General features: G+C 50.8%; 1 protein-coding gene across 1 annotated transcript; it reads left to right on the top strand.

The window, feature by feature from the left end:
* Positions 1–25,663: 25,663 nt before the first annotated feature.
* On the top strand, positions 25,664–60,603 carry LOC142910655 (ephrin type-A receptor 5-like). Its single transcript, XM_076060014.1, has 17 exons — positions 25,664–26,420; positions 31,014–31,346; positions 35,029–35,093; positions 38,246–38,918; positions 39,532–39,687; positions 40,786–41,151; positions 42,900–43,024; positions 46,399–46,564; positions 47,473–47,575; positions 47,857–47,945; positions 51,518–51,643; positions 52,686–52,886; positions 54,208–54,269; positions 54,746–54,961; positions 55,624–55,773; positions 57,692–57,855; positions 59,711–60,603. The coding sequence occupies exons 2-17, from the start codon at positions 31,238–31,240 to the stop codon at positions 59,808–59,810; spliced, it is 2,871 nt and encodes a 956-aa protein (XP_075916129.1). The 5' UTR covers positions 25,664–26,420; positions 31,014–31,237; the 3' UTR covers positions 59,811–60,603.
* Positions 60,604–72,089: the final 11,486 nt, after the last annotated feature.

Genomic DNA, 72,089 nt, shown 5'->3' with positions numbered 1-72,089 from the left:
ACGCTCATCACAGCTCCCAGATCAACGCGATCTACGCTACAGTCGGCGCTCCAGGTCCTCACCATAGTCTACGGGCCATCGTCGGACTGCCGCAAACTCTTCCACGAGCGGTGCAGGGGCCAGAAGGAGCCACCGCTGGCGTATCGCACGGCTCTCCTGGCCCTCGCAAAAGCGGCTTTCCCGCGGATGGACGGCGAAGGGGTGGACGCGATGGTGACGGAGAAGCTCCTGGCGTTGGCCCAGGAGCTACAGATCGTCATCGTCGCAGAGGACGACGCGGACATGTGCTCCTTGCGGGCAGCAAGACACATCCACGCGCACCTGATAGCGCAGCGTCGATCACCTCTCGTCCCCAAGGGCGCAGCTGCGGTGTGCGCTGGGACGCCGACCATCCCCCCCTCCGAGGAGGTCTTCGCGGCGGGTCGCCCGGTGGAGTGGAGATCCGGAGGGAGGCCGGCTCGGACCACACCGGATCGCCAGGAGCACCCCAAGGCGCTCATCACGTGCTACAACTGTGGCCGCAAGGGCCACGTGGCTGCGGAATGCCGGGCGCCTCGTCAACGACAGCCGGGACAGTCGGACGGCGCTCCAGCCTACAGGCCTCCGCATCGCAACCCGGCAAGTCGCGGCACCCCACATGCTCGGCCTGTGCACACACCTGTCCCCACCTCGCGCGTTTCGGTGTACGGGCCTCGGGGTACGCCCATTGGTTTGTTGGGTGGCGGCGGGGTCGAGAGGGTGCTCGGGCCGGGGCAGTGGACGGAATTGGCCCACCGCATTGTTGCTGCGTCGGCAGGCTCGTCCGTGGTCGCGGGTCACATTGACGGGGTCGAGGTGCGTATCCTCGTCGATACGGGAGCTTCGGCGACCATTGTGTCAGACTTGATTTATAATATTCTTCCCGTTCAAAGCCGCCCCTTGCTCCCAGTCACCGTTCCGTGTTACGCAGCGAACGGGGGTTCGCTGGGTATCATAGGCCAAATTCGAGCACAAATTTGCATTGGCGATATCAAACTCTCCGGGCCGATATTAGTCTCGTCCTCGCTGGCGGTTCCGTGCTTGTTGGGGACGGACTTTTTGGGCAAAATGCCGATTAAAATTCTAATTGATCAGGGTTGCATCGAGCTTCCCTCGGGCCGACGGGTAACATTCCTGCCTTCCCCTGTCACCTCAAGGGCAGCGTGCGCGTCGATACAAGCGTTCGTCACTCGGACGGTGCGTGTACCTCCCGGGGCGCAAATGCTCGTGCCCCTTCGCTTGCGTCGGCCTTTCGTGCCCGGTGTTCTGGACCAGGGAATTCTGTTAGGGCCCTCGAGGGCTGGGGAAAACGGGCTGGATCTGGTGGCCGCTCAAACGCTCGTTAAGGGGAGCGATGACCCGTTTATCCTCGTCCTTAACGTTGGCGTACAGACGGCCGTCGTTCCTCAGGGAACTGTGCTCGCGCACGCGACACCGGTCCCCGTGGTAGACACGGTTATGGGTAATGTGGGGACCGATCCTCTGGCTCAACCGCATTCTGAGGGGGACGATAGTTGGATGGACACACTATGTTCGGGCACGAGTGATCTGTCCGACTCCCAGCGTGCCGGCCTACGCACCCTTCTGACGGAATTTTCCGATGTTTTTAGTAAACACAAATATGACATTGGGTGCACGAAATTGTTGCGTCACCACATTGACACGGGTGACAATGCCCCGGTACGCCAGAATCCTTTTCGGTTAAGTCCGGCCGAAAAAGATCATGTCAAATTGGCAGTGGATGACATGCTGGCTGCAGACATTATAGCCCCTTCCACCAGTCCATGGGGAGCACCCATAGTGCTTGTCAAAAAGCACGATGGGTCCTTGCGATTCTGTGTGGATTTTCGCCGCCTTAATAAGATCTCCGTGGCCGACGCGTATCCACTTCCCCGGATGGACGAATCTCTGGATGCTCTGGCTGGCGCACGTTTTTTTTCTACGTTGGACTTGTTATCCGGATTTTGGCAACTCCCATTGGATGATGAGTCCAAGCCAAAGACTGCGTTTCGCACACCACACGGCCTATTCCAATTTAACCGGTTACCTATGGGATTACACTCCGCTCCGGCGACATTTCAGCGCCTTATGGAACTGGTTTTGGCTGGCTTACAGTGGAACGTCTGTTTGATCTATCTGGATGACGTCATCGTGTTCAGCAAGACATTTGACGAACACCTTTTGCGCTTGCGCGCCGTGTTCCTCAAAATGCGTGCTGCGAATTTGAAATTTAAGCCGCAAAAGTGCCACCTGCTACGGGAATCCGTACGCTATTTGGGGCACATCGTCAGCCGCTCGGGCATATCCACCGATCCCGCAAAGACGCAGTGTGTCAACTCCTGGCCAACCCCCACCTCGGTGGCTGAGGTCAGGAGTTTCATTGGATTTGCGTCTTATTACCGGCGGTTCGTCGCGGATTTCGCGACCATTGCTAAGCCCTTACACGCTCTGACGGCGAAGGGAGTGAAATTTCACTGGGGCCAGGAGGAGGAGGTCGCTTTTTGTTCCCTTCGCGACGCTCTCGTGCGGGCCCCTCCATTGAGCTACCCCGATTTTTCGGAACCCTTCCTGCTCGATACAGACGCCAGCAATACGGGCATTGGGGGTGTGCTCTCACAGGTGATCTGTGGTGTGGAACGCGTCGTGGCTTATGGCAGTAGGGTTTTGTCTCCGGCGGAACAGAGATACTGCGTCACGCGTCGGGAACTCTTGGCTATTGTATTTTTTATGCAACAGTATCGCCCATACCTGTACGGTCGGCATTTCACTGTCCGTACGGACCATGCGGCATTACAATATGCCTTGCGGGTGACACAGCCTTCGGGGCAATTGTCCCGATGGCTCGAAATCCTTCAGGATTATGATTTCACGACCACATATCGGAAGGGTGCTCGGCACACTAATGCGGATGCGCTGTCTCGCCTGCCGCCCGCCTCAGATTGCGCTTGTCTCAGGGGATCGGGGCGTTGTAAGCCGCCAGAGGATAGCCCCCCCTTAGATATCCCGGTTCTCGCTGCTGCCACTGAGGACCCCTTGCCTGAGGGTCCTGTCGGGGAGGGAGGTGCGGACTCCTTGCTGGGGTTGTCCGTTGCTGAATGGGGGCGCCTCCAGATGGAGGACGCATCCCTCCTCGCGTTGCGTCGTCGCGCAGGGGGTTCCGTGCGGGGGGTCGCGGGGATTGATTCATACGGGCTGCTCCAGGGGCTCCTAATGCATTGGGATGGGAGGGCCTGCCGTCACAGGCTTGTGGTGCCATCCGCTTTGCGGGGTAAGGCCGTTTGGGCCGCACACGAGCGACTTTTGCACCTGGGGACCCACAAGACCCTTGCCGTGCTCCAGCTGGATTTCTTCTGGCCGGGTATGGCAAGGGATGTGGATGACCTCCTGGGTGCATGCACTCAGTGCGCCCAACGAAAACCACCAGCGAAAGGCGCCTGCCCACCGCTACAATCTATCACGGTCTCTCGGGTTAACGAACTCGTCGCACTCGATATATTGGGGCCCTTCCCTGCGACCCCTAGGGGTAACAAGTACCTGCTGGTTGGCGTGGAATATTTCACCCGATGGCCTATGGCATGGCCTCTTGCTAACCAGTCAGCAGCAGCCGTTGCCGAGGCCTTTGTCCAGGGCTATGTCCTCGACAAGGGTGCTCCCGAACGGCTGCTGACTGACCAAGGGAAGAACTTCTCTGGCGTCCTTCTGCACGAGGTGTGTGCGCTTCTTGGTACGAAAAAGATTCGCACTTCCCCCTATCACCCACAAACCGATGGCATGGTGGAGCGGCTGCATAGGACGCTCACATCTATGTTGTGTCACCAGGTGTGTGACTCCCAGACCGATTGGGACCTTCACATTCCGGGGGTTTTGGCCGCCTATAGAATGGCTCCTCACGCGGCAACCGGCTTCTCGCCGTTCTTTTTGATGTACGGTCGCGACGTTGACCCACCAATTGCGAATCAGCTCCGCGTCTCGGAAACCAGCAGAAAATCGAAATTGGCCGACCACGTTAAATTTAATATCCTGAGGTTGACCGAGGCGCGGGAGGCAGCGGCCCAAAACTCTTCCTCTCGGCAGAAGGCCAACGAGAGGTTGCGATCGCGCCAATCACGCACACATGCGTGGAAGCCAGGCGATCAAGCCTGGCTGCACTGCCCTCAGGTGCCGTTGGCGACCTCGGCGAAATTGTTGCGGCCTTGGAGGGGCCCTGTGGTTATTGTGAAGGTTATGCGGCCGCAGTGCGTTCGCATCCAGTGGGGGAAACGCCGCTGGTACGTACACCCCTCGCGTCTGAAGCCGTTTGTGGCGCCGCGCGTCCCTCCACCACATTACACAGGCCGAGCATGTGATGTCTCCGCTGACTCCCGGACGGCGTCTTCGTCACCTGCCCTTGATGCTTCACTAACTGTTCCACCTTCAGGCGCCTCAAGAATGACGGCTTCCAGCGCGCCTGCGCCACCCGGTGGGGACGGAGTTTGCCCTTCCGGGGTGACGGAAGACGGTGCACCTGCACAGCCGGTGCCCACTGCCGGGCCGACCGGACCCTCCCCCTACGATGGACCCGCAAATCGGACTCGCGCCAAAATGCGCCGCTTGTTGTAAAAATGGTTCTTGTTACTCTTGTTGTTCACTGTTAAGTTTTCTTGCTGCGTTGATGGGGGGGGCGGGTACAATGTATATGTGTATATAGTGTAATTTTGTATAGGTGGGTTGGGTTATTTATTGGGGTGTTCGTTCTTATGAGGCACGCACGGGTGAGGGTTTGTTGTGTTTATTGTTCGAGTATTGTTGCAGCCGGGACGGCTGCGGGTTACACGGGAGGGGGTGATGTAGGGGTGCTATGGGGAATAAACACATGACACGGGAAGGTGTGGTTCACCCACACCTTGGTGGCTACAACAACGTCCGCTAAGGCTCCAGTGGGTATAAAGTGCGGGGAGCCAGGGAGCTGGGGGCAGAGTGTGGGGCCCGAGGCTGAAGCAACCAGTGAAGAAAGAAGGCCAGCTAGGTGAGACCCTGGAACTCCTGTGACCGCTGCCCTTTTCAGGGCCGGCACAGCAAGCCAGTGGTGCGGCCCCAGAGCCCCAGAGTCAGAGTCCTTCTAAGGGCCGGTCTGGTCGGCGGGGTGCCGAGATCTGTGCCTAACCAGGGCCGGATCTGATAGCCTCCCTTAGAGCCCTACCAGGAGGAACTGGGAGCCTAGAGCTTAGGCTAGAGAGCCTGGGGTGTGTTCCTGAGTTATACGGGTGGAGGGGCCGCTACCCCTTCTAGTGTAACCCTTGTTAAGGTTTAAATAAATAGTGCTGCTTCTATTCTGCCGTCTCCGTGTCCTGGAACCCACTACACAAGCACAGAGACAATTTCAACCGAGAAGATGGATTCTATCTTAGCAATCATTGGAAAGATTTGATAAATCATTTCAGTTCTTGATTGATTGTTCACGCTTACAGTGGCTTTCAGACAGCATACATAAAAACAAATTTCGTCTCCCCCCTCCTCTTTTCAAAAAATAGATGGACTAGTCCTGGGCAAACTGCCAATCGTTGCGCGTGACGCAAACGTTATTTTTTTTTATATATAAATAAATAAATATGCCGTTTTCAAAATAAATTTATGCAAACCGACACACCTGATGATGACCGTTTGAGTTATGGTCGAAACGTCGTGAGAATTTTTTTATTGTTTTATATATATTTTGTTATTTTGTTGTTTCTCTTCAGCGTGACTTTACCGAAAATAACTAAGAATATGAATTACTGCAGTCACGAAAGCTTTAAATCAAAATTTAATCGCCTCTACGGGGAGGGTTTTCACATAACTTTAAGATCCTTCAACAAACTCCGGGATAAGAAAGCTCAGCTGATCGAGTCTCTCACCTTCCTGAAGAGATGCCGCGACTCTGGGGTAATACCAATCGCATTTACACTCACCTCTGCTACTGTAACTTCTTCTAATGCGAAACGAATTCTTTTCAAAACTAGCTTAGCTCTTATCTCAGAAAAAATCAGACTTATACGCACAGAACTAGATCAGTTAGACAAGACACTCTACAAATCACACTTATCATTGACGGCAATAATGTCCACATCGGATTGGGAACATGTAGACAATATGACTGCCTCTTCAGCTGCTACTATGTCGACCAAATGTAAGGAAAACCTGATTTCCAAATTTAACCTCCTCTTCAACAAAAGACCGGACCCACACACCAAAAAGTTAGACGTTAATAAAGTCGTAATTAATCGCAGTAACAGTTCTATTTCCGATGGTCTGAAATCCGTTTTAGCTAAAGGTCTAAACTTTGCAGTCACACCTAAACACATACCAGTTAATGATATAATTGCCCAAGTAGACGTTGCTCTCAGGGGCCTGGGTCACATCGCTGCAGACGTAGCAAGATCTGAAATCGCTGCAACCCTCAAAAACGCTAAGATGCCAGCTAGCAACCTCAGCAAAGATGAGCGTTTTGAATTATATAAATTAAAAAAGAGGAATGATATTGTAGTTCTCTCAGCTGACAAAGGCAATGCTACTGTCATCATGGATAAAATAGAATACAACAACAAAATTAAAGAATTACTCGACGATGGTAGTTATACAAAAATAAAAAGAGATCCCACCAACAGCCTCGTCACACAAACCAACAAAATAATTTCTGATTCAACCGCATTAATTGATCAATCTAAACAGTTTTCGTTGAAACCTTCTGCTGCCAGGCCACCAAGATTATACGGCTTACCAAAAATACATAAAGTTGATACACCTCTTCGTCCCATAGTCTCTACTATCAGCTCCCCCACCTACAAACTAGCTCGTTTTTTGTCTGAAATCCTGCGTCCTTTCACTGGAAAGACCACCTCTGCGGTACAAAATTCTACTCACCTGGTATCAACAATCAAGGGTATTTCCCTGTCCCCAGACGACCTGCTTGTCAGTTTTGATGTAGTTTCCTTATTCACCAAGGTTCCTGTACCTGACACCATTGCAATCATTGAAGACTTGGTTCATCAAGGACTAAACACTGAGGTACCCCCCCTGGTGAGACACTGTTTAACCAATACATACTTCACTTGGAATGGAACTTTCTACAAACAAACTGAGGGCACCCCAATGGGCTCCCCCCTTTCTCCAGTTATAGCTAACATTTTCATGGAGAAATTTGAGACTGACGCCATCCAGACTGCCACTCTGCGCCCAACCTTATGGAAGAGGTACGTGGATGACACTTTTGTCATCTGGCCACATGGCCGGCCTGCTCTAGACCAATTCTTCGACCACATCAATTCCATACACCCAGCCATCAGATTTACCATGGAAGTCGAAATAGATGGCAAGATACCTTTTTTGGATGTCCTAATTAAAAAGAGACCTGATGGTTCAATGAGCCACTCTGTCTACAGGAAAGCTACCCATACGGATGCTTATCTGAAACCGGATTCCCACCACCATCCATCACAGAAGAATTCTCTCATCAAGACTCTGTATCATAGAGCCCAATGCATATCCGACCAGGAACACATAAGCAGTGAACTCAAGCACGTACACCAAGCTCTTAGGGCTAATGGTTACTCCGACTATACAATCCGCAAAGCTATCACTCAAACCATGAAGAAGAACCCTCTTGAGGAGCCTTTCAAAACCATCACTTTACCCTACATTGCTGGGATCACAAAAAAGATCTCCAAAATCTTGAATAAACACAAGATCCAGGTCCGTTTCAACACATTACATAAAATCCGTGATCTGGTTCCGTCTGTAAAAGATGTGATTCCGGACATACAATACCCTGGTGTCTACAAACTAAGTTGCCTCTGTGGTAGTAGTTACATTGGAGAAACCAAACGCCATATCTCGGACCGCATTCGTGAACATAAAGCAGACCTTAAACACGGTAGGACCAACACCTCGGCCGTAGCAGATCATTGTTCCAATTCAGTAGGCTCACATGCCATTGACTTTTCCAAGACGGAGGTTCTTTGTAAGCCATCTGGCTTCCATGAGAGATTCGTTCATGAGGCTATCCACATATACAAGCACAGACAATTTCAACCGAGAAGATGGATTCTATCTTAGCAATCATTGGAAAGATTTGATAAATCATTTCAGTTCTTGATTGATTGTTCACGCTTACAGTGGCTTTCAGACAGCATACATAAAACAAATTTCGTCTCCCCCCTCCTCTTTTCAAAAAATAGATGGACTAGTCCTGGGCAAACTGCCAATCGTTGCGCGTGACGCAAACGTTATATATTTTTTATAAATAAATAAATAAATATGCCGTTTTCGAAATAAATTTATGCAAACCGACACACCGGATGATGACCGTTTGAGTTATGGTCGAAACGTCGTGAGAATTTTTTATTGTTTTATATATATTTTGTTATTTTGTTGTTTCTCTTCAGCGTGACTTTACCGAAAATAACTAAGAATATGAATTACTGCAGTCACGAAAGCTTTAAATCAAAATTTAATCGCCTCTACGGGGAGGGTTTTCACATAACTTTAAGATCCTTCAACAAACTCCGGGATAAGAAAGCTCAGCTGATCGAGTCTCTCACCTTCCTGAAGAGATGCCGCGACTCTGGGGTAATACCAATCGCATTTACACTCACCTCTGCTACTGTAACTTCTTCTAATGCGAAACGAATTCTTTTCAAAACTAGCTTAGCTCTTATCTCAGAAAAAATCAGACTTATACGCACAGAACTAGATCAGTTAGACAAGACACTCTACAAATCACACTTATCATTGACGGCAATAATGTCCACATCGGATTGGGAACATGTAGACAATATGACTGCCTCTTCAGCTGCTACTATGTCGACCAAATGTAAGGAAAACCTGATTTCCAAATTTAACCTCCTCTTCAACAAAAGACCGGACCCACACACCAAAAAGTTAGACGTTAATAAAGTCGTAATTAATCGCAGTAACAGTTCTATTTCTGATGGTCTGAAATCCGTTTTAGCTAAAGGTCTAAACTTTGCAGTCACACCTAAACACATACCAGTTAATGATATAATTGCCCAAGTAGACGTTGCTCTCAGGGGCCTGGGTCACATCGCTGCAGACGTAGCAAGATCTGAAATCGCTGCAACCCTCAAAAACGCTAAGATGCCAGCTAGCAACCTCAGCAAAGATGAGCGTTTTGAATTATATAAATTAAAAAAGAGGAATGATATTGTAGTTCTCTCAGCTGACAAAGGCAATGCTACTGTCATCATGGATAAAATAGAATACAACAACAAAATTAAAGAATTACTCGACGATGGTAGTTATACAAAAATAAAAAGAGATCCCACCAACAGCCTCGTCACACAAACCAACAAAATAATTTCTGATTCAACCGCATTAATTGATCAATCTAAACAGTTTTCGTTGAAACCTTCTGCTGCCAGGCCACCAAGATTATACGGCTTACCAAAAATACATAAAGTTGATACACCTCTTCGTCCCATAGTCTCTACTATCAGCTCCCCCACCTACAAACTAGCTCGTTTTTTGTCTGAAATCCTGCGTCCTTTCACTGGAAAGACCACCTCTGCGGTACAAAATTCTACTCACCTGGTATCAACAATCAAGGGTATTTCCCTGTCCCCAGACGACCTGCTTGTCAGTTTTGATGTAGTTTCCTTATTCACCAAGGTTCCTGTACCTGACACCATTGCAATCATTGAAGACTTGGTTCATCAAGGACTAAACACTGAGGTACCCCCCCTGGTGAGACACTGTTTAACCAATACATACTTCACTTGGAATGGAACTTTCTACAAACAAACTGAGGGCACCCCAATGGGCTCCCCCCTTTCTCCAGTTATAGCTAACATTTTCATGGAGAAATTTGAGACTGACGCCATCCAGACTGCCACTCTGCGCCCAACCTTATGGAAGAGGTACGTGGATGACACTTTTGTCATCTGGCCACATGGCCGGCCTGCTCTAGACCAATTCTTCGACCACATCAATTCCATACACCCAGCCATCAGATTTACCATGGAAGTCGAAATAGATGGCAAGATACCTTTTTTGGATGTCCTAATTAAAAAGAGACCTGATGGTTCAATGAGCCACTCTGTCTACAGGAAAGCTACCCATACGGATGCTTATCTGAAACCGGATTCCCACCACCATCCATCACAGAAGAATTCTCTCATCAAGACTCTGTATCATAGAGCCCAATGCATATCCGACCAGGAACACATAAGCAGTGAACTCAAGCACGTACACCAAGCTCTTAGGGCTAATGGTTACTCCGACTATACAATCCGCAAAGCTATCACTCAAACCATGAAGAAGAACCCTCTTGAGGAGCCTTTCAAAACCATCACTTTACCCTACATTGCTGGGATCACAAAAAAGATCTCCAAAATCTTGAATAAACACAAGATCCAGGTCCGTTTCAACACATTACATAAAATCCGTGATCTGGTTCCGTCTGTAAAAGATGTGATTCCGGACATACAATACCCTGGTGTCTACAAACTAAGTTGCCTCTGTGGTAGTAGTTACATTGGAGAAACCAAACGCCATATCTCGGACCGCATTCGTGAACATAAAGCAGACCTTAAACACGGTAGGACCAACACCTCGGCCGTAGCAGATCATTGTTCTAATTCAGTAGGCTCACATGCCATTGACTTTTCCAAGACGGAGGTTCTTTGTAAGCCATCTGGCTTCCATGAGAGATTCGTTCATGAGGCTATCCACATATACAAGCACAGAGACAATTTCAACCGAGAAGATGGATTCTATCTTAGCAATCATTGGAAAGATTTGATAAATCATTTCAGTTCTTGATTGATTGTTCACGCTTACAGTGGCTTTCAGACAGCATACATAATAAACAAATTTCGTCTCCCCCCATCTCTTTTCAAAAAATAGATGGACTAGTCCTGGGCAAACTGCCAATCGTTGCGCGTGACGCAAACGTTATTTTTTTATATATATAAATAAATATGCCGTTTTCAAAATAAATTTATGCAAACCGACACACCTGATGATGACCATTTGAGTTATGGTCGAAACGTCGTGAGAATTTTTTATTGTTTTATATATATTTTGTTATTTTGTTGTTTCTCTTCAGCGTGACTTTACCGAAAATAACTAAGAATAAGTAAGGACTTGTCCTATGCTTTTTATTAGACGCGTGTGAAAGGCATCGCGCTCGCTGAAGGCGTTTGCCATCAGGGAAGTCGTGTGCTGTATACGCAACTGCGCACAATTCTGTGAGTTGTTTGTAACTGCTTTGCCGTTACTTATTGCCAATTATGGACTCGGACTGTTGTCCAATCATAGAGTCCCTGGCACGTAATAATATGCCACACGGTGGCAGCGGGAATCGCAAAATGCTGATTTATCTATATATATAAAAGAGAAATGTGTGGATACGTGTGTCTGTTCGAAATTGTATAGCATACTTCCCAACATGCTACACACTTGAGATTTGGCATGTGGGTAGGTTCCATAGGGTACACAATGAAAAAAGAATAAAAATAGACTTTTGTATTTTGGTGGGGGGGTGAGGGATATAATCATAGAGTGTGTGATGTCAACCCGCAACACACCTGAGTTAAGCGCTCCGTAATGCTTACCCCTTCCATATGGCTCTTCGCGCGCCGTACTTCTAGAGCTGTTAACAGCATGCCGGGAGATTTTAGGTGGCGCTTCGCTCCTGGCCGATGAAGCCATTAGCTTCTCGGAGTTTCAATACATATCCATGCGAAGAACGGGTACAACGGCTATCTTAAATATGAAGCAGAAATTACATCAGTTTTTTTGTGTGAAGCAGCAAAAACCGCTCCAACGCTGAGGTCTGGCGTCATGAAATTTTCACAGCTTATGCTGTCTGGAATTTCTAAGTGAACGCCACTATTTTCAGCTCGCCACGTCATTCCCCTCCCGAGTGGCCAAAATCGACCTTGCGTAGAAGTGGATTAAGGTTAAATTTCCTTGAGTGAAAACATCCGATTTAGGTAACTTAATTTGTTTCGGATTTTTTCCTTCGTGCGAGCATCAACATTTACGGGTTTTTCAGTGAAATATAAGGGAATATGAAATGTTTCCAAGACAAGAATCCAAGTCCCGGGTGAAGCCGGGTAGTGAAGCTAGTTACTAATAAACCCCAAGGATCCGATCGAAATTAGAGATTTCGATCGGATCGTTGGGGAGGAACGTGCCACCCCACCCCCAATGGCTCCACCACTGTCACGCACTGGCATGGTTCACAGGTGGTGGTGTGTCCAGACCCACGCCTGGCCACCTTCACCTGCTCAGTATTAATGCTTCCTCACTCCACCAAGTAATTCATTGAGGATAAATCAACACAGCCGAGGCTGCGTGTCTCTCTCACTCTCCCCGTGGTCGCATGGATTTCCTTCCTGATCCCCGGGTTTCCCCTCCACATGTAGAGAGTGAACACCGCCACGCATCTAGAGTGAACACCGCCACGCGTCTAGAGTGAACACCGCCACACGTCTAGAGTGAACACCGCCACACGTCTAGAGTGAACACCGCCACGCGTCTAGATTGAACACCGCCACGCTGTTGACAAGCCCCACCTTGTTGTTGTGGGCAGGTCGCTTCTGAAAACAAGAGCGGTTTGAGCAGCTCAACGTGGGCGTGGCCTGGTAAAAAAATAAAAAAAATACAACTGTGAATATTTAAAACAAAACAAAGTTACAGAGTAGCGAGCCAGGTGAAGAGAAATTTAAACTAAAGCAAGATACTCTTCGGTTATTTCGGTAAAGTCACGTAGAAAAAATAAATAAATTAAATAATAGTTTCAGTTTAACTTTATTTGGTATAGCCCTGTGAGCCATTCGGCTCTTGAATCAGGTGCAATCACAACAAACAAAAAAATAAAACGTGAACAAGAAAACATCTTGAAGTGACTATGTGACTGTGCAAACAGAATTCCAGGGAAAAACAGCAAAATATTCCACAATAAGCACCGTACACCATCGCTGTGTGCAAATAGCATACGACGTTTCGATTGCAACACAAGCAATCATCATCAGGTACAAGTGAAAAAGAGAGAACAAACCTAGAAAACTTAGAAACGTAATGCAATACAACACAGAGAGTCGGCTAACGTAACAGTCAACAACACCCCAGCTATATTCTTAGTTTTTTCGGTAAAGTCACGTTGAAGAGAAACAACAAAATAACAAAACATATATAAAACAATAAAAAATTATCACGACGTTTCGACCATAACTCAAACGGTCATCATCAGGTGTGTCGGTTTGATGACCGTTTGAGTTATGGTCGAAACGTCGTGAGAATTTTTTTATTGTTTTATATATGTTTTGTTATTTTGTTGTTTCTCTTCAACGTGACTTTACCGAAAAAACTAAGAATATGAATTACTGCAGTCACGAAAGCTTTAAATCAAAAACACCCCAGCTGGTTGATAACGTTCTTCCAAAGATTGCTCAATTTGAGAGAGAGACAAAACACAGACACGGAGACACACAGACAGAGAGAGATAACACAGAGACACAGAGAGAGATACACGCATAGGCACACAGAGATACAACGCCTCTGTGTCGAGGCCTTAAATAGAGAGAGAGGGGGGGTAGAGAAATGAGCAAGTCAATGCAAGGCCGTAGTCATGGAGTCAACATTGGGGGGAACCAAATCTTCCAGGGGGTCTGGGAACCCCCCCCAGAAAAAAATTTAAATTTGAAAACTAATTTCCTGCCATTTCCTGCGTAAAATATTAACAAATTTCACTAACACATGGGATGGATTGTGTTTATTTGATACAATCATTTCTAATATTGTATTGTATTACATTGCTCAGTTTTTTTACTTTTCTTGTTTCATAGTATGTAATGGCAGAGATTAGGGATTCATAAAGTACAGCGCAATCATATAAACAGAAATCTATGCATTGTTATATGAAGACAAGTCCAGATTTTGTGGCCAAGGTTTAGAAAATTGTTTTTTTTATTAACATAGCATAGCAATTATTATTTAGAAAACATTTTTATAGCAATATTATATAGCAATATATAGCAATATTATATAGCAATATATTGGGGGGGGACATTTTGAGCATATTTGATAATTGGGAGGGTTGTGTCCCCCAATGTATATAATAATTATTATAATATATTATAATTACGGCCTTGTGTCAATGAGAGATTTGGAGCTTTGGTAACTGCAGTAAATAATAATAACACGAGGACACACAGAGAGAGAGAGAAAGCACACTTAATCAAACAAACTGAGTACAATTACGAAATCTAATGCAATGTGTGGGGGCTACCGTCCCCCGCCATCACTGAATTGTCGGGGCCGCTGCCCACCGACTCCCCCGTTCCACTCACACCGCTACCCCCCAGCGGCTCCTTCAGGTCCAGACTAACGACCCCTAACGTCTCGCCCCCCTGTACCTCTGCCTGGGATGTAGACCGCGTTTGCATAGTTTAATTAGCGGCTCGTACGCTCCGCGCTTGCGATGCGTTACACTGTGCAAAGGCGGGGTGGGGCTGTAAGCGCGCTCGCCAGTAAATCTCCGTCCCGCCCGTAAACAAACAGGCGCGTGTTTCCCTCCCACCCGCGCTCCACGTGTGCCAACAATAACAAACACGCCCCTACCCTCTGCCCGTAAACAGACCAATCGCACACGAAGGGGTTGGAGCCGGGGGACGGGCGGGCGGGGTTTCTGCCGTGCGCGCGCCGCTGATTGGGGACGCTCGCTTGGCTCTGAGTTAAAGATCCCGCTCAAACAGTCGCGCGAATACGCGCACGCTCGGCGCTCTAACTCGCTATCTCGCGACCAGACCCGTGTGCGGGTGCGTGACCGCGGCACCGCCACCCAGGTACGCGATCGCTAAGCACTATGGTGGGCAATCGTGCGGGCACGTAAACACCCCACGCTTCGTCTCGAGGTGCACAGCCGCGCATACACGTAGACACCCAGCGCACACTGCCCTCCACTTCACGCTCCCAAAAGACCACGCAACACAGTTGTTTTTCCCCCCACTAGCGAATTTTATTTACCTGTGATGGTATGGTCAGTGGACGCTAACCTATCCCTCGGAGGTCTACGAGTGGATTTCCCCTACCGCTCGCCCCGCTCTCTATCCTGGATGTAAAACGGCTGAACTTACGCCTCCCTCACTCGTACTTACTTCTCCCCGATGTACTGACCGCTGTGAGGGAATGAGGCGACGAGCTTGCCGATGCTGGAGTACGTCTCACGGACGTCTCGGATGGCTGACTCTCCTGCTCCCGGGACCGCGATGATCTTGAACCAGAAGAACCCCCTTGCTACCCCGATTCCCCCCCTTTTTATCCTACCTACAACAAAGGAATTTTTGCTCTTTCCGACCCTTGGCCTCCTGTCCAATCAGGGGCTCGGATTCTCCCGCCCTTTCGATGTCCGGATCCCAGCTCAGATGACGTCGCCGCAGTGATCTCACCGACGTCCGCTCTCTGTTCTCCCGCTACCAGTCCACTGACCCGTGCATGTGTGAGGCTCCACTCGCGGTGGTTCGATGGCCCTTGCCGCGACCATGCACCTTTAATATCAGGTCGCGGCGCCGCAGTGCATGTCAGCTACAGGGGGGAGGATCGCCCCCCCTCCTGGCTCTACGTGGGGCGTGTGTACGTTCGTGTGTGGGGGGGGGGGGGTGGTGAGGGTGCGCAGCGTCGGCGTCGACATCCCCCGGTGGCGGCTTTGCAGCGGTGGGCACGACCTCGGCAGAGTGGCCCTGCTGCAGGGGCCTCACGACTGTGCAGGGGCCAAAACGCGGACGTCTGAGAAGGCACCGGCCCCGTGAGAGTGGCGGGAAATCCGCGGCATAGGTGATGGCGCCGGGGTAGTGGGCGCGGTTCCGCTGGAGCGGCTCCGCTGCGGCGGCACCACACAGCCCCCCGAGGTGCCAGTCCCCGTCCCGGGTTGACTGGAGCACCTCGCCTGGGTTGCCCCTACAAGGAAGCGCCGCGGGGTCCGCGGGACTCGCCCGGCTCTCGTGGCTGGTCTCGACGGTGGTGGCTCCGTCTCTTGGGGTTCCGGCGGCGGTCTCCTTCTCCACTCCAATGGTTCCCTCCGGCCCTGGGTACCTGCAGGCTTGGAGACAAACTCGGGGGCGGTAGGGTTCAGGGGGCGCCGTCCTCGCCCCCGTCCCTCCTGGCTTGGGCCGGGACCCCCTGGGGCCCGGGACCCCGTGGGGCCCATATACTCTGCGAGGCCCCCGGGTATCGGGGGTGTGGGGACCCCGGAGTTTTGGGGTCTTTGAACGGCGGGATTCTCCCTCGCTGGGGCCGCCCTCCATGGTTTTAGTCGCCGAACATTAACCACCATCTCCCGGCCCCTCTCCCCCCCCTGAATCAGTACCGTCCAGGGGGAGATCTGTCGCCCCACCGTCCAGGGCCCCCGCCAGTAGGTGGTTAGCTTCCCCACCTGCCCGGCCCCGACGCGAGGGGTGTGCAGCCATACCTTAGAGCCCGCCGAGTAGAAGGGGGGCTCCATCCGGGGTTGGGCGCCCCGCTCCTGCCGCCGGTGTGCGGTCTCGCCTTGCGGGTAGGCACGGACCCTAGCTTCTCGCAGGGTCCCCATCAGGTGCTCCACGGGGCCTGCCTACAGCAGATCAGTAGGCAGGCGAGACTCGCGACCAAACATCATTAGGAACGGGGTCTGTCCCGTGGAGGTGTGTACTGTGGTGGCGTAGGCGAACAGCGCATAGGGGAGGTGTTCGTCCCAGTCCCGTTGATTCGCGACCGCCATGCGTTTAAGCTTCCCCGCTAGGGTCTGGTTCATTCTCTACCATCCCATTTGCCTGGGGGTGATACGCCGTAGTTCGGTCCTTCTGGATCCCGAACTCCCGGCACAGTGCCTGGAATAGTTCTGCCTCGAACTCACTACCCTGGTCAGTAATGACTCGTTCGGGGATCCCGTGCTTCAGTACGTAGTGTTCCACGAACGCTCGGGCCACTACGAGGGCTGTCTTATCAGGGATGGCTACCGCTACGGGATAGCGTGTGAAGTATTCCACCGCTACAAGAATATATCGGTTGCCCCGGTGGGATCGCGGGAATGGCCCCTGCAGGTCGATCCCGACCAACTGGTTCGTCCGGCTGACGCGGAACGGCCTCAGGGGTACCTGGTATCGCGCCGGTTTCGGCCCGCATTGCTGACACGCGCGGCAGCCCTGCACCCAGGCGGCCACGTCTTGTGCCAACTTGGGCCAGAGATACTGGCGGCGCAGGGTTTCACGAGTGCGCCGTTCTCCGTCATGGCCCCCGAGCGGGTGGTCGTGCACTAATCTCAGCAGCTGGGGTCGCATCTGGGCGGGGACGCAGATGCACCCCGGCTGGCCGGCTTCGGTTCGCTCCCGTACCACCCCGTTCTGCACGCACAATCGGGCATACAAACCACTCCAGGGCCCTGGCAGGGTGTCCTCTTTCTCCCGTAGGGCCGCCTCTACCGCCGCTAGATCTGGATCCCGCAGCTGGATCCGCCTCAGCTGCTCGTCGTCCAGGCTCGGAAAGGCGCAGCCGACGTCCTCCTGGATCCGATCGGGTGGGGTTGAGCGACCCGTCGGGCCCCCTGGTGAGGGCTCCGTGTCCGCCGAGTGGTCCTCCGGGCCCCTGGTTCCTCCTACCGGGGTCTCTGTGGCACATACCGCACTGTCTCTCACCGGGGGAGGGTTAGTCTCGGTGCGCCCCTGGGGGTCCACCACCTGCCGGCAACGGCCCCCCGTGAAGCACGGGCAAGCCTCCTCCGCCCCCGTCTCGGTGCCCACCGCGGGCCGCCTCGACAGGGCGTCCGCATTTGCGTGCGTGTGCCCAGCTCGGTACTCTATTTGCAGGTTGTACTCCTGCAGCTGCGCCAACCACCGGGCCATCTGCCCCCGCGATTCCTTGAATGTAAGGATAAACTGCAGGGCATAATGGTCAGTGCGTACCCGACATTTCCTGCCGTACAAATACGGTCGGAACTGTCTACACGCGAAGACCACGGCATACAGTTCTTGACGGGTCACGCAATAATTCAGCTCAGCCCCACTCAGGGTTCGACTGGCGTATGCGATGACCCGCTCCGTCCCCCCCTTGCACCTGTGACAGCACCGCGCCCAGCCCGCTGCTGCAGGCATCGGTGTCTAAGATAAAATCCGTGGTGAAATCGGGGAAGGCGAGGGTAGGGGTGTGGGTGAGGTGGTCTTTGAGGGTGGTGAAGGCCGTTTGGCAGGCCTCCGTCCATCGATAGGGGTTCTTAGGGGAGGTGAGTTGGGTGAGGGGGCGTGCAATCCCGCTGAATCCCTTAACAAATCGACGATAATAGGTGGCGAGTCCCAAGAATGACCTGATCTCCGTTAGATTCCTGGGCCGTGGCCATTCCACTACGGCGCGCACCTTTTCCGGATCGGTGCGCACCCCCGCCCCGCTGACTCGGTGTCCGAGGTACCCTACTTCGCGCTGCGCAATGTAGCACTTACGCGGCTTGAGCTTGAGATGGGCTGCTCGTAGTCGCTGGAACACCTCTCGCAACCTGGACCAGTGCTTGGACAGAGATCTGCTGAACACTATCACGTCATTCAGGTAAATCAGGCACTGTTCCCACTGTAAGCCCCGCATTACCAACTCCATCAACGGAAGCACTCGAAACTCGAACAGCCCCATCGGGGTGGTAAACGCGGTTTTCGGCCGATCCTCCTCCGCCATCTCCACCTGCCAGTACCCGGACGCCAGGTCGAGGGTGGAAAAATACCGTGCTCCTGCGAGGCTGTCAAAGGTGTCGTCGATGCGCGGTATGGGGAAGGCGTCGCCGAGGGTGACTGCGTTCAATTTTCGGTAATCAACGCAGAATCGGGTCGACCCGTCTTTTTTCGTCACTAGCACCACCGGGGCAGACCAGGGGCTCGTCTAGGGCTGAATTATGTTATCACGTAGCATGTCCACAACTGCCTCCTTGATCTGGGTCCGTTCGGGCACGCCCACCCGGTATGCGGGGAGTTTGATCGGTCGGGCTGCACCTGTGTCAATTTGGTGCTTAACAAGGTCTGTTCGGCCTACATCTGAATCATGCTCGCTGAACACGTCGGTGTACTCCCGTAACAACCCGCGCAGCTGATCGGCCTCCCCCTTAGGTAAATCTGCCCAAGGCACATGTAATGCATCATGCAGGGAGCGATCTCGGCCCGGGGGGTTGGGCCGACCCGCCAGGCCAGATCCTGGTTGTCCTCGGAGTGGCCAGGGTCTTCCGAGTCGTTAGAGTGGTGTGCGTGCAGGGGGTGTATGGTGGCTACTGTGGTGCGTCGTCATAGCAACGCTGGGGTACTGTGTGGGTTAAACACCCGCATAACGTATATGAACAGTCTAGAACGTATATAAACAGGCTAGAACGTATATGAACAGTCTAGAACGTATATGAACAGTCTAGAACGTATATAAACAGTCTAGAACGTATATGAACAGTCTAGAACGTATATGAACAGTCTAGAACGTATATGAACAGTCTAGAACGTTTATGTTTGCAAGTTGAGGCTTTGCTACCCTGCAACTTTCACGCAAGGCGCTGCAGCGGCTGTTGCTGCCCGCTGCCAAATTAAACTCCCGCTTGCTCGAGTTGCGTGAAGACCAAAACAACGAGAACTGATTGCTCTGTTTATGGCCAAAATGCTGCCGTGATGGCAAGCGTCATTCAATTCCTCGCCGTGTTCGCGGTAGCAACTATGTAACGCACGCGTTAACACGTTTGTAATCTTTCACCCTGTCCTGAAATTGTATTTAAATAAAATAATAATAAAAATTACATAAGTGCTTCCGAAATGCTCAATTTTACCAACGCTTACAATGCTGCCTCATTGAGGCCAGACTAACGTGAATTTAACGACTCCATTAAAGTAAAACAGTTGCCGTCCAACAGGAGCAATTTCCATTCAACCGTCGGGTTTTTCTCGCTGGGAAAGACGCAAACGCCTCGCTCGCACAGAGAGGTTCAAAACATTAACAAAGCACCGACAGGCCCCACGGAACGCGACCGACGGTTTGGCACCACGCACCCCGGTGGCCCGTCGCTCCCGTGCGGCAGGTTTTATCGAAACGGAAACTTAACGGGACAGCGAAGATCGGCACGCAAAACAAAAAAGCTGCATTTCGATTTAAAGCTTTCGTGACTGCAAGGATTCATCTTCTTTTGGTTCTTTCGGTAAAGTCACGTAGAATGAGAATATTATTGTGTTATTTTATTTTATCAATTTATTATTTTATTCTCATTCTACATGACTTTACCGAAAGAACCAAACAAAAAAGCTGCATTTGCAAGCTGCATCTTTGCAAAGACTCCACCGCCACGGTAACGTTGAGCACCACAATTTAACTTTGCAGGGGAGGGGGGGGGGACGAGTGCCGCGTCCATTCAGAGTCTCGATGTTTTTCCCCGCGGTCGCGGTAGCGGTGCTCCGTTTAGCTCGGCCGGAGGCGACGACGCCGTGGGGCACGCCGTGCACGGGAGCCGGACACGATTGGGGCCTAGTCCCGCTTGGAAGGTTCAGCAGAAACCGCCGAGGATCTTGCCAATGTATGTAGAAATACAATAAGATTATATTGAAACAAAAAACAATCACGACGTTTCGATCACAACGCAAGCGATCTTCATCAGGTGTCAAGAACAAATCACGGCGGTAAATACAGCAAAAATATGAGAGACGAGAATTCAACAAACCTGAAAAAACATTACGTGAAGCACATCCAGTCAGGCCAACAACACAGCTAGACACTTCCTGGCGGACCACGAATTTCAGAAGAGTGTTACATTTCGTGTTCAACCAATGAGTAATTGTATGCAGTCACAAAAGCTTTAATACTTTATGATCTTGCGAACGCCCAACGCGGCCAGACCCGCCACGGCCCCGAACCCCGCGACGGCCACCGGCGTGTTTCTGAGCGAGCTGCCGGGCAGTCCCCCGCCCATACTCCCGCACGAACCACCCGTCCTGCGCCCGGGGGAACGCGAGCGCAGTCCGCCGTCAGTACGGTCGTGCGTGTGCACGGCGTCGGTCCCGGAAACGGCAGTGGCACGGCTAGCGATTGTACAGGCGGTGCAACTGGCGCGCTCAAGAGGCAGATGAAGGCCCAGCTGCCGAAGTTCGAAAAGAGGAGAGTGGGACACATTTGCTCTGCAACGGCGTTTTCGCAAACTTAATATGCAGGTCTTGGATTGACGAATTGGGTTATTTTTTTTGGACACATTTGACCGCTTCGAACAAACGCTTCTCCTAAAACATGGACCCGCTGAAGACCCCACAGGCAATGGCGAGAAACATATACAGATGGTATAAACGACGGGGCGATTTCTGCCGTCCGAGAGAGGGGATTAGGCGTCTCTCACGATTTAACAAACACACAAGCCGCTCGCTCCCCTGCCAGTCGCTCACTACTCTCCACAGAAGCGCCAAGCTGTCTAAGCCGACGACATCTCGCAGCAACTTGGCAAAACTCAAATAAAAAAACTAATTAAATTTCTCTTCAGTCTCGCCTGGTAACAAAAACAACAACCCCCACCCCACCCCCAATTCTCAATAATCCTCATGCCGTCTGAACCCATCACCACCGTCATAATCACCACCAAAATCACAGTTCCCACCATCTCCACTCATCACCACCACCACTACGATCAGTGTCCATCACCACCACTAATCAATGACCACCACGTCACACATCTCCACTCACCACCACCACCACTAATCAATGACAACCACCAGGTCACACATCTCCACTCACCACCACCACTAATCAATGACAACGTCACACATCTCCACTCACCACCACCAATAATCAATCACAACCACGTGGTACATCTCCACTCACCACCATCACTAATCAATGACAACCACCAGGTCACACATCTCCACACACCACCACCACTAATCAATGACAACCACCAGATCACACATCTCCACTCACCACCACCACCACTAATCAATGACCACCACCAGGTCACACATCTCCACTCATCACCACCACCACTAATCAATGACAACTACGTCACACACCACCACTCACCACCACCACTAATCAATGACAACCACCAGGTCACATATCTCCACTCACCACCACCACTAATGAATGACAACCACGTCACACACCACTCACCACCACCACTAATCAATGACAACCACGTCACACACCACCACCACTAATGAATGACAACCACGTCACACATCTCCACTCACCACCACCACCACTAATCAATGACAACCACCAGGTCACACATCTCCACACACCACCACCACTAATCAATGACAACCACCAGATCACACATCTCCACTCACCACCACCACTAATCAATGACCACCACGTCACACACCACTCACCACCACCACCACTAATCAATGACAACTACGTCACACACCACCACCACTAATGAATGACAACCACGTCACACATCTCCACTCACCACCACTAATCAATGACCACCACAGCACCACCACCACCAGCCGGAGGCAGCGCCTCGCCACTCCGCGCTGCTTCCATGGCCGCGCGGAACGCGAGACGGAGTCGGCGGAGGTCGGAGTCGCCTCATGGAATCGCGACGGTCGATTCAGCGACCGTCGAAAATCGCCGCGCGCGGGACGTAGAATCTCTTCGGCGGTTGGTCGATTTCTCATCAAGCAGGATTCGACGGGGAGAAATCGCACCGACTTTAGATGTCGAGGAATCGATGCGGCGATTGGCTTGCGACGGCAAGCGTCAGCTCAGCGCGTTTCCTGGCAAAACAAAAACCACGAAACCACGTGGTCTGGGTACAGTGAGTCCAGTCCGAGCACAGTGAATCCAGTCCGGGGCACAGTGAGTCCAGTCCGGTTACAGAGAGTCCAGTCCGGGCACAGTGAGTCCAGTCTGGGGCACAGAGAGTCCAGTCCGGTTACAGAGAGTCCAGTCCGGGGCACAGTGAGTCCAGTCCGGTTACAGAGAGTCCAGTCCGGGGTACAATGAGTCCAGTCCGGGCACAGTGAGTCCATCACAGACACAGTGAGTCCAGTCCGGGCACAGTGAGTCCAGTTCGAGGCACAGTAAGTCCAGTCCGGGGTACAGAGAGTCCAGTCCGGGTACAGTGAGTCCATCACAGACACAGTGAGTCCAGTCCGGGCACAGTGAGTCCAGTTCGAGGCACAGTAAGTCCAGTCCGGGGTACAGAGAGTCCAGTCCGGGTACAGTGAGTCCATCACAGACACAGTGAGTCCAGTCCGGGTACAGTGAGTCCATCACAGACACAGTGAGTCCAGTCCGGGTACAGTGAGTCCAGTCCGGACACAGTGAGTCCATCACAGACACAGTGAGTACATCACAGACACAGTGAGTACATCACAGACACAGTGAGTCCAGTCCGGGCACAGTGAGTCCATCACAGACACAGCGAGTCCATCACAGACACAGTGAGTACATCACAGTCAATCCATCACAGACACAGTGAGTACATCACAGACACAGTGAGTCCATCACAGACACAGCGAGTACATCACAGACACAGTGAGTACATCACAGACACAGTGAGTCCATCACAGGCACAGTACATCACAGACACAGTGAGTACATGACAGACACAGTGAGTACATCACAGACACAGTGAGTACATCACAGACACAGTGATTCCATCACAGACACAGTGAGTCCATCACAGACTCAGCGAGTACATCACAGACACAGTGAGTCCATCACAGACACAGTGAGTCCATCACAGGCACAGTGAGTCCATCACAGACACAGTGAGTCCATCACAGACTCAGCGAGTACATCACAGACACAGTGAGTCCATCACAGACACAGTGAGTCCATCACAGGCACAGTGAGTCCATGACAGACACAGTGAGTACAGTCGGGGCACAGTGAGTCCATCACAGACACAGTGAGTCCATCACAGACACAGTGAGTCCATCACAGACACAGTGAGTACATCACAGACACAGTGAGTCCATCACAGACACAGTGAGTACATCACAGACACAGTGAGTCTATCACAGGCACAGTGAGTACATCACAGACACAGTGAGTCTATCACAGGCACAGTGAGTACAGTCCGGGCCACACGTGCTGCTGCTTGTGGTGAACGTGAATGAAACTTGCTCAGATAATAATATAATATTACCACGCGTTGTCTTTACAAAGTGATTGGTCTACGCCAGAGGCAGCAGCAGCAGCAGCCTGCTTGAGGGGCCTCGTCTCACCAACCGGTGCGAGAGCAACAGAACAACGCCCGGAGTCAAGCGGTACAAGCGCAATGCACTCTCCTGCAGTGCTGTAAGCGACGTTGATAATCGATTATCCGGGCTGCTGCTTGCAACGTTGTCCGGCGGTCCCATGCCAATCCGGCACGCAACCGCTCCAAAGGGCCGCAACCGGGTCAGGAGATTGTCACCATTTGATTTCAGTGTCGGATGTGTTATGTACCTTGTATACTACATACACATTAATGACAACACTGCACCCGCGTGCATCATCGCCCCGCGTGGAGCTTTCGAGATTGGAGTGGTAAATACGGCACAGTGAGTACGCTAACCTTTAAAGCAGGACATTTATTTATGCCAATTTCACGTGGTGAACGAACGTGATACACTAAACAGACATGCGGCGACACCTTACAAACATTGCATGCAATTGTGCAAGTACGTGCAAAAATAAGCAATTTAAATAATGATGATTAGTGATTATCCATCGGTATTTAAAATCCGGTGTATCCACACGCCCCACGAAGCCGTCGGATTATCATTATCGATGATCGACCCCACGTCTACGTTGAATTTCTCTTGCACTGTACATAGCCAACCGCGATAATCGGAGGTGCGGGGGGGGGAAAGGACAAACAAGCTAGACACAGCAGAAACAGTTCTAAAGAAATGATACTCTTTGGTTCTATTCGGTAAAGTCACGTAGGTAAAAATAAAACAACAAAAATCACGACGTTTCGGCCACAACACAAGCGGCCTTCATCAGGTGAAGGGACCAGGCTGTCTCGAAGACAGCGCTGGAGTGAAAGTCTTCTAGACAGTCTGGACCCTTCACCTGATGAAGGCCGCTTGTGTTGTGGCCGAAACGTCGTGATTTTTGTTGTTTTATTTTTTACCTACGTGACTTTACCGAATAGAACCAAAGAGTATGGATCCTTGCAGTCACGAAAGCTTCAAATCTAGAACTAGAGAAACGAGTTTGTCAATCGAGACGAATTAACAAGTTGCACAACTCCGGTGGCTTCCTGACGTCGCAAGGGAAGAGCGTTCCAGACGGCCGCAGAAGCGCATCCGAAAGCGCCGCTCTGCTACGCGGTGACCGCCGTCTGTAAGTGAAGCCTCTCCCTGCCGACGTGCCCCCCCCCGCCGAACGAGGCGAGACGCAGTCCGGAGCGCGTCGCTTGCCGTCGTCATCTGGAAGTCGCGACTCGAATACCGCAAAAGTGTTGCCGCCAGTTTTAATACGAAACGCGCCGAGGTTGTTATTTTGATTGAAAGCTTTCGTGACTGCAGTAATTCATATTCTTAGCTCTTTCGGTAAAGTCACGTTGAAGGGAAACAATAAAATAATAAAAAGAGCTAAGAATATGAGGTTATTGTTATTACTTTTTTTTTAACGGAATTAAATGGTCGTCTTTTTTTTTGTGATGAAATGGTCGTTTTTTTTGTTGTTGCCTTTTAAGGGACGGCATGACCCACCGTCAACTTCGAGCCGAACGAGCCGACAGACGAGGTCCCATTTGCCCTTCCCAGATCACGTCCCGTGACCATGAATCGCCCTCGCACCGCGAGACGCCGCCCGGACCACCGGGCGGAAGGAGACCTGTTCCCCGCCGGGCACGCCTGCACCTCGGACGGCCTCCTCGGCGGCGGCAAGCCGCCGACTTTGCCGGCGGCGGGGGAACAGGCTCGCCAGGGCCGAGCGTGGCGCCCGGAGGACGTTGACGGCACCGTGTTCGGAGAACAGGCGGCGGCGGCGGCGCGTGGAGCCCGGCCGGAACGCGGCGCCGGCGTCGGCGGCTTCGTCGCCAGCGCCGGCGGCCGCGAGTACCCCGAGGGAGCCGCCACCGCCGGTGCCGCGCGAGACGACTCCGCGGGGTCCCCTCGCGAGTCGGAGAGGCGCGCGGGCGGCGTGGGCGTCGAGGAGCTGGCGACGCGGGGGCGAGGCGCTCGCGGGGCGAGGAGGACGCGGCCGCCTTGAGGCGGGACGGCGGAGGGAGGAGGCAGGACGACGACGATGACGCGGCGCAGGTTCGCGGGTCGAAGCCCGCGCCAAGCGCGTCGGAAGCGGCCGGGGGCGAGCCGAGGGCTCGCTGCGAGCGCCTGCAGAACGATCTGCGGGTGGGTTTGGCCGCTCGGCAGGAGGCGGACGGGCGGGCGAAGCGCTGCCGGAGGCTCGAGCGTCAGGTGCAGCAGCTAGAGAAGTCGCTTGGAGCCCTGCAGGAGGTGAGAGGAAGCACGGTAACGTCATCTATCGCGGGGGTCACCAAACTACGGCCCACGGGCCAGATCCGGCCCACGACGTCAGTCCATCAGGCCCGCCGACGGTACTTGAATTTGGTTGATAAAACGTATGGAACACGAGACGTTGTGATACAATTTAAATTTAAATATCATGTTTAGAATACTAGGAGATCTTCACGCGTGCGGAGACCTCCTGACTGCTATGTGCCTTAAATTTACTATTTACAATGTTAAATGATTGTATCTAGATGTTATTGTTTATTGTAATGTTTGCTTATTTCGCGCCATCCCAAGTCCTTCCCCGGCTCGTGGTAGCTCCGCCTACGCTCTGACGTTACCATGGTTTCCATGGCAACGTCATGGCAACACGTTACCATGGTTTCCATGGCAACACAAACACGCATCTTTCCCGCCCCCAAGTATTGAACAGAATGATTTTGCGGCCCGCGCTCGTCATTCTCTCCGTTATCCGGCCCGCTGTGAAAAAAGTTTGGTGACCCCTGATCTATCGCGTTGCTCTCTCCTCGCCCGATGTGTTTTGACGGAACTGAATGGTCTAAGTATGACATGTGACTGAATATGCCCATAATGCGCCCGATTTTGTCATATCTAAGAAGCTAAGCGGGTTGAGTGTGGATTGTGCCAAGGACTCACGGCGGGGCTGCTTGCTGCATCCCACGTCCACACTCCTCGCCTTCAGAAAGTCTCGTTGACCATTCTGGCGAAGTATGGTCAAATAACCCCGCACGAACTCCGTGGCGTGGACAGGGCCTCATCCATCCAGTAGATTGACGAAGGGCTTTGCGTGCATTTCCTTTCCGTAAAAAAACAAAAATTAAAATTCTGCCTGTTACCAAATCACACTAAATGTACCTGATCTCATCGGATCTCAGAGGCTAAGCAGGGTCGAACGCGGTTAGTACTTGAATTCTAAAACCTTCAGCAGTTCGGAATATGGTGGTGTTTAGTGTGACACTTTTGTATTTGTGGGGTTTCTCTGGGTGCTGTCATTTTTGTTTCCCCACACGGAGCCCAAACACTTGTTGGTGTCGGCAAAGAAGAATTGCAAAGCGGCACGCTCCAGAAAAAGTCTCCAGACTCAGTGTGGGGGGCTTTGCTGAGCGCTATTTCACGCACGTAATTAACATCGTGGTATCCGGGGACTCCTCTACTTACAAACATTCGACTTACGAACTTTCAGCGATAATAACAAACCCCTGTCCATATGTCCAGTCGGCCTGTTCGGACCGAGATTCGTAAGTTCAACCTCCCAAGTTGGCATCTACATCTACAGGAGATTACACAACTTGTAAACCCATTCCCCGTGTTGACTTCAGGATGTGACTATGTTACACACACACACACAGCTTCAGGACGTGACTATGTTACACACACATACAGGATGTGCCTATGTTACACACACACAGGATGTGACTATGTTACACACACACACAGGATGTGATTATGTTACACACACATCACACACACGATGTGACTATGTTACACACACACACACAGCTTCAGGACGTGACTATGTGACACACATACACAGCTTCAGGACGTGACTATGTTACACACACACAGCTTCAGGATGTGACTATGTTACACACACACACACACAGCTTCAGGACGTGACTATGTTACACACACATACAGGATGTGATTATGTTACACACACATCACACACACGATGTGACTATGTTACACACACATACACACAGGATGTGACTATGTTACACACACATACAGGATGTGATTATGTTACACACACATCACACACACGATGTGACTATGTTACACACACATACACACAGGATGTGATTATGTTACACACACACATATACAGGATGTGACTATGTTACACACACAGGATGTGACTATGTTACACACACACACAGGATGTGATTATGTTACACACACACACATACAGGATGTGACTATGTTACACACACACATACAGGATGTGACTATGTTACACACACACAAACAGGATGTGACTATGTTACACACACACACACAAACAGGACGTGACTATGTTACACACACAGCTACAGGATGTGATTATGTTACACACACACATACAGGATGTGATTATATTACACACACACAGGATGTGACTGTTACACACACACACAGCTACAGGATGTGATTATGTTACACACACACACATACAGGATGTGATTATGTTACACACACACACAGGATCTGATTATGTTACACACACACACAGGATGTGACTATGTTACACACACACACACGATGTGACTATGTTACACACACAGGATGTGATTATGTTACACACACACACATACAGGATGTGACTATGTTACACACACACACACAGGATGTGACTATGTTACACACACACATACACACAGGATGTCACTATGTTACACACACATACAGGATGTGACTATGTTACACACACACATACAGGATGTGATTATGTTACACACACACAGGATGTGACTATGTTACACACACATACAGGATGTGACTATGTTACACACACACACATACAGGATGTGATTATGTTACACACACACACAGCTCAAGTCCCAACTCGACCTGAGACCACACCCGAACAAACATGCAGGCGCTTTATACAGTGAGGGAAAAAAGTATTTGATCCCCTGTTGATTTTGTACGTTTGCCCACTGACAAAGAAATGATCAGTCTATAATTTTAATGGTAGGTTTATTTGAACAGTGAGAGACAGAATAACAACAACAAAAAATCCAGAAAAACGCATGTCAAGAATGTTATAAATTGATTGCATTATCTCTCCCTGTGTAACATTCTTGACATGCGTTTTTCTGGATTTTTGTTGTTGTTATTCTGTCTCTCACTGTTCAAATAAACCTACCATTAAAATTATAGACTGATAATTTCTTTGTCAGTGGGCAAACGTACAAAATCAACAGGGGATCAAATACTTTTTTCCCTCACTGTATCTCTCCCCCGTGTATCTCTCCCCGTGTATCTCTCCCCCTGTATCTCTCCCCGTGTATCTCTCCCCCTGTATCTCTCCCCGTGTATCTCTCCTTGTGTATCTCTCCCCGTGTATCTCTCCCCGTGTATCTCTCCCCGTGTATCTCTCCCCCGTGTATCTCTCCCCCGTGTAACTCTTCCCCTTTATCTCTCCCCGTGTATCTCTCCTTGTGTATCTCTCCCCGTGTATCTCTCCCCGTGTGTCTCTCCCCGTGTATCTCTCCCCCGTGTATCTCTCCTCGTGTATCTCTCCCCCGTGTATCTCTCCCCCGTGTAACTCTCCCCCTGTATCTCTCCCCGTGTATCTCTACCCCTGTATCTCTCCCCCTGTATCTCTCCCCGTGTATCTCTCCCCGTGTATCTCTCCCCCTGTATCTCTCCCCCGTGTATCTCTCCCCGTGTATCTCTCCCCGTGTATCTCTCCCCCTGTATCTCTCCCCCTGTATCTCTCCCCGTGTATCTCTCCCCCTGTATCTCTCCCCTTGTATCTCTCCCCGTGTATGTCTACCCCTGTATCTCTCCCCGTGTATCTCTCCCCCTGTATCTCTCCCCCTGTATCTCTCCCCCGTGTATCTCTCCCGTGTATCTCTCCCCGTGTATCTCTCCCCCTGTATCTCTCCCCCTGTATCTCTCCCCCGTGTATCTCTCCCGTGTATCTCTCCCCCGTGTATCTCTCCCCCTGTATTTCTCCCCGTGTATCTCTCCCCGTGTATCTCTCACACGTACACACACTCACACGTACACACACTCACACGTACACACTCACACGTACACACACTCACACGTGCACACACGTACACACACTCACACGTACACACACTCACACGTACACACACTCACACGTACACACTCACACGTACACACACTCACACGAACACACACTCACACGTACACACACTCACACGTACACACACTCACACGTACACACACTCACACGTGCACACACGTACACACACTCACACGTACACACACTCACACGTACACACACTCACACGTGCACACACGTACACACACTCACACGTACACACACTCACACGTACACACACTCACACGTACACACTCACACGTACACACACGAACACACACTCACACGTACACACTCACACGTACACACACTCACACGTACACACTCACACGTACACACACGAACACACACTCACACGTACACACTCACACGTACACACACTCACACGTACACACACTCACACGTACACACACTCACACGTGCACACACGTACACACACTCACACGTACACACACTCACACGTACACACACGTACACACTCACACGTACACACGTACACACACTCACGTACACACACTCACACGTGCACACACTCACACGTACACACACTCACACGTACACACACTCACACGTACACACAAGGAGAGAGATGTGTGGAGTGGTTTTGGATGGAGGGAGGTGGGAGGGGAGCCGAAAGCCTCAACAAACCTTCACTTCTGCCAGGGTTAATAATTCATTGGTGTCTTCTCCAGCTGGGTCAATCATTAATCGTACACACCCCACTCACTCTGACTCATTCCATTATTTTAAATCCTCTCGCCTGCTCGTCTCCCTTGCAGGAGGAAAAGAGGAGGGTTGGTGAACCGAGCCGATCCATGCATCACCACCACCAGTAGCAGCACCACCACCACCAGCACCACCAGCACCACCACCACCAGCACCACCAGCAGCAGCACCACCACCAGTAGCAGCACCACCACCAGCACCACCACCACCAGCACTACCACCAGCACCACCACCACCAGCAGCACCACCACCAACAGCACCACCAGCACCAGCAGAAATGTCCCCAGGCTCCGTCTCCGCGCCCCTCCGCAGCTGCAGGAGTCTGGCTCCATCTCCTGTCGCCGTTGGCATCGTCGCCGTCTTGGCGGTGGCCGCTGCTTACGAAGGTGGGCGCAGCGTTGGTGGTGCACCAGGGGTTGGTGGTACACACACAGCGTTCGTGGTGTACACACAGTGTTGGTGGTGTACACACAGCGTTGGTGGTGTACACACAGCGTTGGTGGTGTACACACAGTGTTGGTGGTGTACACACAGCGTTGGTGGTGCACCAGGGATTGGTGGTGTACACAGCGTTGGTGGTGCACACGCAGCGTTGGTGGTGTACACACAGTGTTGGTGGTGTACACACAGCGTTGGTGGTGTACACACAGTGTTGGTGGTGTACACACAGTGTTGGTGGTGCACCAGGGGTTGGTGGTGCACCAGGGGTTGGTGGTGTACACACAGTGTTGGTGGTGTACACACAGTGTTGGTGGTGTACACACAGTGTTGGTGGTACACACACAGCGTTGGTGGTGTACGGTGCTTTTTTCAGGAATATTTTTGCATGCGTTTTTTTTCACGGATTTTCTGTTTACGCAGTCACCACATAGTCACTCTGTTTTCTCGTTCGTGTTTTTGTGTTTGTTGCGGTTGGACCCGATTCAAGAGCCGAACGGCTCACAGGGGCTATAACCAAAATAAACTGAAACTGTAGAAAAAAAACATCTGATAAACTGAAGGTGACAAAAACACAAAGCGGCTCGTGGCTCCGCACAACGATGGCTCTTTGAAAGCTCCACGTCTCTCTCCGCGTCTCTCTCGTTCCCCGCGGAGTCAACTCGTTCGCCGAGATGGAGCGCTCCGACGGAGCCTTTGACGCTAGCAGGCGAGGCTGCTCGCTTGTTTAGACGACGCCGACGCCGCTCGAAGCGTCTCACCGCGTGCTGAGATGATGCACAGCGAGCGGTGACCACAAACTGATGATGATGATGCCCCGCGTGGCGGCCACGTCCATTCTTGATGTGGGGGTGGGGGTGGTGGGGGAAGCGGAGGACACGGAGGGAAAAATCCACGCGACCACATGAAGAGAGAGTGTGTACGTGTGTGTACGTGTGAGTGTGTGTTTGTGTACGTGTGAGTGTGTGGACGTGTGTGTACGTGTGTATGTATGTGCGATAGTGTAGCGGTTAGCGCGCTGCGCTATGAACCTGCCAACCCGGGTTCGATTCCCGCTCACGGCCAACACCAGTGACGATTATTCGAACCGGTCCCGGGCCTCCCTTAGGTCGACTCAGCCTCAAATGAGTACATTGCCACTAGGGAGACAAAGGCGGTTGGGCGTGGTGCTGGCCACCCACCCCCTCGTGTACCGTTTCGGCCTTCATAGGTGCTCGCTAACAGCACTTGCCCCTACAGTCTGTTAAGGCTATATGGGGATCTTTGTCTTGTCTTGTACGTGAGTGTGTCTGTGTACGTGTGAGTGTACGTGTGAGTGTACGTGTGAGTGTACGTGTGAGTGTGTGTCTGTGTACGTGTGTGAGTGTGTGTCTGTGAGTGTATGTACATGTATGTACGTGTGAGTGTGTGTCTGTGTACGTGTGAGTGTGTGTCTGAGTACGTGTGAGTGTGTGTCTGTGTACGTGTGTGAGTGTGTGTGTCTGTACCGGGGGAATCTCCATTTGGTACAGCTATAATGGGAGGCTGATCGATGCCCGGGTGCGGTCAAGGGATGGCTCCCTATTGCTCAACCACGTTATGTATGCTGATGATTTGGTAATAGCTGCTCATTCAGAGGAGGAGTTGGAGACTGCTGCTGAGACTGGAGCGTGCCACTAAGAGATGGGGGCCTTACCTTCAGCCACACTAAAACTAGGCACCTGCCTGGATATTTTGTACCATCGGACACTCCACCCCCACAACTCCCAATCGGTGATGGGGCAGTTGTGGAGAGAGTGGAGAGTTTCCCATACCTGGGCAGTGTGCTTATGACTGGCTCCAGTTTAACAGCAGAGGTCTCACTCCGAATCAGTCGAGCGGCAATATCTTTTCATCGGTTGCGTAACGCTGTGTGGAAGCTACCTGGTCTGTCGCTCCGCACTAAGCTTCAGGTCTTCTCGGCCACGGTCATTCCCTCCCTTCTCTACGCTTGCGAAACGTGGACCCCCCTAATGGAACATCTTCGCCGGTTAGAAACATTTAGGCTGGCCTGCCTACGATCCATCCTGGGTTTAACCAGACTGGATTGTGTGAGGAGCTCACAAATCCTTGAAAGATCTGGGCAGGGTCCCATCGGTGAGCTCCTCCGGCAGGCAAGGCTGCGATGGCTGGGTCATGTAGCCCGCATGCCCAGCCACCGCATGCCGAAACAGCTTTTGTTTGGCCGGATTGAGGGGGCTAAGCGGGCGCGGCACGGGCTAGAGAAGAGATGGAGTGATGTGGTACAGGAGGACGTGGAGCTGAGTGGACTTGCCGATGACTAGTACCAGCGGTGTCAAGATCGGCCTCTGTGGAGGAGGCTCGTGAAGGATGCTACTGGGCAGTTGGAGGCAGTCGCCCTCCAACAACAACGGAGGGCGGAGGAGCGACGCTCACAACAGCGAGCGGAGCGCCGGGTGGCTAAAGCACAGCAGGTTGGCACAGTAGGGGGCACAGGTGGTGCATCAGCCAGTCATCTCAGTCAGTCGACCCGTGGCACCTGGGTCTGCCCCGTGACCTCCTGCCGGCGGGCGTTCGACACTTCACGTGGCCTCAGGGTGCACATAGCCTGGCACAAGCGTCGTGGTGACGTCACCGCCACTTAGTGGCGAATGGCGGTTGTTGTTGTTAGCGCGCTGCGCTACGAACCCGGCGACCCAAGTTCGATTCCCTCTCACGGCCAACACCGTCAGTGACGATTCTCTGAACCGGTCCTGGGCCTCCCCTAGGTCGACTCAAGCTCAAATGAGTAACCTGGTGCGGTGTGTAGTAAACATCGCCACTGGGGAGACAAAGGCGGCCGGGCGTGGTGCTGGCCACCCACGCCCTCGTGTGCCACAGTGCCGGTAGCCTTGGTAGGTGCTGCTACTCGTGAGCAGCAGCAGCAGCACTTGCCCCGGCAGTCCGTGACAGCCGTCGTGTACACGGTGGTGGGGATTTTTTGCACGCGGCGTTTTATATTAAATATTTGCTGTTTTTTTTTCCAGGATGTTTCTGTTACGCGTTGTCGCTTTAAGATGTTCTGTGTTCATATTTTGTTTGTTGCGGCTGCACCCGACTTGAGAGCCGCATGGCTCACAACGCTATCTCCATAGATATAAAAGGCAAAGTTGTGATTGTGCGTGTCTGTTCAAAATGTTTAGCGTACTTCCCGACATGCAACAAACTGGAAATTTGCCACGTGGATGCTTTCCAGACTGTACACCATCCTAAAATTATAAAAATACACTTTTGCTTTTTCTTTAGGGGGGTAGCTCAATAATGCATCTATTTTTTTTGCACGTCAAGTGAGCTGTGACGTCAAATCTGTCACGTGACCCGCGCACGTGGAAGCGTAACGCGTTGTAGTGTAGTGACCCGAGTTCGATTCCCGCTCACGGCCACCGCCGGTGACGATTATTTTTTTACCGGTCCTGGGCCTTCCCTAGGTCGACTCGGCATCAAACGAGTACCTGCTCTGCTGTGTGAACATCGCCACTGGGGGGACGTGGTGAATCCTCGTCCCGGGCGTAGCCGGGTAGTACAGCTCGTACCTAACAAACTTGAAACTTCGTCTCTCTCTGTGTGCGCGCGTGCGCGTGTCTCTCCCCCCACCCACCCACCCCGCCGCAGTGGACCTGCTCGACACGGAGACCGTGCAGGGCGACCTCGGCTGGGTCGCCTCCCCGCCCGACGGGGTGAGTCGAGCGTGGAGGCCACGAGACCTCCGTGGATGTTCGGGGGGGGAGGGGCGTCCATAGATGACGTCACGCACTTAGGGGGCGGGGTCAGACATTTGTGACGATGCGTGACGAGAGAGGGAGGTTTGAGAAATGTGACGTCACATCATCAAAATGCGCAACTTTAAATAAATACAGACAACGCTAAGTTGCCTCGGTGGGAGTAGTTATATTGGAGAAACCAAATGACATGTCTCGGACCGCATTCGTGAACACAAAGCAGACCTGAAACACGGTAGGACCAACACCTCGGCCGTGGCAGATCACTGTTATAATTCAGTAGGCTCACATGACATTGACTTCTCCAAGACAGAGGTTCTTTGCAAGCCATCTGGCTACCATGAGAGATTCGTTCATGAGTCTATTCACATATACAAACACAGAGACAATTTCAACCGAGAAGATGGATTTTGGCTTAGCAATCATTGGAAGGATTTGATAAACCATTTCGGGTCTTAATTGATTGTTCACGCTTACGGTGGCCTTCAGACCTCATCCATTATTTTTCGTCTCCCCCCTCCTCTTTTCCGAACATAGATGGACTCGTCCTTCTGAACTGCCAAATCGCTCTCCGTGGTGCTAACGTTAAAAAAACGCCACTTTTTTCTAAATTTCTTGCTGTGGTTTTCACACCTGATGATGATTATGTTAGGGTCGTCGGCCCCCGGGATCTCTCCTGCCTGCGACCCTGCCCGCAAAGTACCGACGCCCCCAGACTCTCCACTAGTGTGGGAGCTGCCGCCGCTGCACTCCTCACCGGGCGGGGAAGGGCCGCCGCGCTCCTGTTCCCCCCCCTGGGCTGTCGAGAGTGATGCCTTACCGGCAGGAAACCCAATCTTCCTCGCTCGCCTCATGGTCCTTGTCGTGTGCAGGTCCTCGAGGGTTGGTAGATTGCAGGCAATTACCTTCTCAGCAGTGTGGATGATACGCTGCAGTCTGCTCTTGTCTTTGGCAGTGGCAGCAGCGTACCAGACGGTTATGGAGGAGGTGAGGATGGATTCAATTATTGCTGTATAGAATTGCACCATCATTGTCTTTGGCAGGTTGAATTTCTTCAGCTGCCATAGAAAGTAAATCCTCTGTTGAGCTTTCTTGGTGAGGGAGCTGATGTTCAGTTCCCACTTGAGGTCCCAGGAGAGAATAGTGCCCAGGAAGCGGAAGGACTCTACACTTTTGACTGGGGAGTCTAACAGGGTGATGGGGGTGAGTGGGGCTGTATTCTTCTTGAAGTCCACAACCATCTCAACTGTCTTTAGAGCATTTAGCTCTAAGTTGTTCTGGCTACACCAGGTCACCAGGTTGTCAGCTTCCCACCTATAGTCAGACTCATCCCCACCAGAGATCAGCCCAATGAGGGTGGTGTCGTCCGCAAACTTCAAGAGTTTGACGGACAGATGATTGGAGGTGCAGCTGTTGGTATACAGAGAGAAGAGCAGTGGGGAAAGGACGCAGCCCTGAGGAGTTCTGGTGCTGATGGAGCTGGAGTCAGAGACTTGTGTTCCCAGCTTAACGCACTGCTTCCTGTCAGACAGGAAGTCTGTGATCCAGTAGGGCACGTTCAGCTGGAAGAGCTTGTCCTGAAGCAGGGCAGGGATGATGGTGTTGAAGGCAGAGCTGAAGTCCACAAACAGGATCCTAGCGTAGGATGCTGGGGCGTCCAGATGCTGTAGGATGAAGTGGAGGGCCATGTTAACTGCGTCGTCCACAGACCTGTTGGCTCTGTAGGCAAACTGAAGGGGGTCCAGGAGAGGGTCTGTGATGGCTTTGAGGTGTGCCAGGACCAGGCGCTCAAAAGACTTCATTACCACAGATGTAAGGGCGACCGGCCTGTAATCATTTAGTCCTGTTGGCCTTAGCTTTTTGGGCACAGGGATGATGGTGGAGGACTTGAGACAGGCTGGTACATGGCATGTCTCCAGGGAGGTGTTAAAGAGGTAGATGAACACCGGAGACAGCTGGTCAGCGCAGTGCCTGAGGGTGGCTGGAGAGACAGAGTCCGGCCCGGTTGCTTTGCGTGGATTCTGCCTCTTGAAAAGTCTATTAATGTCTCCCTCCTGAAAGGAGAGAGTCGTCTCTGTAGTATGGGTGGGGGATGGGGCCTCTTGAGTGGGAAGGGGTAGTTCAGGACAGTCCAATTGTCTTTCAAATCTGCAGTAGAACTCGTTCAGGTCGTTGGCCAGGCGGGAGTCGTTAGTGGTGTGGGGAGCTCTGGGCTTGTAGTTGGTGATCTGCCTGAGCCCTCTCCAGACAGAAGCAGAGTCGTTAGTAGAGAACTGGTGTTTTAGTCTCTCTGAGTACAGTCGTTTAGCCTCTCTCACCGCTTTGCTAAACCTGTTCTTCGACTCCTTGAATCTGTCTCTATCTCCACTCCTAAACGCTTCCTCCTTCTCCAACCTCAACCTTCTGAGCTTTGCTGAGAACCAGGGCTTGTTGTTGTTAAAGTTCACCCTGTTACGTGTTGGGATACAGCAGTCCTCACAGAAGCTGATGTAGGACGTCACAGCCTCTGTGAGTTCATCCAGACTATTGGTAGCAGTCGTGAACATATCCCAGTCAGTACAGTCTAAGCACGCCCGCAAATCTTCCACAGCCTCACTGGTCCACTGTTTAGATGTCCTCACAGCAGGTTTACAGAGTTTTAGTTTCTGCCTGTATGCAGGAATCAGGTGGACCATGGCATGGTCAGAGTGTCCTAGTGCTGCTCGGGGGACGGCGTGGTAGGCTCTACTGACTGTAGTGTAGCAGTGATCCAGAGTGTTCCCTTCTCTGGTTGGGCATTTAATGAATTGTATGTATTTGGGGAGTTCGTGGCTGAGATTACCTTTGTTAAAGTCGCCAAGTACGATAACCAACGAATCTGGATTTGCTCGCTCCACACTCAGAATCTGATCGGCGAGCATGCGTTGGGCCTCTTTAACCTGAGGACACGGCGGCAAATAAACTCCGACCAAAATGAGCGACGCGAACTCGCGAGGCGAGTAAAACGGTTTACAGGTTATAAAAATTGATTCAAGGAGTGGAGAACAATGTTTCAGAATCACTGTGACATCTACACTCCCCCCCACACTCCCTCCCACACTCCACTCCCTCTCCCCTCACCACGACCGCAGTGGCAGCAGCCTACGAGTGGCCAACGCTCAAGGCCCAGGCTGTACCAGGCGCAGTGCCGCCCCGCCGTGCCCAGGCAGGACAAGTGGCTGCGCACCGCCTGGATCCCGCGCGGCGACGCTCGCCGCATCTTCCTCGAGTTCCGCTTCAGCTTACGGCGCCGGTGCCCCCGTCGCCTCCCGGCCGCCGCCGCCTCCGCCGCCGGCTGCGACGACGACACGTTGGACGTTTACTACCGGGAGTCGGACGACCCCGGCGACGTCGCCGCCGGGGTCTTCGCCGACGACGAGCGGCGGCTCTTCTCCAAGGTCGACGTCGTCGGCTCGGGCGGGTCGGAGGTCGAGGCGGCGGGCGACGTGGGGCCCCTCTCCCGGGGCGGCCTCCGTCTGGCGTTCCGCGACACGGGGGCCTGCGCGTGGCTGGCGTCCGTGCGCGTCTACCGCAGGCGCTGCCCGGCCCTCGCGGTCCGCCTCGCCGAGTTCCCCGACGCTCCGGCCGCCGGCGACGGGCCGTGGGCGCTGTCGGAGGTGACGGGGGCGTGCGTGGGCCACGCGCTCCGGCCCGAGGGGGAGCCGGAGCCGGCGATGTTCTGCAACGCCGACGGCGAGTGGGAGGGCCACCCCGGGAGCTGCGTCTGCCGTGCCGGGTACCAGCAGGCGGGGAACGCCTGCCAAGGTGACGCGTTGGGATTTGTTTTAGTAGATTCATCATCGCTTACCCTCGAGAGAGATGTGGAAAGACCCAGCGGACCTCCCACACACTCACTCGCCCACTCACCCACTCACTCACCCACTCACTCACCTACTCACTCACTCACCCACCCACCCACCCAACCACTTATCCTCCCACCCACTCACTCACTCACCCACTGACTCACCCACTCACTCACTCAACCACTCACCCACCCACTCACTCACTCGCCCACCCACTCACTCACTCACCCACCCACCCACTCACTCACTCACCCATTCACCCAACCACTCACTCACCCACTCACTCACTCACTCACCCACTCACCCACTCACCCACCCACTCACCCACCCACATACCTACTCATCCACTCACTCACCCACTTTCTCACTCACCCAACCACTTACCCACCCACGCACTCTCTCACCCACCCCATCTCATCTCTCTCCCCATCTGCTCATCTCTCTCCCCATCTGCTCATCTCTCTCCCCATCTCTCGCTACTGACAGCACCAACAGTCTGTAAAGGTTCATAATAAAGGTGTTAAACTGAGTCTGTAAAGGCTACAGGTCGGGGGGCGGGACCTTTGTGCGTGCAGTGTGTGAGCAGGGCTCTTATAAGGAGACGGCCCAAGACAGCTCCTGCTCCCGGTGTCCGCCACACAGCACGGGCAGCGTCATCGGAGCGACGTCCTGCACCTGCCACGATGGATACTTCCGGCCCAGCGGCGAGCCCCAGTCTGTGGCCTGTGCAAGTTCGTTCACTATGCGCCATACACTACACTATACACTACTACACTATACACTACTACACTACACTATACAGTACTACACTACACTATACACTACACTACTACACTACACTATACACTACACTATACACTACACTATACACTACCTACTACACTACACTACACACTACACTATACACTACACTATACACTACACTATACACTACTACACTACACTATACACTACACTACTACACTACACTATGCACTACACTATACACTACTACACTGCACTATACACTACTACACTATACTATACACTACTACACTACACTATACACTACTACACTACACTCTACACTACTACACTACACTATACACTACTACACTATACACTACTACACTACACTATACACTACCTACTACACTACACTACACACTACACTATACACTACACTATACACTACACTATACACTACTGCACTACACTATACACTACTACACTACACTATACACTACACTATACACTACTACACTGCACTATACACTACTACACTATACTATACACTACTACACTACACTATACACTACTACACTACACTCTACACTACTACACTACACTATACACTACTACACTATACACTACTACACTACACTATACACTACCTACTACACTACACTACACACTACACTATACACTACACTATACACTACACTATACACTACTACACTATACACTACACTATACACTACTACACTATACACTATACTATACACTACACTATACACTGCTATGCACTATACACTACTACACTATACACTACACTATACACTACCTACTACACTACACTATACACTACACTATAAACTACTACCCTACACTATACACTACACTACACTATACACTACTATACACTACACTATACACTACACTATACACTACCTACTACACTACACTATACACTACACTATACACTACACTATACACTACACTATACACTACTACTATACAGTACTACACTACACTATACACTACTACGCTATACACTACACTATACACTACACTATACACTACCTACTACACTACTCTATAAACTCCGTTCCGCCCCCCCCCCCGGCCAGAGCCGCCGTCGGCCCCCAGGGACGTCGTCACCTCGCCGCTCTCCGCCGCCGCCTCGGTGACGCTCCGGTGGAGCCCGCCGGCGAATCCCGGCGGGCGCTCCGACCTCGCCTACTCCGTCGTGTGCCGGCTCCACCCGCCCCCCCTGCGGGGGGGGGGTGGGGAGAGGGGCCAGGAGCCGGCGCCGCCATGCGGCCCGGCCGTGAGGTTCCGGCCTCCGCTCCCGCTGACGAACGCCTCGGTGGAGGTGAGCGGCCTGCGTGAGAACGCCGCCTACACCCTGGAGGTGCACGCCACCAATGGCGTCTCCCGCCTGAGCGGCGTCCCCTCGGCGTTCGCGGCCGTCCACGTCGCCACGTCACGGGATCGTGAGTCGTCGTCCCCCCCCTCCTCCTCTCGCTCACGGCCATCGTCTTTCTTTTTTTGAAATCTCTTTTTCATCTTTAGATATTTAGTTGCTTTTGTCAAATATTTTTTTTCTATCTTTTTTAAATGGTTTTTTAAAATATTTTTTTAAAAATACATTCTCCTTTTTTAAAAGCTATAACATGCACATAACATTATAATAATATTATTCTTAAATGCTATGCAAAAACATGATAATTATATTATGATTAAAGACAATGCCGCCTGCATTTGCAGCCAGCCAATCACCGCTCTGCATCTTAGTTGGCATTTGCAGCCGGCCAATCACCGCTCTGCATCTTAGTTGTCCGCCTGCATTTGCAGCCAGCCAATCACCACTCTGCATCTAAATTGTCCGCCTGCATTTGCAGCCAGCCAATCACCGCTCTGCATCTAAATTGGCCGCCTGCATTTGCAGCCAGCCAATCACCGCTCTGCATCTAAATTGGCCGCCTGCATTTGCAACCAGCCAATCACCGCTCTGCATCTTAGTTGTCCGCCTGCATTTGCAGCCAGCCAATCACCGCTCTGCATCTAAATTGGCCGCCTGCATTTGCAGCCAGCCAATCACCGCTCTGCATCTTAGTTGTCCGCCTGCATTTGCAGCCAGCCAATCACTGCTCTGCATCTAAATTGGCCGCCTGCATTTGCAGCCAGCCAATCACCGCTCTGCATCTAAATTGTCCGCCTGCATTTGCAGCCAGTCAATCACCGCTCTGCATCTTAGTTGTCCGCCTGCATTTGCAGCCAGCCAATCACCACTCTGCATCTAAATTGTCCGCCTGCATTTGCAGCCAGCCAATCACTGCTCTGCATCTAAATTGGCCGCCTGCATTTGCAGCCAGCCAATCACCGCTCTGCATCTTAGTTGTCCGCCTGCATCTGCAGCCAGCCAATCACCGCTCTGCATCTAAATTGGCCGCCTGAATTTGCAGCCAGCCAATCACCGCTCTGCATCTTAGTTGTCTGCCTGCATTTGCAGCCAGCCAATCACTGCTCTCCATCTAAATTGTCCTCCTGCATTTGCAGCCAGCCAATCACCGCTCTGCATCTAAATTGGCCACCTGCATTTGCAGCCAGCCAATCACCGCTCTGCATCTTAGTTGTCCGCCTGCATTTGCAGCCAGCCAATCACCGCTCTGCATCTAAATTGTCCGCCTGCATTTGCAGCCAGCCAATCATCGCTCTTCATCTTAGTTGTCCGCCTGCATTTGCAGCCAGCCAATCACCGCTCTGCATCTAAATTGTCCGCCTGCATTGGCAGCCAGCCAATCACCGCTCTGCATCTTTTTTGGGCGTCTCTCGCTGCTCCTGCTCGCCCCGATGCGACCTCACACATCCGTGCACACCGCTTGCAAACCCCCCCAGCGCGCGTGTTACTCCACTACACATGTAACATTATAATTATATTATTCTTAATGCATATACCACTCTAATTATTATTCTTAAAGACATCTGTTATAATTATCATCATCATAGCCATGTTCGCATGTTCACCACAAAGCACCGCGTGTGTGGCTGTTGCAAGTTGAGTTGATTGCTCGCAAAGCGGCGTCCGTCTGCTTGGTGTTTGAACATCTCACCGCAACTCGTATTTCATTCAGCAGCAAGGGGAAACGCACACCGATTGTCACTCACCGCACCTCGAGACGTTGGCCAGGGGGGTAAACAAACGAGTTAGCGCGTGACCACATGCTGTGATTGCCCGCAGCACCGTCACCCGTGGTGCGTGTCCACACGGAGATCATCTCTGAAGACGCCGTCCTGTTGACCTGGGCCGAGCCGGAGCAGCCCAATGGCATCGTTATGGACTATGAAGTCAAATGCTTTGACGAGGTGCGTAGCGGCTCGCGATTATCCATTTTACTTGCGCGCGTGTGCGTGTGAATGTGCACGCGCGTGCGTGCTGAGCGGTGGTGCAGCGATACGCGCTACGCTGCGCTACGAACTCGGCGTCTCGAGTTCGATTCCCGCTCACGGCAACCGGCACCGGTGACGATAATCTGAACGAGTCCTGGGTCTCCCCTAGGTCGACTCAGCCTCAAATTGAGTACCCTGGTGCGGTGTGTAGTAAACATTGTTGTATATATAGGTGTTATGAAATTCGCATAATTTATCCGAAATTATGTTAATCAGTGTAATTATGTGCATAAATTATGCTGATTCGAGAGATAATCGTATTAATTTATGCGAGTGAGCGTGGTTATGATAATGCAGGTCGTTATGGATTATAAGGTCGAGCCTCGGTGACGAGGATTGTGTTATGAATTGGAATAACGCAATTAATCGTATGCAGTGACGCAGGCGTTGTGAGCGTGAATGAGAGAGAGTCGATTCGACTCTGCTCTTTAATTCCGTATTATCGATAAGGATACGATTACTCTCGATTGAACATTATGAATTATGTGTGTTATGGATTATGTGTGGTGATAGTGTACTTATGATAGGTCCCCAGGATTCAGATCTCATACGCAGAACAATATTATGCAGGATTTCAGGAAGAATCACACACAAACGTTCTGCTTTTATCAATTTTATTTCTAGCTAACTTTAATTTTTGGATAATATGAAAACTCAATCTCTGGATTTGGAATTTCAACACAGCGTTAACATAATAACATCACGATTGCGTTGTTTCACCTCGATAGCGGCACCTGTGGTTAATTCCCGACGCGTAACGCAATCGATCGGTTGTTGAGAGAGAGATTAAAAATATGCGAACTATTCTATCAAACCTTAACTTTATAATATGCAAACTCGTATACTTGAATTGTTACACAATACGGCACTTGGTCTTTGATTCGTATCCAATCCTTAATACATTCTGATATGCGAAGATATTATGCTTGAAATCGTCAGCACAGTACCACGTTGATGTTCGTTCATTGATTCATAACGATTATGAATTTAAAGCGTTCGACTGAAATACTTCTAATTACCTTATCAACAACACTCGATGGCCGCAATGCTTCGTTACTTGAATTGTCACACAACACAGCATTCGGTCATTGATCATGCGCGGCCCTTAATGCAATTATTGTCACGTTGTTAACAATAGGATGACTAATTATTATGCAACGCTACTCGTTGAAAGGGCACTCCAACCAGTATTATTCTTGGAGGCACAAATATGCGTTTGAATTCGTTATTTCATTCGTGGATACCAGCAAGATTATGTAGAAAGAAAATATTAACGAACGACTCAAGTATTTCTAATCGACTTCTCAACGCGACTCAATGGGTGGCGATGTTTCCTTTTTAGATCCTTATCTCGGGCCAATCTTTTAATTAATTGTGGCCAGATCCCTGACAGGGAACCGGTTGAGCACGCTCTTCACCCCCGCGAGCGGCGCTCCGTGGTGAGGTGCCAAGAATTAATCCTTGTTAATGGGTCAGTTGGTAATTTATGCGGTTAGAAGTACAGCCCCAGCACAATATTACAGAGGAAAATTATGAACACTCTTAAAAACGATGGATTATTCACTCGGTCGTTGCGATGTTTCCACAATCACGGATGGTTCAATGGCTTGAGGTTTTAGGCTTTGTTAATGACCCGTGTGTGTGTGTGTTGAATGGTATGAGTGGTGAAAGAGTAGGCCAATGTTCGGAATCGATTCTTTGCGTCAAGCAGACGTCTGGTTTGTCGTGTAGTGGGGGGCAGTGTATCATACGTATCAGTTGATTCTTCTTTCAGTAGTTGGTTCGGACTCGACGGATGTTGGTGAACGAGTAGATACGCTCTTTTGCTGCCCGTGTGCAGGGTGGGGTGGGGGCCACTACTAAGTCCCGTGTGTGGCAGATGGTCCCCGCGATAACGATCTGTTTGCCCTGGCGTGAAATTCCTCTCTCGCGCTCTTCGGGAGAGACAAAGGTGGTCGGGAGCACCTCTTTATACTTTCGACTTATATTTCTCAAATACCATTTGGTCCCATGTTCGCCAAGACTCGTGTTTGTAACTACGTCCTCCCGACACCTCTCGGTTTTACCGAGGTTCGAATTGTTATGATAGAATTATTAAAAAGAAAAATAATTATCATCCTGAGTTTAAGAGGTCCGTTTCTTGATTGTTGGAATCCATATCCCTTGGTTCTGTAAGGTTCTATAATGGAATGTCGTGTAAGGTTAACACGTTGTTATTATTAATATTATATTGCAATTTTCTTTAAAACTGTCTTTGCCTGGTTGCCGTGTGTGGGGTGGGGTGTGTCTCCTCATCAAACCCGGCTGGCTTTTCCAGATGGCCCCTTGTGATAAGGTGTAATTCCTGCTTCTCCGCGCTGTGAGAGGGACAAAGGTGGTCGGGGTTGCTTGGGATATTGTTTAAATTATTTTGCAAGTTTACCCGTTGTCTCATTCCTTCTCGATAACCTTTGATGTGACTTGGTATTCCTGCTCCAAGCTTTGTTTTAACAGTAAAAGTATTAAAGGTGAAAATCATTTGATAGCGAATTAATCATTGGATAATATTCACTGATGTGTCTGGTGGCCTGTTCTTAATTGGAGTGAGCGTTAGGATCGCTAATTCTATCTTATTCTTGTTGTTGCCTTTTTTTTTACTGGCAAATAAGGAAAAGAATATGTATACGATTTACCCTGTTGGCGTCTCCGTGTCTACTCTCTTGGTGTTCTGACCTCGGAGGGACCTTTCCTAAGGGCCCATCAAACTCTTGTTCACCTGGAGATGTTTGCCGATAGCTGTTACATCCTCCTCGCCTTGAGAGTTTTATTATTTCTTTATATATATATGGCCTGTTTATGACCGACATCTGGTTTTTCGTGTTTCTGGCTTACGGGTTTTATTCATTAAAAAATATAAATTGTTTGTCACGAAAGAAAGGAAAAAGAAATCTAGGTGTATGCATCCGTAAATATTCTTATGGATATTAATTGTGGAAAAAGGGCCGTATACAACAACATCACCACTGTGGATACAAAGGCGGCCGGGCGTGGTGCTGACCACCCACCCCCTCGTGTGCCTCCATAGGTGGCCGCTAACAGCACTCGCCCCGACAGTCTGCTGACACTATACGGGGGTTCTTTGTCTTTGCATTAGCAAGTGGAGGGCAGTAGAGTTAACACAACAATATGCTGTGAACCACGTGACCCAGGTTCAATGGGTCTCTGTGGGATGAGTCTGAACCCATCCCCCCCCCATCTGTACCCCCCCATCTGTACCCCCCCCCCCCCATCTGTACCCCCCCCCCCACCAGGATGACGACGACGAGAGAGAGGTAATGAGGCTGATCTCCAGCGTGCCGAGCATCAACGTGACGGGGCTCCGGCATGCCGCGGTTTACTCACTGCAGGTCCGCGCTCGCAACGCCGCCGGCTACGGAGACTACAGCCCCACACTCCACTTCCAGACGTCTCCCGCACGTGAGCAACAACACCACCATCCAATCACCACCACCACCCAATCACCACCACCACCCAATCACCACCACCACCCAATCACCACCACCACCCAATCACCACCACCACCCAATCACCACCACCACCCAATCACCACCACCACCCAATCATCACCACCACCCAATCCAGCCACCACCCACCACCACCAGCCACCACCACCCAATCACCACCAACCAGCATCAACCCTACCCAACCACTACCCAACCACTACCCACCCACCACCAACCAGCACCAACCCCACCACCACCAACCACCACCAACCCCACCACCACCAACCCCCAACCACCACCCCACCACCACCAACTAGCACCACCCACCACCAATCACCACCCACCCACCACCAACCACTACCAACCCCACCACCACCAACCACCACCCCAGCACCATCCCCACCCAACCACTACGCCGCCACCACCACCACCCCACCACCACCACTCACCAGCACCACTCACCAGCACCATCCCCATCACCTCAGCACCATCCCCACCCAACCACTACGCCACCACCACCACCCATCCACCACCACTCACCAGCACCATCCCCACCCAACCACTACGCCACAAGGACCACCACCACCACCACCCACCACCACCACCACTCACCAGCACCATCCCCACCCAACCACTACGCCACCACCAACCCCACTACCAACCTACCACGACCCCACCAACAGCACCACCACCCCACCCGTCCTGTCTGTTGTAGTTGTTGTGGTTGTTGTTGTAGGTGTTGTCCTGTTGTTTGTTGTTGTGTTGGTGGTTATTGTGGTGTTGTTGTAGTTGTTGTGTTTGTTGTTGTGGTTGTTGTGGTTGTTGTGGTTGTTGTAGTAAGTGAAGGATGTGTTTGTAACTCTTTCCCTCCCCCTCCCCCAGCACAAGCGACTCAGGAAGTGACCCTCTGGGCCTCCTCGCTGTCCGCTGGCCTCGTGGTGCTGATACTGCTCATCGCTACTGCCTGCATCATCGTCAAGAAGAGGTGGGGGGGGTCACACTGGGGGGGGGGGGTCACACTGGGGGGGGTCACACTGGGGGGTCACACTGAGGGGGTCACACTGGGGGGGGGGTCACACTGGGGGGGGTCACACTGGGGGGGGGGGTCCAACGGGCGTTCTGAGTGTTCCCACGTGATCTGGCTGCACCACCAAGAGGCAATCTCCCTGAACGTTGGGTAAGAGGCGGCACCCTCCAGAGCGAACTCGCTTCTTCAGCACTGCCGCCGCCGCCTTGATGGCTGCATGCATCGCGTTGCGTTTGAAGGAGGAGGAGCAGGAGGAGGAGTGGTCACTGGCAAGCAGCAGAGTCGGAGCCTCGCGAAGAGAGACGACCTCGCTTCTACAGCGTGCGGGGTAAACGCTGCTCCACCTCGCGCGCACAGACACACACACCACCTCTAAAACACACACACACACATCTCATACACACACACATCTCTCATACACACACACCACTCACACACACACCTCTCACACACACACCTCATACACACACACCACTCATACACACACATACACACACCACTCATACACACACACACACCACTCATACACACACACCTCTAATACACACACACCTCTCATACACACACACACACCTCTAATACACACACACACACCACCTCTCACACACACACACCACTCCTCATACACACACACACCACCTCTCATACACACACACACACCTCATACACACCACTCCTCATACACACACACACCACTCATACACACACACACACCACTTCTCATACACACACACCTCTCACACACACACACACCACCACTCATACACACACACACCACTCCTCATACACACACACACACCTCACACACACACACCACTCATACACCCACACACACACCACTCCTCATACACACGCACACACCACTCACACACACACACCACCCCTCATACACACACACCACCCCTCATACACACACACACACCACCCCTCATACACACACACCTCTCACACACATACACACACACCACCCCTCACACACCACCCCTCACACACCACCCCTCATACACTCACAACAACAACCGCCATTCGCCACTAAGTGGCGGTGACGTCACCACGACGCTTGTGCCAGGCTATGTGCACCCTGAGGCCACGCGAAGTGTCGAACGCCCACTGGCAGGAGGTCACGGGGCAGACCCAGCAGGTGCCACGGGTCGACTGACTGAGATGACTGGCTGATGCACCACCTGTGCCCCCTACTGTGCCAACCCGCTGTGCTTTAGCCACCCGGCGCTCCGCTCGTTGTTGTGAGCATTGCTCCTCCACCCTCCGATGTTGGTGGTGGTAGTGGTACGCCACTCAAGACATTGATGCATGCACAAGTCGCTCTCCGCTCCTCCACTATTGAGAGACAGTGTTCTTCCTCTTCCCACGAAGAGGTGGCAAAAACCCCACCTGCCACCAGCACACCAACCACAATCACCGTTACCGCCATTGCCATCTTCACCCTCGAGCAACGGGGACGGAGCGAAGCGCGTGACAACGAGCGTGCGACTGGGAATCATGTCGCAGCTGGAGAGGGCGGTGTGACCTGGCCTTGACCAGGTCACTAAAGCAGAGATGTAGGTCTTGCTGGAATTCCCTACACATCTGCTGTAGCAGACGGACAGAAAATATCGCATCTGTGCAGGACCGCCCTTTCCTGAAACCGCATTTGGGCTCCGCAAGCCTCTCCTCAGCGTGCCTGGCAAGGCGATGTTGAATAATCCTTGCCAGGACCTTTCCCGGCACACTGAGGAGTGAGATGCCCCTGTAGTTGTTACAGTCTGTGCGGTCCCCCTTCTTAAAAAGGGGGACCGCCAGGGCATCCTTACAATCCTGCGGAACCCGTCCAGTGGTCCAGACTGTTGTTATGATGTCATATAGGGCAGTCTGTGCACAAACGCCACCCTCCCTCAGCATTTCGCTTGGGAGATCATCTCTGCCCGGTGCCTTTCCTGGTCTCAGACTCCGGATCGCCTTCAGTGCTTCCTCAACAGATGGCACCTCAGCCAGCCACTCACAGGGGGTGACTTCTTCCAATATTTGAGGCACCGCAGCCTCAGCAGGGTCATCCCCACTTTGTGCCATGATGTTTTCCTAGCTGAGAGATTTTCCCTCCTCCAGGACCTCACAGAAATGCTCAGCAAATCTGCAAACCGGTTCCTGGGGGTCGGAGATTGGATCACCGTTTTTTCCCCTAATGTTGGTAATAGGTGTGGCGCTGCAGGTTGCTTTTTTGATGGAGTTAAATAGAGATTTGTGATCACGGGCCACTGAGGCAGACTCCATCTCCTCAGCAACCCACGACCACCACCCATCCTTGCAGCGCCTCACGGCTCTCCGAACCTCCGAGCGAAGGATGCGGTAAGCCTCCTCATTCTCTGATGTGGGATTCTGTAGCCGATGACAGTGGGCCTGTCGCTTTTTCTAAACTATCCTGATCACCTCCTCTGTCAGCCAGGGTCTCTGGGGAGGTCTGGACTGCGTAACCAAAGCAGCCAATGCAGCTGCATGAGTCACAGTCCTAAACCTCGCCCATTTACCCTCGACATCAGGAGGAGTGGGGGACGATGCCAACCCCAGCCTCAAGCGATGATGAAATTTTCGCTTGCAACTTTCATCAGATAACTGAGACTAGGCCACTTTAGGTTGGAATGGGGTCCTGGGTGTACACCCACCACCGGAGTGGAAGAATGGCAGGCGCATCTCACAGATGACTAGTCGATGGTCAGAGGGCAGATCAGCTCCACGGTAGGTCCTGGTGTCAAAGACATGGGCTCGCATCCGCTGATTCGTCACTATGTAGTCCAGCAGATGTTCTTGCTTGGACCCGGCATGCATCCATGATGTTGTGTGGATGCGCCAATGTCGGAACAGCGTGTTGGTAATTACAAGCCCATGGGCTGAACAAAAATCAAGCAGCCTCCTACCGTTGTTATTGAGCTGATCTGGCCCATGCCCTCCAATCACTCCAGACCAGGTGCCAGCATCATGACCAACTCGGGCATTGAAGTCACCAAACAAGATGACTCTATCCCGAGGGGCCACTTTAGCCAGCACCTGTGACAGGTCATAGAAGGCATCTGACTCATCGGCTTTGCCTGCATCCCTCCACAGATGTTCGTCTTCGGTGGGGGCATAAGTAACCACGACCACCACTCCTCGTCTCCGGTTGATGGGAAGGCGAGCCCAAAGTAGCCTGGGGCTTACAGCTTCCCACACCTCATCACCACGCTCCCACGCCCCCTTCATTCTTGTGTTCAAAAGAAGAGCCACACCCTGTTGTTTGGCAGTCTGCTGCCTCGAGTAGAGGACTGTCCACCCCTCATTGTGACAGGAGCCAGAACCGGTCCACCGGACCTCCTGAATGCCACAGAGATCCAGGCGGTACCGGTCCAGCTCCCGACAGAGGAGTGGCAGCCTCTCCTCCGCAGTGAGCGTTCGAACATTCCACGTGGCCACACGAAGTGGCTTTTCGTTGTTTCTGGAGGAGACCCGAGGGTAGAGATTCAATCTCCTGGCTCTGCCAATTGGGGTTTGGCCAGGAGACGTCATAGACGCCTGTCCCCCCGGGGCCTCCGGCACAAGCTTATTAGTTACATTTTTTATTCGTAGTTTCGTGGTAAAAATGTTGAAGGTGGAGGGGTTACCGGCCCCTCGTACCCGTCCAGAGCCCCCGTTTAGCCACTGTGGTGGTCACAGACGCCATGAGAGGAGGGGCCAATCGGAATTGGCCCTCCCCCCACAGCACTGTCCACGACAGAGTTTCCCGTCCGGCACCGCGAGGAGGTAGGGGGTTGTTTTGCCGGACACTCACACACACACCACCCCACACACACCACCCCTCACACACCACCCCTCATACACTCACACACACACACACACCCTGTGCACGGTTGATTTCGCCGTTGCCACCCACAGTGAAGATGCCGGGCTTCAGGCTCTACATTGACCCACACGACTACGACGAGCCCAGCGATGCTCTCCGCGAGTTCGCGACGGAAATCGACGCCTCGCGAATCAAACTTGGACGCGTCATCGGAGCAGGTGAACGGGGGGGGGGGGGGGGGACGGGGGCGGGCACGTCTGTACCGTGGTACCCGTTAACTAAAACTTACTCACAGGGCGCCCACTTCAAATGTTGACACTGCTGAGAATTTGCAACGCCGCCGCAAGAAATGTTTGTGCCTCCGGGGCTCTGGAGACCGCCTGGAGAAGGTTCCAGGCGCACGGTGACAACGACGGCGAACGAGTGGGAGAAACTCTTTGACTTTTGGAAGCTATTAACGTTACATTTGTTATCATGTTTAACACGTAGGCTTTCGCGAACCCAGATCATCCATACGTGACAAGCCTTACTAGTTGGCTGGGTCGGGTGGTGGCGAGTTTAACCATACATTTATAAATTTACGTGCACTAACCAGAGAAAAAAAATCTCCATTATGGATTTGTTATCATGTTACAGCGTAGTATTATTATTATCCGTTCTCTTTCCATGAAAAACCAATAGTCCAATATGTGTTAACATTTTCTTTGGTTCTTTCGGTAAAGTCACGTAGAATGAGAATAAAATAATAAATTGATAAAATAAAATAACACAATAATATTCTCACGACGTTTCGGCCACAACACAAGCGGCCTTCATCAGGTGAAGGGGACGAGACTGTCTGGACAGCGCTGTCCTCCAGACAGTCTCGTCCCCTTCACCTGATGAAGGCCGCTTGCGTTGTGGCCGAAACGTCGTGAGAGTTTTACCGCGTTATTTTATTTTAGCAATTTATTATTTTAGTCTCATTCTACGTGGTGGTGACTTTAGCGAAAGAACCAAAGAAGATGAATCCTCGCAGTCACGAAAGCTTCAAATCGAAAAGTGTTAACATTGTTTTGCAGCACCCCGTCGTTTGCCGTGGGTTCACACTCCCCAACGCATGCACCACACAGCGACCGGCCAGTGCACAACCAGCAAGCAATCGGCACGTTTTATTCACGTGACGAACCTTACTTAGCAGCTGGACGGGGGGGGGGGGGGGGGGGGGTCCTCACACCTGCTCTACGTGCTACCCACTGTCATCGACCCCTCGGCCCGCAGGAGAGTTTGAGAAGGTGCACGTCGGATACCTGAAGCGCCAGGGCAGCAGCGGAGGGGCGGCGACAGTGCGCGTGGCCATCAAGACGCTGAAGGGCGGATCCAGCAAGCAGCAGCAGCAGCAGGACTTCCTGTGTGAGGCGAGCATCATGGGACAGTTCGAGCATGACAACATCGTCCGCCTGGAGGGCGTCGTCACCAAGAGTGAGCTTCGAGAACGTCCAATCGATGCCACACGCATTTTAAACAAACTAAAAACTGGCAATTAATCTTTGTTTGTTTTTTCCGGTAAAGTCACATATAAATAAGAAGTAATAAAATAACATAATAGCGTACGACGTTTCGGTTGCAACGCAAGCAGCCATCATCAGGTACAGAAGAACTAAATTTAAGAGAGAGGGGAAATACATAACCCCAGATGTATACAACCGAAACGTCGGACGCTATTATGTTATTTTATTATTTCTTATTTATACGTGACTTTACCGAAAAAACCAAAGATTAATTCCTGCAGTCACAAAAGCTTCGAACCAAGTTTAAAACTGGCAAGTCTGTTATGTAGCTGGCTGTCCAGTTGATTATGCCCGTTGTTGTAATCACTGGTGATTGTACTCAGATTGGAAATGTTGTGGATTTGCTCTCCAACACACCGGTGTGGTGTACTTCTATACTACACTATACACACTGCACATTACACTATACACAACACTATACACGACTATACACTACACTCCTCTATACTACATTATACACTACTATACACTACATGCCACTGGTTCTTTATGTTCTAAAGATGTAGATGCCACTGGTTCCTCACGTGCTGCAGATGTAGATGCCACTGGTTCTTCACGTTCTGCAGATGTAGATACCACTGGTTCTTCACGTTCTGCAGATGTAGATGCCACTGGTTCTTCACGTTCTGTAGATGTAGATGCCACTGGTTCTTCATATTCTGCAGCTGTAGATGCCACTGGTTCTTCACATTCTGCAGATGTAGATGCACTGGTTCTTCACATTCTGCAGATGTAGATGCCACTGGTTCTTCACGTTCTGCAGATGTAGATGCCACTGGTTCTTCACGTTCTGCAGATGTAGATGCCACTGGTTCTTCACGTTCTGCAGATGTAGATGCACTGGTTCTTCACGTTCTGCAGATGTAGATGCACTGGTTCTTCACGTTCTGCAGATGTAGATGCCACTGGTTCTTCACGTTCTGCAGATGTAGATGCCACTGGTTCTTCACGTTCTGCAGATGTAGATGCCACCACCATCTATTGCGCAGAGGTTGAACCTCTGACTCTCGGTTCAGAACGGGCAACCGGACGTACGAACAGGTTTGTTTGTACCTCTGAGAGTTCGTAAGAGGAACATTCGTAAGTAGAGGAGTCCCTGTGTATGAACCCACAGCGACGCATCTTGGCAGAGATACAAGGTGTGTATGTGACCAAGTGATGATGTTACGGTATAAGTCGTGAATGCTGTGCGTGGATTGCTAACGTTTGGTTTTCTTGTCCTCTCGACGAAGGTAAACCTGTCATGATCATCACCGAATTCATGGAAAACCATTCCTTGGATTTATTCCTCAGGGTAAGAAGTGGCAATGCCAAATTATGCGATCATCGGTGTGTTGCAGTCTCACACTCCTCAGCGGTTGTGTGTGTAACTGTCCACAAATGGAGAGCACACGGTGGCATTGTTGTGTGTGTGTGCCGTAGATCCTACTAACCGGGGCTCCGCTTGTGGTGACAACTGCACGCGTCTGCGTCAAACTTCCTTTGTACCTTACGTAGCCAACTGGCGCGGGGGGGGGGGGGGGGACAAACTAAACACAACAAGCGAGAGTTCTAAACAAATTAGTTTAGACAACGATGACTTAAACGCACATAGCAGCTCCCGGAAGAGCATTTCAGACGGCCGCACAACAAGCAGCACAACGTCACCCAGGCGGCTCCTCATCGCCTCCTCTTCTCCCTCCCTTCCTTCTCCCCCCTCTCCTCCCCCCTCTCCCCCCTCTCCTCCCCTCCTCCCTCCCTCTCTCCCCCCTCTGGCCGGGCACGGTGTAGATGAAGAAGGGGCACCTCGTGGTGACCCAGCTGCTCGGGATGCTGCGTGACGTCGCATCGGGCATGGAGTACCTGTCCCGCAGGGGCTATGTGCACCGCGACCTGGCCGCCCGCAACGTGCTCGTGAGTGGCGAGCTGACGTGCAAGGTGTCCGACTTTGGCCTCTCGCGGACGCTTCTACTGGACGCCGACCCCGAGGGAGCGTACACCTCCCGGGTAAGGCGGGGCAGGAAAAAAGAAGCGCCGGCGTCGTCGACGGCCGACGTTCGGCCGACGTTCGGCCGACGTTCGGCCGACGTTCGGCCGGAGTCGAGGAGAAGGCAAAGCCGCGCCGGCCCGGCGTGTGTCGGCGCGGCGTTACCGCTCCCTAAGGGGCTTCCGTTTTTCGCCGAAAGTACTTGCCGCCGCCGTGCGTCGAGCGAAATGCATTAACCTCACACACACACACACGCACACACGCACACACACACACACGCATACACACACACGCACACACACACACACGCACACACGCACACACACACGCACACACACACACACACGCACACACACACACACACGCACACACACGCACACACACACGCACACACGCACACACGCACATACACACGCGCACACACACACACGCACACATGCACACACGCGCGGTGAAAGTGCGAACGTGCAGCGTACGGTGCCGTTGTCTTTGGGATTCACGGGTCCACACCGGAGACGGTGTGGACCCGTGAATCTCGACGCTCGGCGCGTCGAGGCGGCGCGAACTCGCGACGCCGGCTTTGACCCGGCAAACCCTTCGCCGCGTGCCGACGACGTCGGGCCGCGAGAGCCCCGCGTGCCGGACCCGAGGGCGAGGTCCCGTTGTGAATGTTCCCCACCAGGGGGGGAAGATCCCGATCCGCTGGACCGCCCCGGAGGCCATCGCACAGCTCAGGTTCACGTCGGCGAGCGACGTGTGGAGCTACGGCATCGTCGTGTGGGAGGTGACGTCGTACGGCGAACGGCCGTACTGGGACATGAGCAACCGGGACGTGAGTTCAGCATCGGCACCCCTGTGTGTGTGTCTGTGGTCTCTGTGTGTGTGTCTGTGGTCTCTGTGTGCGGCTGTGGGTCTCTGTGTGAGTAGTCTATGGGTCTCTGTGTGTAGTCTATGGGTCTCTGTGTGAGTACTCTATGGGTCTCTGTGTGTAGTCTATGGGTCTCTGTGTGAGTAGTCTGTGGTCTCTGTGTGCGGCTGTGGGTCTCTGTGTGAGTAGTCTATGGGTCTCTGTGTGAGTAGTCTATGGGTCTCTGTGTGTGTGTCTGCGGTCTCTGTGTGAGTAGTCTGTGGTCTCTGTGTGCGGCTGTGGGTCTCTGTGTGATTAGTCTATGGGTTTCTGTGTGAGTAGTCTATGGGTCTCTGTGTGGTGAGTCTATGGGTCTCTGTGCGAGTAGTCCATGGGTCTCTATGCGAGTAGTCTGTGGGTCTCTGTGTGAGTAGTTTATGGGTCTCTGTGTGAGTAGTCTATGGGTCTCTGTGTGAGTAGTCTATGGGTCTCTGTGTGAGTAGTCTATGGGTCTCTGTGTGAGTAGTCTATGGGTCTCTGTGTGAGTAGTTTATGGGTCTCTGTGTGAGTAGTCTATGGGTCTTTGTGTGAGTACTCTATGGGTCTCTGTGTGAGTAGTCTATGGGTCTCTGTGTGAGCAGTCTATGGGTCTCTGTGTGAGTAGTCTATGGGTCTCTGTGCGAGTAGTTTATGGGTCTCTGTGAGTAGTCTATGGGTCTCTGTGAGTACTCTATGGGTCTCTGTGTGAGTAGTCTATGGGTCTCTGTGTGAGTAGTCTATGGGTCTCTGCGTGAGTACTCTATGGGTCTCTGTGTGTAGTCTCTGGGTCTCTGCGTGAGTACTCTATGGGTCTCTGTGTGTAGTCTATGGGTCTCTGTGTGAGCAGTCTATGGGTCTCTCTGTGAGTAGTCTATGGGTCTCTGTGTGAGTCGTCTATGGGTCTCTGTGTGAGTAGTCTATGGGTCTCTGTGTGAGTAGTCTATGGGTCTCTGTGTGAGTAGTACTCTATGGGTCTCTGTGTGAGTAGTACTCTATGGGTCTCTGTGTGAGTAGTACTCTATGGGTCTCTCTGTGAGTAGTCTATGGGTCTCTGTGTGAGTAGTACTCTATGGGTCTCTGTGTGAGTAGTACTCTATGGGTCTCTGTGTGAGTAGTACTCTATGGGTCTCTCTGTGAGTAGTCTATGGGTCTCTGTGTGAGTAGTACTCTATGGGTCTCTGTGTGAGTACTCTATGGGTCTCTGTGTGTAGTCTATGGGTCTCTGTACGTGTAGTCTATGGGTCTCTGTGTGAGTAGTCTATGGGTCTCTGTGTGAGTAGTCTATGGGTCTCTGTGTGAGTAGTAGTCTATGGGTCTTTTTGTGAGTAGTCTATGGGTCTCTGTGTGAGTAGTACTCTATGGGTCTCTGTGCGAGTAGTCTATGGGTCTCTGTGAGTAGTCTATGGGTCTCTGTGTGAGTAGTACTCTATGGGTCTCTGTGTGAGTAGTACTCTATGGGTCTCTGTGTGAGTAGTACTCTATGGGTCTCTGTGTGAGTAGTACTCTATGGGTCTCTGTGTGAGTAGTACTCTATGGGTCTCTGTCAGTAGTCTATGGGTCTCTGTGTGGGTAGTCTATGGGTCTCTGTGTGAGTACTCTATGGGTCTCTGTGTGAGTAGTCTATGGGTCTCTGTGTGAGTACTCTATGGGTCTCTGTGTGAGTAGTACTCTATGGGTCTCTGTGTGAGTAGTACTCTATGGGTCTCTGTGTGAGTACTCTATGGGTCTCTGTGTGAGTACTCTATGGGTCTCTGTGTGAGTAGTACTCTATTGGTCTCTGTGTGAGTAGTACTCTATGGGTCTCTGTGTGAGTAGTACTGTATGGGTCTCTGTGTGAGTAGTCTATGGGTCTCGTACCCCCCAGGTGATGGAGGCAGTAGAGGGCGGCTGGCGTCTGCCGTGCCCCATGGACTGCCCCATGCTTCTCCGCCGCCTCATGCTGAGCTGCTGGCAGCAGGAGAGCTCCTGGCGGCCCTCGTTCAGCCGCCTCGTTACCGCCGTCACTGACGCGCTGCACGACACGGCCAGGTGCGTTTGTGTGTGTGCGTCTGTGTGTGTGTGAGTTTGTCTGTGTGTGCGTGTGTCTGTGTGTGTGTGTGGGGAGCAAGAAAACAACCCCCTACCTCTTCGTGGTGCCGGACTGCAACGCTGTCGTGGGCGGTGCCGTGGGAGGAGGGACAATTTAAATTGGCCTTTCCCTTCATGATGTTTGTGACCACCACAGCGACCAAATGGGGGATCTGGACGGGTGCGAGGGGTTGGTAACCCCTCCACCTTCAATTAATTACGACTAAATCATGAATGAAATTTTTAATTAATAAGCTTGTGCCGGAGGACAGGCATCTATGACATCTCCTGGCCAAAACCCCATTTGGCGGAGCCGGGAGACTGAATCCTCACCATCGGAGCTCCTCCAGAAACAACAACAAAAAACCACTACGCGTGGCCACGTGGAATGTTCGAACGCTCACTGCGGAGGAGAGGCTGCCACTCCTCTGTCGGGAGCTGGACCGGAACCGCCTGGATCTCTGCGATATTCAGCAGGTCCGGTAGACCGGCTCTGGCTCCTGCCACCATGAGGGGTGGATAGTCCTCTACTCGGGGCAGGAGACTGCTAAACAACAGAGAGCGAGTGGCTCTTCTATCTAAACAAAAGAATGAAAGGGGCGTGGAAGCGTGGCGGTGAGGTGGGGGAAGCTGTAAGCCCCAGGCTACTTTGGGCTCGCCTTCCCATCAACCGGAGGCAAGGAGTGGTGGTCGTGGTTAGTTATGCCCCCACCGAAGACGAACATCCGTGGAGGGATGCAGGCAAGGCCGATGAGTCAGGTGAGCACCTGTCAAAGGTGCTCACCTGAGTTGGTCATGATGCTGTCACCTGGTCTGGAGTGATTGGAAGGCATGAGCCAGATCAGCTCAATAACAGCGGCAGGAGGCTGCTAAATTTTTGTGCAGCCCATGGGCTTGTCATTACCAACACGCTGTTCCGGCATCGGCGCATCCACGCACCATCATGGATGCAAGCAAGAACATCTGCTGAACTACATAGTGACAGAAGAGCATGTTCTGTCAGTCAACCCGTGGCACCTGCTGGGTCTGTCCCGTGACCTCCTGCCAGCGGGCGTTAGACACTCCACGTGGCCTCAAGGTGTGCATGGCCTGGCACAAGCGTCGTGGTGACGTCACCGCCACTTAGTGGCGAATGGCGGTTGTTGTTATGTATGTGTGTATGTGTGTGTATGTGTGTGTGTATGTGTGTATGTATGTTTGTATATGTGTGTATGTGTGTGTATGTTTGTATGTATGTTTGTATGTGTGTGTGTATGTGTGTGTGTATGTGTGTGTATGTATGTGTGTGTATGTGTGTATGTATGTATGTGTGTATGTATGTATGTGTGTACGTATGTGTGTACATGTGTATGTATGTGTGTGTGTGCATGTGTGTATGTGTGAGCGATAGTGTAGCGATAGTGTATGTGTGTGTGTATATGTGTGTGTATGTGTGTGTGTATGTGTGTATGTGTGTGTGTGCGTGTGGGGAGCGGTGGTATAGTGGTCAGCACACCGCCCTACGAACCCGGCGACACCGGATTTGATTCCCGCTCACGGCCAACACCAATGACGATTATCTGAACCGGTCCTGGGCCTCCACTAGGTCGACTCGGCCTCAAACGAGTACCCGGTGCGTTGTGTAGTAAGCATCGCTAGCACTGGGGCGACGTGATGATGACGCGCACCGCTTCCCAGTAAAACAAAAACAGGAAACGAGAGCGGGCGGCACAAACGTCGCGACCACTTTGGCCTTCTCACGGTCCCAATGAGGGTCTGCCCGGTGGTCGGTGTTCCACCCTCGTCACCTTCCACTCCCTTCTCTCCCCCTGCCCAGCTTGTCGTCTCCGGCGGCGGTGGCCTCCATTCACGGCGACGCCTTCTCACCGCCAACGCCAACGCCGATTCCGCCGCCGTCTCCTCCCACTCGGTTGTAGTCGTGTTCGCTGGCGCGTCCTCCACTCGGGGTCTCAGCGTTTGCCTCTCGTGTCCCGTTGGGTTTTTCTCACGGCGCTCCCCCGTCGGTTTTAACACTTTCTATTGTTTTTCCCCCGCTCACGACGACCTGCGTCTTCCCCGTGCTCGTTTGTTGTTCGCGTGCCTCCTCTTTGATCCCTTAACTTGTGTAATGACAGGGTGACACCTGCCGGCCTGTAGGGGTAATTGACGGTCGTGGCTGCATCACATCGTCTCTTCGTGTTCTTTACTAACCACACAGACTATAGTGGAAGCAGGGCCGACGACTTACACAATCCCTGGTCAGCTCCTCTCTCCGCTGCTGGATGACGCCGTTACTGCTGCTGCTGCTGCGTGCGGCCGTGATTCGACTGCTGCTGCTGCCACGTCTCCAGGCGTTTGAGTTGTGCGCTGAGTTGAGGCTCTTTATGTAATCACTACCTGGGGGCTGCTGCGTTGGTTCATCCACTAAGGGGGAGTTGGGACATCGCCCCACAAAGCAGCTCGAGATGACAAATTACTTTTCTAATAAAAAAATTAACTTTTCCCGCAAATTGTTTTGTCGTGTTTCAAAAAAAAAGTCGTATTGTCTATAAGCGCCCGCCGCCGGTAGATGAGACAGTTTTATCACTTTCATGGGAAGCCCCGCCTAGTGGCAATGTCACGGAGCGACGTCGCAATGGCAACCTGTGGCGGAACGAACGAGCGAGGAGCCAAAGTGGAATGGCAGAAGCTCACGCGGCAGGAGGTCGCAAGACAATTCGGATTGTGGTGGGGAGGTCAACTGACTGGGTGGGTGGGGGGGCGACTGGCAGAGCTGCCCACCATGCCAACTCCACCAGCAGGGAGAGCCGCCACCTCACGCCCGTGGTGCCTTTCAAATTGCGGTTGAAACTTGAACTTTTGAACTTGCGGTTGAAACTTGAACTTTTGAACTTGCGGTTGAAACTTGAACTTTTGAACTTGCGGTTGAAACTTGAACTTTTGAACTTGCGGTTGAAACTTGAACTTTTGAACTTGCGGTTGAAACTTGAACTTTTGAACTTGCGGTTGAAACTTGAACTTTTGGACTTGCGGTTGAAACTTGAACTTTTGAACTTGCGGTTGAAACTTGAACTTTTGGACTTGCGGTTGAAACTTGAAATTTGAACTTGCGGTTGAAACTTGAACTTTTGAACTTGCGGTTGAAACTTGAACTTTTGAACTTGCGGTTGAAACTTGAACTTTTGGACTTGCGGTTGAAACTTGAACTTTTGAACTTGCGGTTGAAACTTGAACTTTTGAACTTGCGGTTAAAACTTGAACTTTTGAACTTGCGGTTGAAACTTGAACTTTTTGAACTTGAGGTTGAAACTTGAAATTTTGGACTTGCGGTTGAAAGTTGAACTTTTGAACTTGCGGTTGAAACTTGAACTTTTGAACTTGCGGTTGAAACTTGAACTTTTGAACTTGCGGTTGAAACTTGAACTTTTGAACTTGCGGTTGAAACTTGAACTTTTGAACTTGCGGTTGAAACTTGAACTTTTGGACTTGCGGTTGAAACTTGAACTTTTGAACTTGCGGTTGAAACTTGAACTTTTGGACTTGCGGTTGAAACTTGAAATTTGAACTTGCGGTTGAAACTTGAACTTTTGAACTTGCGGTTGAAACTTGAACTTTTGAACTTGCGGTTGAAACTTGAACTTTTGGACTTGCGGTTGAAACTTGAACTTTTGAACTTGCGGTTGAAACTTGAACTTTTGAACTTGCGGTTAAAACTTGAACTTTTGAACTTGCGGTTGAAACTTGAACTTTTTGAACTTGAGGTTGAAACTTGAAATTTTGGACTTGCGGTTGAAACTTGAACTTTTGAACTTGCGGTTAAAACTTGAACTTTTTGAACTTGAGGTTGAAACTTGAACTTTTGAACTTGCGGTTGAAACTTGAACTTTTGGACTTGCGGTTGAAACTTGAAATTTTGGACTTGCGGTTGAAACTTGAACTTTTGAACTTGCGGTTGAAAATACTCTTTGTTTTTTTCGGTAAAGTCACGTAGAAATAATAAATAATAATGAAATAAAATTACATGATAGCATACGACGTTTTGATTGCAAAGCAAGCAATCATCATCAGGTATAGAAGAGCTAAATTTAAGGGAGAGAGGAAACACAGAGAGATGGAGAAGCACATCAAATTGAAACAAGATTTAGTAAAATTTTGGAAACAATATAATGCAGCACAGAGGGTCGGTCAAAACACAATTAACGCATGGTCTGGCTGATTAAGTTATTTCAAAGATTGCTAAATTATAGGTTAAGAGTGATAGAGTACAGATCACAGACACATATACTGACATCCAAGCAGAGAGAGCCAGCACAGAGACACAGAGAGAGACACACACATGGGACAGAGTGAAACAATGCTTCTATTTAGCTATCAACACATACATTACATTATACACTACACTATAAACTACACAGAACATTTTTTTTGTTCCTCTCACACAGCTTAAAAGCCGTGATCTGAACGTGGCTCTCTCACTCCAGCGCTGTCCTACCAGACAGTCTCGCCCCCTTCACCTGATGAAGGCCGCTTGTGTTGTGGCCGAAACGTCGTGAGAATATTATTGTGTTATTTTATTTTATCAATTTATTATTTTATTCTCATTCTACGTGACTTTACCGAAAGAACCAAAGAAGATACACAGAACATCTATATACATAGCTATCAACACATACACTACATTATACACTACACTATAAACTACACACAACATCTATATACATAGCTATCAACACATACACTACACTATAAACTATACACACCATATATATACATAGCTATCAACACATACACTACACTATACACTACATAATAAACTACACTCATCTATATACATAGCTATCAACACATACACTACACTATACACTACACACACAACATCTATATACATAGCTATCAACACATACACTACACTATACACTACACACACAACATCTATACACCCACATCAACCGTCACCACCAACCCCCACATCAACCATCATCATCACCACCCACATGAACCATCACCACCACCACCCACATCAACCATCACCACCACCACCAACATCACCACCACCCACATCAACCATCACCACCACCACCCACATCACCACCACCCACATCAACCATCACCACCACCACCCACATCAACCATCATCACCACCACCACCCACATCAACCACACCATCACCACCACCCACATCACAACCACCCACATCAACCATCATCACCACGACCCACATCAACCATCATCACCACCCACATGAACCATCACCACCACCACCCACATCAACCATCACCACCACCACCAACATCACCACCACCCACATCAACCATCATCATCACCATCCACATCAACCATCACCACCACCACCCACATCACCACCACCCACATCAACCATCACCACCACCACCCACATCAACCATCATCACCACCACCACCATCCACATCAACCACACCATCACCACCACCCACATCACAACCACCCACATCAACCATCAACACGACCCACATCAACCATCATCACCACCACCCACATCACAACCACCCACATCAACCATCATCACCACCACCCACATCACCACAACCCACATCACAACCACCCACATCAACCATCATCACCACGACCCACATCAACCATCATCACCACCACCCACATCACAACCACCCACATCAACCATCATCACCACCACCCACATCACCACAACCCACATCACAACCACCCACATCAACCATCATCACCACAACCCACATCACAACCACCCACATCAACCACACCATCACCACGACCCACATCAACCATCATCACCACCACCCACATCAACCATCATCACCACCACCCACATCAACCATCATCACCACCACCCACATCAACCACCATCACCACGACCCACATCAACCATCATCACCACCACCCACATCACAACCACCCACATCAATCACACCATCACCACCACCCACATCAACCATCATCACCACCACCCACATCAACCATCATCACCACCACCCACATTAACCATCATCACCACCACCCACATCAACCATCATCACCACCACCCACATCAACCATCATCACCACCACCCACATCAACCATCATCACCACCACCCACATTAACCATCATCACCACCACCCACATCAACCATCATCACCACCACCCACATCAACCATCATCACCACCACCCACATTAACCATCATCACCACCACCCACATCAACCATCATCACCACCACCCACATCAACGACCCTCACGTGTTGCACACTGCGCATCGACTTGCCCCTCGGTCAACTGTACGCACGGCGTATTTCACTACACTACAGTGTGTGTGTGTGCGCATGTTGGAACTATACGTGTAGCGCGTACTATAGTGTAGACTCTAGTGTATACTATAGTGTATAGTGTAAGGTGTACTATAGTGTCGTGTGTACTATAGTGTACTGTAGTGTGGTGTGTACTGTAGTGTAGTGTGTACTGTATACTGCAGTGTAGTGCGTACTATATACTATAGTGTAGTGTGTACTATAGTGTCGTGTGTACTATAGTGTACTGTAGTGTAGTATGTACTGTAGTGTGTACTGTAGTGTGGTGTGTACTACAGTGTAGTGTGTACTATAGTGTAGTGTGTACTACAGTGTAGTGTGTACTATAGTGTACTGTATACTGTAGTGTAGTGTGTACTATAGTGTAGTGTGCAGTGTAGTGTACTGTATACTACAGTGTAGTGTGTACTATAGTGTAGTGTGTACTGTAGTGTGGTGTGTACTATAGTGTAGTGTGTACTATAGTATAGTCTGCTGTATACTACAGTGTAGTGTGTACTATAGTGTAGTGTGTACTATAGTGTGGTGTGTACTATAGTGTAGTGTGTACTATAGTGTAGTGTGTACTATAGTGTAGTGTACTGTATACTACAGTGTAGTGTGTACTATAGTGTAGTGTGTACTGTAGTGTGTACTATAGTGTAGTGTGTACTATAGTGTAGTGTGTACTCTAGTGTAGTGTGTACTATAGTGTAGTGTAGCTATCAACACATACACTACACTATACGCTACACTATAAACTACACACATCTATATACATAGCTATCAACACATACACTACACTATACACTACACACACAACATCTATACACCCACATCGACCATCACCACCACCACCCACATCAACCATCATCATCACCACCACCCACATGAACCATCACCACCACCACCGCCCACATCACCACCACCACATCAACCATCATCACCACCACCCACATCAACCATCATCACCACCACCCACATCACCACCACCCACATCATCACCACCCACATCAACCATCATCACCACCACCCACATCAACCATCATCACCACCACTCACATCAACCATCATCACCACCACCACCCACATCAACCATCATCACAACCACCCACATCAACCACCATCACCACCACCCACATCAACCATCATCACCACCACCCACATCAACCATCATCACCACCACCCACATCAACCATCATCACCACCACCCACATCAACCATCATCACCACCACCCACATCAACCATCATCACCACCACCCACATCAACCATCATTACCACCACCACCCACATGAACCATCATCACCACCACCCACATCAACCATCATCACCACCACCCACATCAACCATCATCACCACCACCCACATCAACCATCATCACCACCACCCACATCAACCATCATCACCACCACCACCCACATCAACCATCATCACCACAACCCACATCAACCATCATCACCACCACCCACATCAACCATCATCACCACCACCCACATCAACCATCATCACCACCACCCACATCAACCATCATCACCACCACCCACATCAACGACCCTCACGTGTTGCACACTGCGCATCGACTTGCCCCTCGGCCAACTGTGCGCACGGCATATTTCACTACACTGCAGTGTGTGTGCACGTTGGAACTATACGTGTAGCGTGTACTATAGTGTATACTATAGCGTATAGTGTAGGGTGTACTATAGTGTAGTGTGGTGTGTACTATAGTGTAGTGTGTACTGTATACTACAGTGTAGTGTGTACTATATACTATAGTGTAGTGTGTACTCTAGTGTAGTGTGTACTGTATACTATAGTGTAGTGTGTACTGTATACTATAGTGTGTACTATAGTGTAGTGTGTACTGTAGTGTGGTGTGTACTGTATACTATAGTGTAGTGTGTACTGTATACTATAGTGTGTACTGTAGTGTAGTATGTACTATAGTATGTACTGCAGTGTATAGTGTAGTGTAATAACGCGGGTTTGTGACGGTGTAAGGGGCACTGACGGCAGGGGGCAGTGCACACGTTGGCGTGAGGAGATCACGTGGGGAGCCCAGGACAGGGGTCCATCTGGAAGCTGAGAACCCGCAAGTCGCTTTTAGAAGGGGAGGCGTGGCTATGTAGGGCGTGGCTAGGTAGGGCGTGGCTAGGTAGGGCGTGGTTAGGTTGGGCGTGGCTAGGTAGGGCGCGACTAGGTAGGGCGTGGCTAGGTATGGCGTGGCTGTGTAGGGCGTGGCTATGTAGGGCGCGGCTATGTAGGGCACGGCTAGGTAGTGCATGACTAGGTAGGGCGTGGCTATGTAGGGCGTGGCTAGGGCGTGACCTCGCCCCGCCCTTGCCAGGATATGAGAGGGGCCCGGGGCCGTTGCTGGCAGTGTCGCCCTTCGTCTCGACCAGTGACGTGCGGTGAGGTCAATGGCTAGGCAGGCACTGGCCAGTGTCAGAGCCAGATTCACACACTGAGGGGGGCGTGGCCTCACTGAGAGGGGGCGTGGCCTCACTGAGGAGGCGTGTTAGACACGTCCCCCTCAGTGAGGCAGATGTGATAGCTGCCTCCCCCGATGCTTTTTCATTGCAGTTTCACGATGAGACCAGCGAGTCTAAATATCTTTATACACATACGTGAAGTAAGTTACCTGGACTATGGAAGGCGAGGACATGAAATGAAGGGGTCTACAAACATTACATTAGTGACATATTGAGACAGTAACAGGCACGCGCTTATTGCCCGCGCTCCATCCAGTTATTGAGGGGTTGCGCAATCAGAGGGGAGGCTGAGCTCGTCGCTGCCTCACCTCTCACCCCTCCCTGTATTTGCAGCGGAGCTCCGCAAATTTGGCGATTTTAACTGTAAAAAATGATCGTGGAGTCATACAGAAATGGCATAACACAGATCAGTGGGACAAACGTAATCTTTATTTGATCAGATTTTTTTTTACTTTTAGTAACAGCTTATTTTCATTGTGGCATGACAGGTAAAGGCTCTGCCTCCCCTGCCTCCCGTGACCGCACGTCCCAGGTCTCGACCACCTTTAGGCGACGTCGCTAGCTGGCTGGCCAGGCAGCCTGCCGACTGCGCTAGCGAGGCAGTACCTCCACGCGATGGACGTGCGGCTGACTTGCAGTCAGCGCGCAGGGCGTCTGGGGTTCCCTTACGTGTAGAAATGAAGGCGGTGTCTTAAGAACCCCGTCTCGGAGTGAGTCGCTACAGTAGTGTAGTGTTTACTGTAGTGTAGTGTATAGTGTAGTGTATACTATAGTGTAGTGTATACTGTATACTATAGTATAGTGTGTACTATAGTGTATACTATAGTGTAGTGTATACTATAGTGTAGTGTATACTATAGTGTAGTGTGTACTGTAGTGTAGTGTGTACTATAGTGTAGTGTATAGTGTAGTGTGTACTATAGTGTAGTGTATACTATAGTGTGTACTATAGTGTAGTGTATACTATAGTGTAGTGTGTACTATATACTATAGTGTAGTGTGTACTATAGTGTAGTGTATACTATAGTGTAGTGTATAGTGTAGTGTGTACTATAGTGTAGTGTATACTATAGTGTGTACTATAGTGTAGTGTATACTATAGTGTACTGTATACTTCAGTGAAGTGTGCACTATATACTATAGTGTAGTGTGCACTATAGTGTAGTGTGTACTATATACTATAGTGTAGTGTGTACTATAGTGTAGTGTGTACTGTATACTATAGTGTATACTATAGTGTAGTGTACTGTATACTACAGTGTAGTGTGTACTATATACTATACTGTGGTGTGTACTATAGTGTAGTGTGTACTGTATACTATAGTGTACTGTGTACTATAGTGTCGTGTGTACTATAGTGTACTGTAGTGTGGTGTGTACTGTAATGTAGTGTGTACTGTAGTGTGGTGTGCACTATAGTGTAGTGTGTACTACAGTGTAGTGTGTACTACAGTGTAGTGTGTACTATAGTGTAGTGTGTACTGTAGTGTAGTGTACTATATACTACAGTATATTGTGTACTATAGTGTAGTGTGTACTGTAGTGTGGTGTGTACTATAGTGTAGTGTGTACTATAGTGTAGTGTGTACTGTAGTGTAGTGTACTATATACTACAGTATAGTGTGTACTATAGTGTAGTGTACTATATACTACAGTGTAGTGTGTACTATAGTGTAGTGTGTACTGTAGTGTGGTTTGTACTATAGTGTAGCGTGTACTATAGTGTAGTGTGTACTATAGTGTAGTCTACTGTATACTACAGTGTAGTGTGTACTATATACTATAGTGTAGTGTGTACTGTAGTGTAGTGTGTACTGTATACTACAGTGTAGTGTGTACTATATGCTATAGTGTAGTGTGTACTATAGTGTAGTGTGTACTGCATACTATAGTGTAGTGTGTACTATGTACTATAGTGTGTACTATAGTGTAGTGTGTACTGTATACCATAGTGTATACTATAGTGTAGTGTGTTCTATAGTGTCGTGTGTACTATAGTGTACTGTAGTGTAGTGTGTACTATAGTGTAGTGTATACTATAGTGTTGTGTATAGTGTAGTGTGTACGATAGTGTAGTGTATACTATAGTGTGTACTATAGTGTAGTGTATACTATAGTGTACTGTATACTTCAGTGTAGTGTGCACTATATACTATAGTGTAGTGTGTACTATAGTGTAGTGTGTACTATATACTATAGTGTAGTGTGTACTATAGTGTAGTGTGTACTGTATACTATAGTGTATACTATAGTGTAGTGTACTGTATACTACAGTGTAGTGTGTACTATATACTATACTGTAGTGTGTACTATAGTGTAGTGTGTACTGTATACTATAGTGTAGTGTGTACTATAGTGTCGTGTGTACTATAGTGTACTGTAGTGTGGTGTGTACTGTAATGTAGTGTGTACTGTAGTGTGGTGTGCACTATAGTGTAGTGTGTACTATAGTGTAGTGTGTACTATAGTGTAGTGTGTACTACAGTGTAGTGTGTACTATAGTGTAGTGTGTACTATAGTGTAGTGTGTAGTGTAGTGTACTATATACTACAGTGTAGTGTGTACTATAGTGTAGTGTGTACTGTAGTGTGGTGTGTACTATAGTGTAGTGTGTAATGTAGTGTGTACTATAGTGTAGTGTGTACTATAGTGTAGCGTGTACTGTAGTGTGGTGTGTACTATAGTGTAGTGTGTAAACATTAAAAAGTCTATTTAATTAAGTAGAACGTGTTGTCTATTTAAAGTTGCGCAATTTGATGTGACGTCACATTTCTCAAACCCCCCACCCCCCCCCTTGTCACACATCGTCACAAATGTCTGACCCCCCCCCCTAGGTGCGTGACGTCATTTACGGACGGCCCCTAACTGTCAACAGCCTCCACACGGAACAGGCAGTGACGTCACGCGTAACAGACCCAACATAGTGACGTCACGCGTAACAGACCTAACATAGCAGTGACGTCATGTGTTTACAGACACAACACAGCAGTGACGTCACGCGTGTACTGGACCCGACACGGCAGTGACGTCACGCGCGCACCGGACCCGACACGGCAGTGACGTCATACATCGCTACGCATATATAAGGTGTAATACAGTTTAGTGACGACGCCTAGCTCGCTGCTTTCTCGGCACTTGACGTTGATGGCACACCCGCCTTAGCGCAGTGTCAGTGGATTCACTCGAGGAGGAGGGTGCAGCCCCTCGTGCTACTGCTGGTCCGTCGTGCTCCCCACCCGCCCCTGGTCCATCATGGCCCATGCACCTCCTACATACATCGTGCTCAATTCTACGCTAATTCCTTTGTCAAAGCGTTTTGCTTCCTCCCACACAGCTTAAAGGACGCGTCCTGGGCTTGGCTGTTTTCACTCCAACGCTGTCCTCGTGACAGCACGGTCCCCTTCACCTGATGAAGGCCACTTGTGTTGTGGCCGAAACGTCGTGATTTTTTGTTATTTTATTTTTTGTTGTCTTTTATGTGATTTTACCGAATAGAACCAAAGAGTATGGAGGGTGGAGCTCTGTAGACCCCCTCTAAAGGGGATTCCCAAGCTGCCTCTTCCACGTTGGTCAGATGTCTTGGAAGCGGTGGCAGTACCACGCGGTTTACTCCACCACACGCGATCTCTTGATTCATTCACTGTGGTGATGGACCCGTGGATACTGCTCTAGACGAGACTGTCTGGAGGACAGCGCTGGAGTGAAAAAGCCACGCTCAGATCGCGACCTTTAAGCTGTGTGAGAAGAAACAAAGCGCCTTAGAGTCGCGGCATCTGAGCGTGGCTTTGTTCACTCCAGCGCTGTCCTCCAGACAGTCTCGTCCCTTCACCTGATGAAGGCCGCTTGTGTTGTGGCCGAAACGTCGTGAGAATTTTATTGTGTTATTTTATTTTATCAATTTATTATTTTATTCTCATTCTACGTGGTGGTGACTTTACCGAAAGAACCAAAGAAGATGAATCCTTGCAGTCACGAAAGCTTTAAATCGAAGAATAAAATGTTTCGCTCCGGATGAACAGCCGCAAAGTATTATCTGCGTTTTGATTTAGCGTGCCGATCTTAAAGGTGCATTGAGAAATGTGATACTCCGACCGATGCTCCTGTTGTTTGTGGAGTAACTCATGTAGCCAGCTATGGCTCTAGGATTTGGTGTTACATGTTGTTTATGTAGTTTATTGTTAAAAATTCGGTCACAGTCCCTATGGTCACTGTTACGTTGCATTTATGGCTTTATTTTGGTGATTTCGAAAAGTTTTTTGGTTTGACTATGTTTTTGTTTATTGTAGTACGGAGTTAGACTGATGGCCTCAATCTAAGTTGTCTTTTCTAGATTTAAAGCTTTCGTGACTGCTAGGATCCATACTCTTTGGTTTTATTGGGTAAAGTCACGTAGGTGAAAATAAAATAACAAAAAAAATAACAATTAATTGTCTTGTGGTTGTTGTTGTTGTTTGACTTGCATCCCACTGGGATTATAGCACACAGCGTTGGTGTACGGTGCTTTTTCCAGGAATGTTTTTGCTGTTTTTTTTCCCTATGGATTTTCTGTTTTTACACAGTCAACACAAAGTCACTTTAAGATGTTTTTCTTGTTCGTGTTTTTGTTTTTTGTGTTTGTTGTGGTTGCACCCGATTCAAGAGCCGAATGGCTCACAGGGCTATACCAAAATAAACTGAACTGATTGCAATTCCAGAATTCCACCAAGGATCTCAATCTGCGACGGTGCAGAGTTAACAGTGACAAGGGGATTGGTAAAACAGACCTTGAACGCCATGTCAGACAGCACCTTGCTGAGGCCGTGAAGGCTAGCAGGCACGTGTCTGTGTCTTCTTAGGGCTGTAGCCCAGGCAATGGACGTACTGCAGTCTCCAGAATCAGATCAAAATGCAGTCTGCCGTGTGTTAACATTCACGACAGCTGCGTTTCATTAGGGATTTTGCTTTCATTTTTAATATTGCTGCTTCGGCCAATCAGCGCCCGGGGATTTCGACCCTCCCCCCACCTCCGGGAGGGGGAGTGGCTTAGAGTGGAGGGGGGAGTGGCTTAGAGTGGAGGGGGGAGTGGCGTAGAGCACGTGGGCAAGTGACCCCCCCGGGGGGGAGTGGCTTAGAGAGGAGGGGGGAGTGGCTTATAGTGGAGGGGGGAGTGGCTTAGAGTGGAGGGGGGAGTGGCTTAGAGTGGAGGGGGAGAGGCTTAGAGTGGAGGCGGGAGTGGCCGTAGAGCACGTGGCAAGTGGCTCTGAGCAAGATGGCCCAGCTGTTGACACCACCAGGAAGGGGACCCACAATGACAACTCCCGCCCGGCCGCCTTTGTCTCTCTCGGCGCCACACGCAGGTACCGGGCTGCTGCTGCTTGTTACTCGCCCCGCGAGGTGTAGCTCACGTTAAGGGCTGCTAGAGGCATTTCTGTAGAGTCCACGATGGGCCAGGCGGTGGTGTTGGT

The sequence above is a fragment of the Petromyzon marinus genome, unplaced genomic scaffold (genome assembly GCF_048934315.1).
Source record: "Petromyzon marinus isolate PM22_M1 ecotype Great Lakes invasive population unplaced genomic scaffold, UKy_Petmar_22M1.pri1.0 PM_G_Scaffold_15, whole genome shotgun sequence".
NCBI lineage: Eukaryota > Metazoa > Chordata > Hyperoartia > Petromyzontiformes > Petromyzontidae > Petromyzon > Petromyzon marinus.
The sequence above is the reverse complement of the archived record's forward strand: the minus strand, read 5'-3'. Positions and strand labels throughout refer to the sequence as shown.

Coding starts and splice junctions, on each gene's coding strand:
- LOC142910655 (XM_076060014.1), top strand. CDS start 31,238: ATGTCCCCAGGCTCCGTCTCCGCGCCCCTCCGCAGCTGCAGGAGTCTG. Junction 31,347..35,028: donor GGTGGCCGCTGCTTACGAAG/GTGGGCGCAGCG, acceptor ACCCCGCCGCAG/TGGACCTGCTCGACACGGAG. Junction 57,856..59,710: donor GCGCTGCACGACACGGCCAG/GTGCGTTTGTGT, acceptor CCCCCTGCCCAG/CTTGTCGTCTCCGGCGGCGG.